Raw genomic sequence first — 72,089 nt, 5'->3', positions numbered from 1 at the left:
TTCCGACTTCGGTCATACCTCCGAATCAGATCCTGGCTGCCATTCGCACCAGCCTGACCTCTCCCCTGGGTGAGCAGATTTTGGCGGCTCAATCTGGTGCTCCCTCTGGGAGACCCAACGGCAGATGTTTTGTGCCTGAGGAGTTGCGCACTCGGTTGTTGCGAACCTACCATAACTCCAAGACCGCGGGGCATCCTGGAAAGAATCAGCTGTCCTGGGCTGTTTCACGTCTGTTCTGGTGGCCTTCCCTACGTTCCGACATCGCCGCATATGTAGCGGCATGCTCCGTTTGTGCCCAGAGTAAGTCCCCTCGGCACCTTCCGTTGGGCCTTCTGCAACCCTTAGCCACCGGGGAGCGCCCATGGTCACACCTAGGGATGGATTTCATTGTGGACCTCCCTGCATCCCGAGGCCATACGGTCATTCTCATGATTGTGGATCGGTTTTCCAAAATGTGTCACTGTGTTCCTCTCAAGAAGTTACCCTCTGCACAGGAGTTGGCCACGATTTTTGCCAGGGAGGTCTTCTGGTTGCACGGTTTGCCCAAGGAGATTGTGTCGGATCGGGGGAGTCAGTTTGTGTCCAGGTTCTGGCGCGCCTTTTGCTCCCAGTTGGGGATTCATCTCTCCTTCTCCTCGGCCTACCACCCTCAGTCCAATGGGGCCGCAGAACGATCCAATCAGGCCTTGGAGCAATTCCTTCGTTGCTATGTCTCCGATCACCAAGACAATTGGGTTGACCTCCTGCCTTGGGCTGAGTTTGCCAGGAACACGGCGGTGAACTCTTCCTCTGGGACGTCTCCCTTCATGGCCAACTATGGGTTCCAACCTGCCGTGTTACCGGAGGTATTCTCTCCCCAGGATATTCCGGCTGTGGAGGATCACCTTTCCGTCCTACGTGCTTCTTGGGTACAGATCCAGAAGTCCCTTGAGGTCTCTGCGCAGCGCCAGAGACTCCAGGCTGATCGCAGACGAGCGCCTGCTCCTTCCTACCAGGCCGGAGACCGTGTATGGTTGTCCACCCGCAACCTCAACCTTCGAGTGCCCACTCCCAAGCTGGCGCCTCGCTTTGTTGGTCCCTTCCGAGTGCTTCGCAGGGTAAACCCGGTAGCCTATGCCCTTGCGCTTCCTCCTGGCATGCGGATCTCCAACGTGTTTCATGTCTCCCTGTTGAAGCCTCTGGTGTGTAATCGTTTCACTTCCTCGGTTCCTCGACCTCGTCCGGTCCGAGTGGGCAATCGTGAGGAGTATGAGGTGAGCAATATCCTGGACTCACGCCTGGTCCGCGGTCGGGTGCAGTTTTTGGTTCATTGGCGTGGTTATGGTCCAGAAGAGCGTTCCTGGGTTCCCTCCGCAGATGTCCATGCTCCTGCCTTGCTCCGAGCCTTCCACGCACGCTTCCCTCAGAAACCGTTCTTTACTCCGCGGAGGAGGGGCCCTTGAGGGGGAGGTACTGTCATGGTCTTACCTTCTTGCTGTTCTCCTTCGTTTGACATGTGCTGGCGGCCATCTTGGTTTCTGGGTTTCTTGTAGCCTTCCACCCTGCGGCTCCTCCTTCCCACTGGGAGGAGCTGGATGCCTAGCTCATATATATAGGAGGTCTGTGGCTTCAGTTCCCTGCTTGGTCCTCCTGTGTTCACATGCTACTAAGACTGCTGCTACTTCTGGTTCCTGTTCCTGGCTTCGTCTGACTACCCTGTTGGTTCCTGATCCTGGCTTCGTCTGACTACCCTGTTGGTTCCTGATCCTGGCTTCGTCTGACTACCCTGCTGGTTTCTGACCCCTGGCTTCGCAAAGACTCTGCATCGGTTTCGCCATCCGTTTGGACTTTTGCTTTGTAGCTTGTTTTTCAATAAAGCTGTCTTATTTTCACTTATCTGTTGTTGTACGTCTGGTTCATGGTTCCGTGACAATGTGACCACTGAGACAGCAACACAACAGTCACATGACCCGAATGCCCACCTCTGCCAAGCGGCATTTAGCCGAAAGGGGTTTAAAATTAAAGACAAATGTGCACTCACTTGTGTAAACAACATTCGAGCAATGATAAACATGTAGAGCCACTGCCTCACCATATACACTGAAGTTCTGCTATACGTTCAGCCAAACACCACCACTCAGAGATCAGTAAAAGCCAGAAGCGTGTTTCACTCTCTCTCCTGGATTATTAAGCTTCGCCCTACACGTTTTGTCAGCGTGACGTCTATGTGCACCTGAAGACATCACACTGACGAAACGCATATGGGGGAGCTTAACAATCACCGCTGGTGGGGGATGATCATGTCATGCCAACTTTTTTTGTGAACTTAAAGTGGTTGTAAAGGCAGAAGGTTTTTTATCCTTATGCATTAAGATAAAAAGCCTTTTGTGTGCAGCAGCCCCCCTATTACTTACCTAAACCCCATCTCTATCCAGGGATGTGCACGAGTGCCTCGGTCATCCGGATCTCTCCCTCCTAATTGGCTGAGACACAGCAGCGGCGCCCATGGCTCCCGCTGCTGTCAATCAAAGTCAGTCAGTTAGGAGAGAGAAGGGAGGCCGAACCACAGCTCCGTGTCTGAATGGACACAGGGAGCTGTGTCTTGGCTCAGGTGCCTCCATAGCAAACTGCTTGCTGTGGGGGCACTCAACTGGAGGGAGGGGCCAGGAGAGCCGAAGAGGGACCCAAGAAGAGGAGGGTCAGGGCTGCTCTGGGCAAAATCAACTGTACAGAGCAGGTAAGTATAACATGTTTGTTATTATTAAAGAAAAAAAAATGAGACTTTAGTATCACTTTAACATTGATATTAGAGATGCACCGAAACACATCCGCCGAAAATTGTGTTTTTGGCATTTTGCTAATAGAGAAAAAGGTGCCGATAATGGCTGACAATAAATTAATATTCATTTAAATACAGGGTATTAAATAAAAAGTGGAATTTAATACAATTATATATAAAAAAATATATATGTATTTTAAAAACTGTCATTTTCGGTTTCGGCCAAGTACATACTCAATGTTCGGTTTCAACACCAAAATTTAAATTCGGTGCACCTCTAATTAAGCACGGACTTTGTCCCAAACATCACAAGATTTATGTTATTGTTGTCATTGTTGTTCTTGGTACACTTACCTATTCTACACCATGTATTATTTATTATTACTTTAGTTTTCTGTGCACATTTATTGATAAGTTACTAGACTCAAAAAAGCCACGCTAAAATTAAATCCTAAAACCAAATCATCATTGCTGCTGTTCATAAAATAATACATAATCCATCATAAATCACAGCTCAAAACAGTGCAAATAAACTAAAAGTTACAAATGGGACAGGTAAAATTTTAATACAAATGATACAAGCAAGTGCTCAGTGAAAGTCCAAGGAAAAACTTCCAATGTTGGTCCAGATAAAGTGCTGAAGTGCCTCACAACTTCAAGCTCATTCAGTGAACTGTGCTTATCACCATATGGTGCTTGCACTTACCAAAAGATGTGAACCCCTTAGCAATATTGCATGTGGGTCTAATGGGCTGCATATGGTAAGTGGGAGAATGTCACATGTCATGTATCTTGTGGCTTGGAGAAGAGAGAATCCCAATAGTGTAATATAGCCTTGTTTATTAGTAGAAGTTATTAAAATTACACACAGTGTTGCAGACAAAGTATCGGTATTGGGTAAAGCATAAAATGGCAGGGCAGTCAATCACTCAGTCCGAATCCGTACCGCGAGGTGGGTATGGAATGCAAACCTCTGCATGCATTCCACCGCTTAGCCGGACTTGACTTCACTGAGGAACTGGAATCTTCGTTGACGCGTTTTGCCACTCCCACAAGGCATTATCAAAGACAAAGATTCCTGGTTGCTCAGCAAGGTAAATAGACATGTACTGGGCTTCATAGTCAACACAGTGGCCTACTTCCATATGTGGACAGGAAGTAGGCCCCTGTGTTGACTATGAAGCCGAGTACACCTCAATGGACATTACATTTGGGTCATGTGAACGGAAGTTTTCCTTGCATGGCTATTTAACTGGCTAAAAAACTAGGAATCTTTGTCTTTGATAAAACCCTGTGGGAGTGGCGAAACGCGTCGACGTAGATTCGGGTTCCTCAGTGATGTCACGTTTGGCTAAGCTGTGGAAAGCAGGCGGAGGTTTGCTACCATTTGTATTGAAATTTCACCTGTCACATTTGTAACTTTTAGTTTATTTGCACTGTTTTGCGCTGTGATTGATGATGGATTATCTATTGATAAATTGTTCATTCGTTTTGGCACATTTTAGCACAGCACCATTTTCATTTAATATAAGACACTGCAATCGTGCACTTACAGACTTATTTCACAGCTTATCATAAAATAAAGGCCACATTAAAATGGTTTGTGTGACAGATGGGATGTGCAATGTATTGCCTATAAATCTGTCAAAGTTTGATTGTCAACATACTGTACATGGCAATCAATTTGCAATCAGTTTTGGTCAGCTGTCCAATCAAAACAAATCAGTTTGTGAAAAAAGAGCTCAAATATGTTTGAACAATCTCTTGTGTGATTAAAAATGAATTTTCGGTAATTTAGATTTATTTTTTCATCAAGTAAAACTAACCTATCATTTGAACAGTCAGTATACCAGAATTTTGGTAAAACTGCAGAATCCTCAAATTCACTATATTAAGGATTTACACTAGACATTGTGGGCATAGCACCTGTACAATGCGACCCATTTAAGTGAATGAAGCTGCTCTGCAAGCGTCCTGCAACAGCAGGGTTCAAGGGGTTATAGCAGGCGGTGAGGAGAACTTTAGGGACCCAATAATTAAGCTCAAGTGAGTGGAAGCAAAAAAGTCAGGCGCATGGCTTTGGCGGAGACTCGTGGGCTGAGGTCGTTTTCGAGTCTACACTAGGTTGGCTGGATGGGAGTGGCGGCACTTCTTTGATTTTATACATGCCTCACTTCGAATGAGCACCTTTGTCAGCCTGCACCATTCTCCCTGGTTACTGTGAGAGTTTGGCTTCTCCAGCTTGAGCAGCGTTCATAAGATCGCAGGGTTTATCTAATGCATTGGCCATGGATTTCACAGATCATCTGACAGGCCCAGCAGATGGTGCAGAAGGATTCCTGTAGCCTGTGCAACTTCTGCCAACTTTTCCTAATGCAACCACTAGTCATATTTAACCACTTAAGTCCCTGGAGCTTTTTCTCCTTAAACCTCTATTCACAGTTGTACAACTTGTCTTGCAACTTTTGGACATAACAGTTGCATGACAAGTGGTTTCCCATGGTTTCCAATGATATTCATTAATATATGCGTGACTTAACCACTTAAGCTCGGAAGATTTTACCCCCTTCCTGACCAGGCCCTATCTTGCGATTCGGCACTGCGTGACTTTAAGGGACAATTGCGCAGGCGTGCGATGCTGTACCCAAATTAAATTGATATCCCTTTTTTTCCCACAAACAGAGCTTTCTTTTGGTGGTATTTGATCACCTGTGCAATTTTTACTTTTTGCACTATAAACAAAAAAAGAGTGACAATTTTGAAAAAATAACAATATTTTTCACATTTTTTTTATATGAAATTCCCCCCCAAAAAATGTAAAAATCAAATTTTTTTAACATTTTTGGCCAATTTGTTTTCTGCTACATATGTTTGGTTCAAAAAAAAATTGTAATAAGCGTATTTTGATTGATTTGCGCAATTTACTAACTAAGGAAAAGATTTCTGTCATTTTTGGTGTTTTTTTTTTAAACGAGTAATGGCGGCGATCTGCAATTTATTTTTTTTTGCGGGACTGCGACATTGCAGCGGACAGATCGGACCCTTGACTGACATTTTTGACACTTTTGGGGGTACCAGTGACATTACTGCAGTAATCAGTGCTATACATATGCACTATTACTGTAAAAATGACACTGGCAGGGAAGGAGATAACTTTATTGGAGAGGCAGGGGTTAAATGTGTCCCTAGGGGCACGTTTCTAACTGTAAAGGGGCGTGGCTTTTCGAGTAACCACAGAGATATACTATCCTGCATAGCAGGACCGTATGATCTCTGCAGATACACCAGGGAGAATGACAGGCGGCTTTGTTTGCATTAGCCGCCTGCCTTTCTCCCTCTGCACCGGACGATCGTGAGTGACCGGCGGACATCGGGTCCACCGGTCACATGCGCAGACTTGCTAGGGAATGAGCGGGGGCGGGAGCGGGCGTCCGGCGGCACACACTCGCCCCCTAGAGGCTCACAGGCTAGTGACGTAGCCCTACGTCACTTTGCCTGTACGGGGCTGACTGCCGCCGTAAATAGTCGTGTGGCGGTCGGCAAGCGGTTAAAGTTGCAGCAACTTCAAAGTAGTTCATGCACTACTTTGGTCTGACTTTTTCATGCAACTTGAGGGCCAAAAACTTCAATGTTAACCGTCAAATGTGGCATGGAAGTTGTACTTGAATATTATATAATGCATCAGTTGTCCATTATCACTGATCAAAGCCAAAATCGTATCCAAGTCGAATCCATCCAAACTTGCGTCAAAGTTGCACCAAAGCTGCACTCCAAATTCGGTGCAACTTTGGAGTTGTACAAGTGTGAATGGAGCCTAAAGCAGTATTAAACCCAAAAGCAAACGTTTATTATATTGCAGCTTACCAATTCTTAGATTAGTGGCTGGATTTTTTCCCTGTTTTAGCCTTTTTTCTTCTTCTATTGGAAGATAGCAAGGAGTAAATTCCAGCATTACAAGCAGATGTGGTCGAGTATCACCAAAATACAGACAAAAGGCAGTGGGGTGGACTGGTGGACTACAGCAATAGTTTGGGAAAAAAGCCTAGCAGGTGGGCAGTGCTCCCTGTCTGAATTTGAAGTTTTCCTTTCCAGTTCTCAGTGGAGTGTGCCTTTAGTATGACCAAGAATTTGTTTTCCTCAGATGAAAAGGTTGCAATGAACAAAGCTAATATCAGTCATAGCAGAATGATGTTCTCTGGGAGCTGGTCGAAGAGCCACTTTGGAATCTGTCAATACTCGTCTTTGTTTGGCTGTCTGGGAAAATCCAGGCTCTGTAGACGTGTTTGAGAGATGAAAGGGTTCCAGTTGAAATGTAACTTTCCGCAATATCTGAAAGCAAAACCAAACCAACAACTGAAACTGGAAAATCCTCTCCATCCTGATTTTTCAGTTTCTTTTTCATACTTTATGAAATGGCATAATGAAGACTGCCCAAAATACAAGAAATAGAGCAGAGAGAGACTATGCACTGCACAGAGATTTCTGCAGGAATGATAGTGTTTAGCATGAAATGGAAAGGACTTCTAAAGCCTGCATATTTTTTTTTACCTTAAAGTGATACTAAAGGAAATAAAAAAAAAAACATGTTAACTTACATGAAAAACCATTGCGGAGAGCAGCCCCGATCTTCCTCTTCTCGGGTCCCCTGCCAGCACTCCTTGCCCCTCCCTCCTGTCAAGTGCCCCCAGAGCCAGCAGCTTGCTATGGGGGCACTCAGGCTTGCTTGCTCCCAAACCCCGCTCTGTGTGTCCATTGACACAACAAAGTGCAGTTTGGCCCCACCCCTGATCCCTCCTCATTGACAGCAACAGGAGCCAATGGCTCCCATTTCTGTGTCTGAGCCAATGAGGAGGGAGTGAGCCGGGGGAGAACAGTCGCTCTCGTGCCCATTGCGGGAGTGAGATCAAGCTTGGGTAAGTGGGGGGGAGCTGCGCACAGAAAACAGAAAATGTTTTTATCTTCATGCATAGAATGCATGCAAGTAAAAAAAACCTTCAGCCCTTGGAATCTTAACCACTTAAGCCCCGGAAGATTTTACCCCCTTCCTGACCAGGGCCTATTTTGCGATTCGACACTGCGTGATTTTAACGGACAATTGCGCTGTCATGCGACGCTGTACCTAAACGAATTTGATGTCCTTTTTTTCCCACAAACAGAGCTTTCTTTTGGTGGTAATTGATCACCTGTTGATCATGCGCTATAAACACAAAAAGAGCGTCAATTTTGCAAAAATAACAATATTTTCACATTTTTTATATGAAATTCCCCCAAAAAAATGTAATAATCAAAATGTTTTAACATTTTAGGCCAATTTGTTTTATGCTACATATGTTTTGTAAAAAAAATCGCAAAAAGCGTATTTTGATTGGTTTGCACAAAAGTTATTGCATTTACTAACTAAGGGAAAGATTTTTGTAATTTTTGTTGTTTTATTTTTTTAACGAGTAATGGCGGCGATCTACGATTTTGCGGGAATGCAACATTGCAGCAGACAGATCGGACCCTTGACTGACATTTTTGACACTTTTGGGGTTACCAGTGACATTACTACAGTAATCAGTGCTATACATATGCACTGTTACTGTAAAAATGACACTGGCAGTGAAGAGGTTAACTTTTTTTGAGAGGGAGGGGTTAAGTGTGTCCCTAGGGGCGTGTTTCTTACTGTGATTGGATGTGGCTACTGGTGTAAGAACAGAGATCAACGGTCCTACATAGCAGAACCGTATGATCTCCATTCTTACACAGGAAGAATGACAGGCGGCTTTGTTTACATTAGGGAATATATTAACCACTTGCCGAGCTATACATTAACCACATCGGGTCCGCCGGGCACACGCGCGGGGGGGTCCGTGACCGAGCGTGAGCGTGACTCCGGCGGCGCACGCTCGCTCCCTAGAGCCTCACAGGCTAGCGACGTAGACCTACGTCACTTTGCCTGTGAGGGGCTGACCGCCGCCGTAAATAGTCGTGTGGCGGTCGGCAAGTGGTTAATGTATTCCCTGCATTAAGGTAAAAAATGTTCCTGTATTTGTATCACCCTCTCACCCCCTGTATACTTACCTGAGTCCTTTCTCGGTTTAGCACTGTGCCCATCAGCAGCGGCTTTCCTCTCTCTCTCTCCCTGCATTCCTCTCTCTCTCCCTGCTCACAGAGACAGCAGCGGGAGTCATTGGCTCCTACTGCTGTCAATCAAATCTTGTGAGCATTGAGCAGGCGTGGACCTGAGCCACACTGTTTTTGTGTCAATAGATGCACACAGCCTGGCTGGGGATAAAACCTACATAGCAAGCAGCTTGCAATAGGGGCACACAAGAAAGAGGAGGAGCCAGAGATGCCAGGAGGGGACCCCAGAAAATTTGGTTTGGGGCCACTCTATGCAATACCAAATATGACATGTTTCTTATTTAAAAAAAAAAAAGCCTTTACAACCACTTTAAGTGTAGCACAATTCCCAGCACAGGTGCAGGCTGTGGGTCCCCCTGGGTCACCGTGTGTAACAAAACTACCTTTGTACATGTTTCTCCAAGTGTGAGCACTGAGACAAGAACCAGTCCAGTATCTTTGGGTTTTTAGGTTTATTTAGGAACTTGGATGGGAGAAGGGATGAGTGGGATATTCCTGCAATTGAACTATACACAACTTGACGGGGACTCTAAATAAATGCTGTTTGATGCTGATTAGCGCTGGCTTGATGCTGGTTAACGCTGGCCGAATGCCCGTTAACGCTGACTTGATGCTGTAACTTCCCTTTTTACTGAAGAAGTCCCTTTTTGCTCCCTGAGGTACTCTCGCCTGAGGTAGCTACTTGTACACCTTTGCTGCACCTCTGAATGCTTCAGGGCCCACACTGGCGCCCCCTTTCACTTCCCTATCTTCAGGGCTTTGAACACTTGGCACACCCTATTCCAATACTACTGGTTAGCTGGCTCCTGGATCCCCTTGACCTTCTGGAGTGGTCCCCTTTCCTAGGCAGACCCCCCCGGGCAGATCTTGAGTACCCACGATACTGTTTTTCCTGAAGACTTCTGCCCAGCAGCTCCACTCGGATCCCTCTCTGCAGCACAGCTCAACCTCTGGTCCCCGTAGGCCGACTGCCTGGACAACCTTCACTCTCTGACAGGAGGAGGGACAGCTGTCACCAGGGCTGCTGTTAGAAGTCTGACTACCTGGCAGGGCCCCCCCAAGAAAATATTAAAGATATATTTAGCTAAAATTACAACAAAATCACTATTAGCAGACACAAATATAACATAAGGGCTCTTTCACACGGTCCGCCTCCGTAAGCGGATCCGTGTTGCTCAGCGGGGATTGATCCGCGATCCCCGCTGAGCAGGCGGATGACAGCTCCGTCTCCGCTTGCAGAGCGGAGAGGGAGGTGTTTCAGCCCCCGCTGCCCTCTATGGGGGATCGGATGAGAGCGGACCGCCTGTCCGCTCTCACCCGATGCGATCCGATTACTGAACGGATGGAAAAATAGGGTTTCCATCCATCCAGATTTCACGCGCAGGATCGGATGCGGATGGCAGCGGGTGTCAGCGGAGGTGTCTCCGCTGACACCCGCTGCCCCATAGAGCTGCATGGAGGATCCGATCAGATCCGCCTAAAAAACTGACAGGCGGATCTGATCGGATCGCCCGTGTGAAAGAGCCCTAACTCTCATAATTCCTGCTAAATCTAAAAAAAAAAAGTAAAAACTATGTTAAATAAAAAAGAAGATGAGATGAGATGAGAAAAATATACAGGCTGGGCAGTTGGAGCTCAGTGATCAGAGACAGAGAGAAAGAAAAAAAGTAACAATTTAAAAATAAACTCCTGAGCAGAGATAAGTGCTGGGAGGGGGGCCCACACAAGGGAGGGGGGATTAGTGAGGGACAACTGTCTCTTTCTCAACAGATAAAAGCTGATAGCAGGGAGGGGGACAGATCAGATTCAGATTTTATAATACACAGAGTGCTGGGCACAGGACTACATAATACACAGAGCGCTGGGCACAGGACTACATAATACACAGAGCGCTGGGCACAGGGTTGCATAATACACAGAGCGCTGGGCACAGGACTGCATAATACACAGAGCGCTGGGCACAGGACTTTATAATACACAGAGCGCTGGGCACAGGACTTTATAATACACAGAGCGCTGGGCACAGGACTACATAATATACAGAGCGCTGGGCATAGGACTACATAATACACAGAGCGCTGGGCACAGGGTTGCATAATACACAGAGCGCTGGGCACAGAACTGCATATTACACAGAGCGCTGGGCACAGGACTGCATAATACACAGATCGCTGGGCACAGGACTTTATAATACACAGAGCACTAGGCACAGGACAACATAATACACAGAGCGCTGGGCACAGGACTACATAATACTCGGAGTGCTGGGCACAGGGTTGCAAAATACACAGGGTGCTGGGCACAGGACTGCATAATACACAGCGCTGGGCACAGGAATTTATAATACACAGAGCGCTGGGCACAGGACTTTATAATACAGAGAGCGCTGGGCACAGGACTACATAATACACAGAGCGCTGGGCACAGGACTGATTATTACACAGAGCACTGGGCACAGGAATGCATAATACACAGAGCGCTGGCCACAGGACTGCATAATACACAGAGCGCTGGGCACAGGAATTTATAATACACAGAGCGCTGGGCACAGGACTTTATAATACAGAGAGCGCTGGGCACAGGACTACATAATACACAGAGCGCTGGGCACAGGACTGATTATTACACAGAGCACTGGGCACAGGAATGCATAATACACAGAGCGCTGGCCACAGGACTGCATTATACACAGAGCGCTGGCACAGGACTACATAATACACAGAGTGCTGGGCACAGGGCTTCATAATACATAGAGCGCTGCGCACAAGACTGCATAATACACAGAGCTCTGGGCACAGGACTGATTAATACACAGAGCGCTGGGAACAGGACTGCATAATACACAGAGCACTGGGCACATGACTGTTTGGTGTCACTGTCCACAATCCACACCCCCCACCATTGGTGTCACTTTCCACAATCGAAACCCCCAGTATTGGTGTCACAGGCTCTAACCTATGAAAGACATTTGCAGTGCACTTTTTTTCATTATTATTATATCATTTTGAAAGTCATGTGCCAGTAGATCAGGTGATTCACTATACAACAGCAATTTCAATCCCAGCATGGATTTCAGCTAAATGGCATTTTCCATGCTTGGCTGGAGTTCACCTTTAGCACACAATTTTCATTTATTCGCTCTGTGCCGAAACTGAACAGCACATCATGTTGGAAAATGACGAAAAATATATATCAGCAATCTTTTGTCGTATTCCCATCTGTTACATTATTATTACTTCCCACATAAAAAACTGAACTTCTAAACCACTTTACAGATAAAGGTAAAACCGTCCGCGGAAAGAGCATCTGCCGTTATTTACTGCCGGCCTTAATGAAAGTCTTTGCTGCCTCTTATTACAGGTTTCAGGATAAATATTTCAGACGCTAAAGGTTTATTTATGCGCTGTTATTTTGTCGGCGAAGCAGAGGAACAGAACATGTAAACAGTGAGAGTCGTTCCCAAACACGGAGCTCAGGAAACGCCGCCCGCCATCACTCTTGGCATTGGCGGTAAAACTCACAGCTCTGAATTTAAGCCACTTCTGATGGACTGTTGACACAGAAGGAATAACTTTGTATTAGGGCTCCTTTGTAGCGGTGCCTGGGAGTTTTCTGGCGAGTTTTATGAGCTGGCTGTGTTTCGCTGACATGCTGAGCGGCGGATAAAAGTAAAAAAGAAAAGCGCGCAGGGTAGAATCGCGCTGCCACTGACCAGAAGGGCTGTTTTCTTTGTAGCTGCTGTTCAGAGGCAACATAAAAAAATCATTTTTGCCTTCCGTGTGTTGTATTGGATTGCCATTTAAAGAAAACGCATAGCGGTTACATACATATTTTCCTAAAAATAAAAATTAAATATTTTTTCTTCTTAAAGTGGCTGTAAACCCTTCCATATACCCAGTGAAGTGAGTGGCCTCAGGTGATACACAGAGATGAAATAAATCCTCCTGCATAAATTGTACCTCTTCTCTACAGCCATTCAAAGTGCAGAATTTATAAAGGTTGTCATCTGTCAGAAAAAAAAGAGGGCGGAGAGCTAAAGTTACACACTGCAGAGCTCAGTGAGATAAGCTCTGAGAGCTGATTGGAGGTAAGGGACACACCCCCCTCCCCCTTCACACAGTACATAGGAACAGAGCTGAGGCTGCCAGTCAGCTGACGGTCACTCCCCTGTCAGAGGAATGGGTTAGCAAACAGAATTGACACGAGGGGGTTGATTTACTAAAGGCAAAAAGACTGTGCACTTTGCAAGCAGGGGCGTACCAAGGGGTTGGCGAGACCAGCGCCCGCCAGGGGCGCAGGCCGAGTGGGGGGGGGGGTGCAAAAATCATTGGCAGTGTTAGTGATTTTTGCGCCCTCCGCTCAGCCTGCGCTCCCCGGCGCCCCCAGGCAGCATGCGGCTCCATCCAGGTCTGAAACATTGAGAGCGGCTGAGCGGGCAGACCAGGAGACTGAGAGTGCCTTTCACAGCATCCCCAGCACACCTCCGCTCTTACTCACACTGCTGCAGCCTCAGCATTCCTCCTGGTCTGTCGATTTTTTTTCCCCTCTAATAAACGAACAACCCCTGCACATGATACATCCATCCTCGCTTCCATCTCTGGTCTCTCACTCCGGGTCAGCAAGGCAGGTGGCTCCCTCATTCCTCTTTCCCTGCACCAATTCCCTCTCAGTGCCCTACATCAAGCCCTCTGCGAGTTCAGGCCCCCCTCTCTCTGTCACCCCCCTCTCTGTCACCCCTCCTCTCTGTCACCCCCCTATCTCTCTGTCACCCCCCTATCTCTCTGTCACCCCCCTCTCTCTGTCACCCCCCTCTCTCTGTCACCCCCTCTCTCTCTGTCACCCCCCTCTCTCTGTCACCCCCCTCTCTCTGTTACCCCCTCTCTCTCTGTTACCCCCCTCTCTCTGTCACCCCCCCCCTTTCCCTGTCACCCCCTCTTTCTCTGTCACCCCCTCTCTGTCACTCCCCCTCTTTCTCTTTCAACCCCTCTCTCTCTTTGTCACCCCCTCTCTCTCTGTGTCACCTCCCCTCTCTCTCTGTCACCCCCTCTCTCTCTGTCACCTCCCCCTTTCTCTGTCACCCCCCTCTTTCTCTGTCACCCCATCTCTCTCTGTCACTCCCCCACTCTCTGTGTCACCCCCCTCTCTCTGTCACCCCCTCTCTCTCTGTTACCCCCTCCTCTCTCTGTCACTCCCCCACTCTCTGTGTCACCCCCCTCTCTCTGTCACCCCCTTCTCTGTCACCCCCTTTTTCTCGGTCACCCCCCCCTCTCTGTCACCCCCTCTCTTTCTCTGTTACCCCCCCCCCTCTCTGTCACTCCCCCTCTTTCTCTGTCACCCCCTATCTCTCTCTCTCTGTCACCCCCTCTCTCTGTCACCCCCTCTCTCTCTCTGTCACCTCCCCTCTCTCTCTGTCACCCCCATTTCTCTGTCAACCCCTCTTTCTCTGTCACCCCCCTTTCTCTGTCACCCCTGCTCTCTCTCTGTCACCCCGCTCTCTCTCTGTCACCCCCCCTTCTCTGTCACCCCCTCTCTCTCTCTCTCTGTCACCCCCTCTCTCTCTCTGTCACCCCCCCTCTCTCTCTGTCACTCCCCCTCTTTCTCTGTCACCCTCTCTCTTTCAACCCTCCTCTCTCTCTCTCTGTCAACCCTACTCTCTCTCTCTCTCTGTCAATCCTCCTCTCTCTCTGTCACCTCCCATATCTCTCTCTCTGCAACCCCCCCCTCTCTCTGCAACCCCCCTCCTCTCTCTGTAACCCCCCTCCTCTCTCTGTCACCCCCCTCTCTCTCTCTGTCACCCCCCTCTCTCCCTGCAACCCCCCTCCTCTCTCTGTCACCCCCCCTCTTTCTCTTTCACCCCCTCTCTCTCTGTCACCCCCCCCTCTCTCTCTCTATCAAACCCACCCTCCTCTCTCTCTGTCAAACCCCCCCTTTCTCTGTCAAACCCCCCCTCTCTCTGTCAACCCCCCCTCTCTCTCTGTCAGACCCCCCTCTCTCTCTCTCTCTCACCCCCCTCTTTCTTATTGTTCACACCTGACACAATGTTTGCCCACTAGAGAGCTCTACACTGGGCCAACAAGGGACACCTCCGAAACTTTCAATTCCCTTTTATACATTGTATTTAGTTACATTTTTTACTTTTTCATGGGGGGGGGGGGGGCGCCGATACAGCTCCTCGCCAAGGGTGCTGGAGACCCTAGGTACGCCTCTGTTTGCAAGGTACAGTTACACTCTGCAATTGCAGTTGCTCCGGAGCTTAGTAAATCCAATCACGTGCAAGGAAAATAAAAAAAAAATGCATTTTTGTTTGCACGTGATTGGATGATGGAAGTCAGCAGAGCTTCTGCTTATTTACTAAGCTCTGAAGCAGGTGCTCCTGCAGAGTGCAACTACACTTTACAAAGTGCACAGTGTATTTGCCTTTAGTAAATGAACCCCTTAGTGCTCTTAGGCCTCTTGCACACGATACTCCTGTTTGAGCATCTCGCAGCTTGAAAAAGCTCAGTACAGCTTTTTTTTTTCTGAGCTAAAATACAGCCCATTAATTGTAATGTGCCTGCGCACACAGGTGCGTAAACAATCGCTGTGCATTCTTCAGTAAGAACAACATAGAAAAACCGGTCATTAATTTAAGCCTCAATGCACGCTAATACGCATGAATATGCGCAAATACATACAAAAAAAGTCTAGAAAAAGTAGATGCTCAAACAGGAGTATTGTGTGCAAGAGGCTAAAAGGAGATGCTCAAACAGGAGTATCTTGTGTAAGAGGCCTTAAAGTGGTTCTAAAGGGTGAAGTGTTTTACCTACAAAACCGTAAAATACCTTCAGTGTGCAGCGCCTCCCCCCACCCCCAGCTCCCTCAATCCTTATCTGAGCTCCCTACAATCCAGCGATGGTAACAATAGCCTCGGCTGTCCCGGGACTCTCCCTTTTCATTTACTGAGACAGCAGCAGGAGCCCATTGTCTCCCGCTGCTATCAATCACAGCCAATGATCCAAGCAGCGGAGGGGAGCGGCGAGCTACAGCTCTATGTGTCTTAAGGATGCATAGGGCAGAGGCTCGGAAGTGAGCATGCAGTGGTGCCCCCTGTGGCTTTCTCTGGAGGGCACTGCTCAAAGGGGAGGAGCCAGGAGCTCCAGCGGCGACCCGAAGGGCAGAGGATTGGAACCGCTCTGTGCAAAACCATTACACAGAGCAGGTAAGTATGACATGTTTGTTATTTAAAAAAAAAACTTTAATACCACTTTAACTGAGACAATTTCTCAGTACTGTAGAGGAATATGCTTTGTTCATATTTCGTGTTTAATCTTTACAACCACTTTAAGGCTTCTCTCTGGCCAAGGGTCCCAGGTCCCACCCCACTAAACATTACCCTAACATCCTCTCACTCATGGATCTCCAAACTTTTGGCAACAAGGGCCACATTGTATATTTTACAAATATAAATAGACAAAAAAACTTTGCATGTTGGTGGAGGGCACAAGCACACTTGCACTTTGCGCTTGCACATTGCACTTACACTGTCTGGCTCTTCTGCCAGCAAGCCTGTAAAACTCTATGAGAATCTGAAAGCTGCTGCAGCAGGATGGAGCTGGACAGTGCAGGTCAGTATGCAAGCATTTCAAGCATTTGTCTCTGAGCACATACTGCCAGGAGAGGACTGGGCCAGGGGGGCAATTGCCCCCCGGGGCCGCTCTGATGCCCTGTAAAAAGGCTGCACCGCTTCTGCCACAGACATGCCTAAAGGATTCCTGGTGAAAAGAACTAAAAAGTCTGGAATGGGGGTCAGGAGGAGACAGAGAAGAGGGAGAGTGGGAGGGGGGCTGAGTTGCTGCACCATGCGCCTCTGGTTTGTACTTGCCCCCTGGACCAAAAGTTGCCAGTCAGCCACTGTACTGAAAAGAAAATGTACACTGCTCAGGTGGATCTATATCCACAATAAGCCGTGGGTGCTGGACCTCAGATCACCACCGGATAACAGGAACATGAAGAAAAAATGGCCGAACACAAAGACAATGACTTGATAGTAGCAAAGATTTATTTTTAAGGTACAACAGAATGGAAATGGTAAGTCAGCCCCTGCATACTGCACTGGGTGCACTTTACAGCCCCATTTTACCGAAGCAACTTTCAGCCTCTCATAGAGTTTTACGGGGCTGCCGGCAGCGGGGCTGAGCGATGCACCTGTGCCATTTGTCTGCACCAGAACGTTAGGATTTCATGCATCGGGGCTAAATGCCCAATGTACATAAGATCTTAAACTGGTGTTTAATGTCTGCTTTTTTTTATTTGTGTAAAAAAACTAATTTTAAAAGTAAACATTTAATACAGAGTGCACTCATCAACAAGATTCACTGAGCACTAGGAATTTCAAAAACAAGAGAACTCTCCTTTGCATCATTTAACTGTATGGCTGCGGGACTTTTTTTTTTTTTCTTCCACGGAGCGGATGACATTTCTGTCATCTGCTCCGTGTGCCCGCATATCATCCCATCCGTTTGCGGATGATATGCGGACATAATGTAAGTATATGGCACTGCGGATGTCAGCGGATGACACCGCTGACATCTGATTTTCCTTCCTTTCCGTTTTTTACACGGAAGGAAAAATGGGGTTCTGTTCCATTTGTAAAAACGGAACAGAACTGAAAGGAGGAAAATCGGGTGTCAGCGGATGGTATTCCGCTGACACCGCAGTGCCATTCACTTACATTATGTCCGCAAATCATCCGCAAACAGATGGGATGATTTGCGGACACACGGAGCGGCCGTGTGAAAAGAGCCTTAGTATAAATTGCAGCATACAGCTTGAGCTATTGAACATGGGCTTTTTTAACAGAGGGAAATACAGTAAAAATGTGATTAAAAAAATAAAAAATATACAGTATATATATATTGTAAATAGACTATATATCCCCATTAAAAATAATAAGAGGAAAAACACTATCTGTTCCACCCATCGAAGTATATGTAAACTTTAACAATTCACTTCCCTTGTTTACGCTCTTTTTGATCTGTTAGATATACTAATAAAAAGTGTTTTGTTCATTTTCTGTAAGGACTACAGAATACTTCCTCACTGTTATGGAAATAAGGAGAGGGAGAGGTATTCTGTCCTAGGCTGACAACACTGCTCCTTCATAGGTACAGTATGATGAGTGAGTGTTGTCACTCTAAGACAGGAAAAATGTTACTGGCAAGATCACCGGGGGAAGGGAAAAAGACAGGCTGGGTTCTTACCTCCATGCAGGGCGGTTCACAGCATGGGTCCGGTGCATCCCTGTTCACCATTTTAGATCCAATGTGGGTCTACATTTTTGGCTGAATTCAGACCTGAAATGGACCAGAAGACAAACAGGACTCTTGTGTAATACGCTCCGCAGCCGTCCCGGAGCTGTCTGAACCGGATCCATTGAGAGCCGGACACAGGCTCCCGACATGCAAATTGGATTCCCCGCATCCAATTCGCAACAGTGTGAAAAAAAGAAAATTAATATAGCCGCCGCATCTAAGGACCGGGAAGCCGCAATATATAACATTTTTGGTATTGGGTTTAAATATGAGCACCCTATCAAAGGACATCTAATATGAAGTGCCCAAGTCACCAAGCATTGACCCTCCCAATCTGCTATAAGCAGTTAAAACCCAGGATCCAACGCTTCACAAGTCTACAAATTTGGGTCAATATTTCTGGATTTATTTTTTCTTTAACTACTATTGGGGAATTAGTTAGAACAGGGCTCTCCAAACTACGGCCCATGGGCCAAATCCAGCCCACTGCATGATTTTATTTGGCCCTCTGATGTAAAGGGGGACTCTGATGGGGAATTCAATGTTTGGGGGACTCTGATGTAAGGGGGACATTGATGGGGAACTGTTATGGGGACCCTGATGTAAGGGAAGAACAATATTTCCAACGCACACGTTCCTGGGACAGGCTGTAGAGTAAATGGGTGCTGTAACCACAGCCAGCTGGAAACCAGAATTTCTTAGAGCAAAGGATATGTCCCCAGCACACCAGGGAACTCCATAAAAGGGTCCAATGCTTTATTGAACAATCACAGGATGGCAAAAGACAGCAACTTTTCTTTGCCATGCTGGGCCCCTTCATCATGCATGCCTGATGAAAGGGTCCTGCGTTGCTCCGAAGTGTTGCCGTCTTTTGCTGTGATGTGATCGTTCAGTAAAGCATTGGACCCTTTTATGGAGTTCCCTGGTGTGCTGGGGACATATCCTTTGCTCTGATGTAAAGGGCTTAGATGGGGACTCTTATATAAGGGAGACTCTGATGGGGACTCTAAAGTAAAGGGGGGCTGTGATGAAAGGAGGGTTTTGATATATGGGGGCTCTGATAGGGGCCTGAGCTTTATTTGGACTTTCTTTGCATTATTTAGTGAAGTTCTTTCTCTGTTGTTCTAAATGATATCATGCTAATTACAAAAAGCTCCAAGCAAAATGTATTCATTGATTTAAATTTGATTTATTTTATTATAAAACTGATATTTCATGCATTGGGGTGAAACGTTCAACATGCATGAGGCCTAAAATGTATACCTTTAACCACTTAAGCCCCGGAAGATTTTACCCCCTTCCTGACCAGGGCCTATTTTGCGATTCGGCACTGCGTGATTTTAACGGACAATTGCGCGGTCGTGCGACTCTGTACCTAAACGAATTTGACGTCCTTTTTTTCCCACAAACAGAGCTTTCTTTTGGTGGTTTTTGATCACCTGTGCGATTTTTTGATCATGCGCTATAAACAAAAAAATCAATTTTGCAAAAATAACAATATTTTTCACATTTTTTTATATGAAATCCCCCCCCCCCCCCCAAAAAATGTAAAAATCAAAATTTTTTAACATTTTAGGCCAATTTGTTTTATGCTACATATGTTTGGTAAAAAAAAAATCGCAAAAAGCGTATTTTGATTGGTTTGCGCAAAAGTTATTGCGTTTACTAACTATGGGAAAGATTTTTGTCATTTTTGTTGTTTGTTTTTTTAACGAGTAATGGCGGCGATCTGCGATTTTTTTTTGCGGGTCTGCGACATAGCGGCGGACAGATCGGACCCTTGACTGACATTTTTGACACTTTTGGGGTTACCAGTGACATTACTACAGTAATCAGTGCTATACATATGCACTGTTACTGTAAAAATGACACCGGCAGGGAAGGGGTTAACTTTATTTGAGAGGGAGGGGTTAAGTGTGTCCCTAGGGGCGTGATTCTAACTGTGATTGGATGTGGCTACTGGTGTAAGAACAGAGATCAACGGTCCTACATAGCAGAACCGTGTGATCTCCATTCTTACACAGGGGGGAATGACAGGCGGCTGTGTTTACATTAGCCGCCTGCCTTTTTCCCCGCTCTAACGGACAATCGCGAGTGCCGGGCGGACATCGGGTCCGCCGGGCACACGCGCGGGGGGGGGGTCCGTGAGCGAGCTGGAGTGGGAGCTCCCTAGAGCCTCACAGGCTAGCGACGTAGACCTACGTCGCTTTGCCTGTGAGGGGCTGACTGCCGACGTAAATCGCCGTTAGGCAGTCGGCAAGTGGTTAAAATGAGAAAGTTTCATGGCATATTTGTTTTATAACAAAATTAAAAACAAAATAAAATTGATCAAGAAATGTTACAGTATTCCTTCAATTAAATAGAAAAGCAAGGGAGTGGGACTTTGGGTATACCTCCAAAGGTATAATACAAAAAGACAATAAAGATATAAAATATAAACACTTTATTCAGCATATGACAAACATATAATTTAAAATGGCTTAAAATCATATGTGCAAGCTAGCCATCTGAAATGACTTTTCATCTAGCCTTAAGATCAACGTGTAAAGGTTGACGCATTTCGTGAGAAGCCCCGCTTCATCAGGACCTCGGATCTCAATATAAAAGTGCATCAAGTAGGCTCATAGGAGAATGACTGGTGGTAAGATTTGCCAAGCCTGTAGAGAGAGCCAGATCCTAATGAACTCCACACTCAATAGAAATGATATATATATGCCTATGATAACATAGTAATCTTAACTTCTTGTGTGTTTAACAGACGTGCAATAAAGAAGAATGGGGCATGCAGTCAATAAACCAAAAGACTACATAGAAGATAGCGCAAAATATCTGCTTTGAAAAACTTGCACCACCAGCCAGCATACCAGCATGTGTTCAAGATGGCATACCATCTATACTTTTCCTTTATACAATGGAACACAGAGGGCGCAAGGTCAATAAAAGAAGTTTTAAAAGCACATTTATTAATTGCAAACTTACATGGCAATAGGCACAAGTTGATGTGGTAACAAGCAGGTCATCCTCATAGATGAAGTGTCCAGATGGTGGTGTGGGCTGGAGGGTGACACAAAGGCCGTGAGTGTCAACTTGTGCCTATTGCATTGCAATGTAAGTGTGCGATTAATAAATGTGCTTTTAAAAATTATTTTATTGACCTGGTGCCCTCTGTTTTCCATTGTATATTCGTGCCGGAGGATCCCCACACCTCTCATAGGAGCTGCCGGTCGTCTCCCCTTCCTCCTTGGACACATACAAACCTTGCCCATCATATCTACAGGAACCCCCCCCCCCCCCCCCCACACACACACACATTCACTCTGGCAGCATGCCGGCTCAGGCCTGTTGACATTTATGTTAATTTTTTTAATAATTAACTTTTAATGTATCACTTTTATGCACTTCCTTATTGTTTCTTGTTACTTTTTTATTCACTTATCCTTATTTGTATGCTCTAATGAGCGCTGATCCACCAACTTTGGCCGCTGTTGTTTGTCTGTATATATACTTTTCCTTTAGTGTGCAAAAATCTCATACTATCTATAAATAATCAAAGATATTATTACAAATAGCAAAATGTATTACAAATACAAAATGTATTACAAATACAAATAAAAAAAAATGATTAAAAATACAGTTTCTAAACTAAAAGAAAATACAATTTATCAAAACTATTATAAGTTCTCTTTAAGTCACAAGAAAAGCTTTTATCAATGAACAGGGAGCTCTCTATGGAATTCTCAAATGTCATATGTCATATGATCAACACTCTTAACCACTGAGCCATTCCTAACTTTTTCTCTCTCTTTTTTATCTCTTGCCAACTGAAAGGGGTCTATAAATAGAATATGCACACAGCTCAGATTAGCCAACATAATGAAGTAGCATGCTTGGGTGTTCTATTGAAATCCATAGTATAGGAACACACCCCAAGCAATTCTTTTGTTCACCAACTGGGTGGTGCTACTGAAGATGTTTTCATACAGTAAAATCATTCACCAAGTGGTAATAATATCCAGAAGGCATTGAAACTAAACTGCTTAAGAGGAACTTTTATCCACAATATATACAAACCCGATTCCAAAAAAGTTGGGACACTGTACAAATTGTGATCAAAAACAGAATGCAATGATGTGGAAGTTTCAAATTTCAATATTTTATTCAGAATACAACATAGATGGCGTATCGAATATTTAAACTGAGAAAATGTATAATTTTAAGGGAAAAATAAGTTGATTTTAAATTTCATGGCATCAACACATCTCAAAAAAGTTGGGACAAGGCCATGTTTACCACTGTGTGGCATCCCCTCTTCATTTTATAACAGTCTGCAAACGTCTGGGGACTGAGGAGACAAGTTGTTCAAGTTTAGGAATAGGAATGTTGTCCCATTCTAGTCTAATACAGGCTTCCAGTTGCTCAACTGTCTTAGGTCTTCATTGTCGCATCTTCCTCTTTATGATGCTCCAAATTCTATGGATAAAAGATCTGGACTGCAGGCTGGCCATTTCAGTACCCGGATCCTTCTTCTATGCAGCCATGATGTTGTAATTGGTGCAGTATGTGGTCTGGCATTGTCATGTTGGAAAATGCAAGGTCTTCCCTGAAAGAGACGACGTCTGGATGGGAGCATATGTTGTTCTAGAACTTGGATAGACCTTTCAGCATTTATGGAGCCTTTCCAGATGTGTAAGCTGCCCATGCCACACGCACTCATGCCACCCCATACCATCAGAGATGCAGGCTTCTGAACTGAGCGCTGATGACAACTTGGGTTGTCCTTGTCCTCTTTAGTCCGGATGACATGACGTCCCAGTTTTCCAAAAAGAACTTCAAATTTTGAATCTGACCATAGAACAGTTTTCCACTTTGCCACAGTCCATTTTAAATGAGCCTTGGCGCAGAAAAAACGCCTGCGCTTCTGGATCATGTTTAGAATGGCACGGTGAATGGCACGGTGGATTTTGTTCACCGAAAATGTTTTCTGGAAGTATTCCTGAGCCCATGTTGTGATTTCCATTACAGTAGCATTCCTGTATGTGATGCAGTGCCGTCTAAGGGCCCGAAGATCACGGGCATCCAGTATGGTTTTCCGGCCTTGACCCTTACGCACAGAGATTGTTCCAGATTTTCAGGATCTTTGGATCATATTATGTACTGTAGATGATGATAACTTCAAACTCTTTGCAATTTTTCTCTGAGAAACTCCTTTCTGATATTGCTCCACTATTTTTCGCCGCAGCATTGGGGGAATTGGTGATCCTCTGCCCATCTTGACTTCTGAGAGACACTGCCACTCTGAGAGGCTCTTTTTATACCCGATCATGTTGCCAATTGACCTAATAAGTTGCAAATTGGTCCTCCAGCTCTTCCATATATGTACATTTAACTTTCCCGGCCTCTTATTGCTACCCGTCCCAACTTTTTTGGAATGTGTAGCTCTCATGAAATCCAAAATGAGCCAATTTTTGGCATGACATTTCAAAATGTCTCACTTTCAACATTTGATATGTTATCTATATTATATTGTGAATAAGATATAAGTTTATGAGATTTGTAAATTAGTCCATTCCTTTTTAGATTTAAATAGATTTTTATTTGGTTTAAGTGCAAGTTAAACATACATAAGAAAACAATGGAATAGCATCTGTCATGAAGTCCATTCCTTTTTTACTCACAATTTGTACAGTGTCCCAACTTTTTTGGAATTGGGTTTGTAAATTCAATCATTAAAATCTCAATTAGGCTTAGTACAGATGATTGCAGCATGCTTCTTCACTCAAGGGGTGCACTAAAACACAGGTTATGGTGCGTTGGCGATGTGCACTAGGGTGATTTTTTTAAACGAGTTGCACCACTATGCCACGCAAAGCTTTATATATTACTTTGCATTGCAGTAACTTAAACATAGTGAACTTGTCCTTTTAAATGGAAAATTGTATCAATTTTATATTTTACTTTTCTGGCGCATATCCATGGCAGCATACTACCACATGTATACTGCCATGTTGGCACCAGGAAAATGAAAAATTGTATCAGATACACACCGTATTTTCCTTTCCTGGCACCAATCCTTGGCAGCATATTAGCACATGTATGCTGCCATTCTGGCACCAGGAAAATGCTAAATTGTATTAAATACTAACTGTAATATTCCTTTCCTGGTGCCAACCCAAGCCAGAGGACATTACATTACCCAATTTCCTTACTGATTTTGTGTATAATGAAAGCTCCAAGTGGTGTCTGGCAGCAAGCACTTCCTGTTCAACTGTGATGAAGAGAAACGGCAAAGTGATGGGTAAATCCCTGCACATATTTTGCAGGAAGCAGATGGGGAGGGTTTCTGTCCAATAGGGGTGTGTGGTGAAACAATTTCATCATCTGTTAAATTTTTCTGAAACGGCAGATCTCAAGTTTACTCATTGAGCTGCATAGGTGAAACTTGCATTAAAAAAATCTACAGTTTTTTTGTTTCTTTAATTAGAGGGGTTTTTTTTTAATGGTTGGGGGAGGGGATATTTAGGGTAATTTTCTTACATTTTATTTACTGTTCTTTGTATGTGTTTTTACCCCCTTTTACAATTGGCTATTGTGTGCTATTCCTTTTTTATGTTACCTTTTTTTACTGAAACAACACTTGGCAAACAAGGATAAAGCCACAATACAGCCCAGTGTGATTTAATATTTTTATTATATTATCATAGTCTGAAAACCAGTTATAGAACATTTCTGTTTTTGCTTTAAAAAATAATAATGATGAAGCTAATAAGGGGGCATTTTTTGACATGCAAACAGGTCCAGAATATTTGAGATGACTTTCTGTAGCCCTTATCAACCGCTTTAATTTTGCCTTCCCCATTAACTATAATTGTGTCAACATTTTCCAAATTTCCCCAAAATTTTGGGAAAATTTAAACTCTCAATTTGGATAATTGCTTAGAGACCACAGTTAGTGAGAATGTCATGTGCAAAAGTTGTGCTACTCTTTCCCTAGATATGATGCCTACCTGTGTGATAGTCAACACTTGGTACAATTACCCCACCTGGATCCAGGATTTGGACTAACTATTTATATATATATACATATACGCCTCTGCTTGAATCACAAAGCTGACTGAACACAATTTAAATCCTGTGGCAGGTAAAAACACCTAAGATACTGTATGCATTTCAGTGACTTATTTATTGGTGCATATAACTATTTGCATGGAGTTCAGGTTTAACTACTGATCACAAAACATGAGGGGGTTGATTTATTAAAATTGAAGAGTGCAAAATCTGGTGCAGTTGTGTATGGTAGCCAATCAGGTCCTAACTTCAGCTTGTTCAATTAAAGTGATTGTAAAGTCTCATTTAAAAAAACAAACAAAAAACAAACATGTTACACTTACTTGCTCTGTGCAGTTGGTTTTGCACAGAGCAGCCTGGATCTTCCTCTTCTCAGGTCCCTCTTTGGCTCTCCTGGCGTCTCCCTCCTGTTGAGTGCCCCAAAGCAAGCAGCTTGCTATGGGGGCACCTGAGCCGAGTCACAGCTCCCTGTGTCCATGCAAACACGGAGCTACGACCTGGCCCCGCCTCTCTCTCTCCTGATTGGCTAAATGATTTTGATTGACAGAAGCAGGAGCAAGTTGCGCCAGACTGCTGTCTCAGCCAATTAGGAGGGGAGTCCCAGGCAGCTTAGACACTCCTACAGCATCAGTGGATAAAGACGGGCTCAGTTAAGTATTAGGGGGGCTGAAGGGCGCTGTTGCACACAGAAGGTTTTTTTTAATCTTAATGAAAGAAAAACTTCTTCTTCCTTTACAATTCCTTTAAGCTGTTGATTGGTTTCTATACAGAGATGCACCACATTTTGCACTCTCTAGTTTTGGTAAATCAACCGAAGCTGTCTTAACAAGATTGTCAATAAACACTGCAGCCAATGGGTGTTTTTCCTCCTGAGACGCCTATTTCATTGTTACTTTATTTACCTGAAATGGAAAATAATTCTCAAAAATTATTCATTAAGTACAGGTGTGGTATAGAGAGTTCTTTCTCAAAAGATCCATAGGAAAATACAGGCATATTAAATAAGGAACACAGCAACATGCAATCATCTATATCAACTAAAAGGAATAATCTATTCAACATGAATAAAATTTGATTGATTAACCACTTGCCGACCGCTCACATGGAGCGTACTGCGGCAAAGTGGCTCATTATTGTCCAGCGACGTAGACCTACGTCACCGGACTCCTCCTCTTGTGGGCGGCGCACGCGCGCCGCCCGAGGCTCGCTCCGGCTGTATTCAGACACAGCGGGAGTCGGGCCAGGGGAGGAGAGGCGGTGATCACCGCCGCTCTTCCCCGATCGTCGGGGATCGAGTGAGGAGATCCGCCCACTTGTGTAAACAAAGCAGCGGATCTCCTATGTGACAGGCAGGGACAGATTACAGGATTCAGCATAGCTGAACCTGCGATCTGTGCCTGTGTCACACAGTCCCCTCCCCCCACACACGTCAGGAAGCACCAGGCATACATTAACCCCTTGATCACCAATAAAGTTAACCCCTTCCCTGCCAGTGTCATTATTACAGTAACAGTGCATATTTATAGCACTGATTACAGTAGTAAAGTCACTGGTACCCCCAAAAGTGTAAAAAATGTCAGTTAGGGGTCCGATATGTCTGCCGCAATGTCGCAGTCCCGCAAAAAAAATCGCAGATCGCCACCAGATCGACGCCATTACTAGTTAGAAAAAAACAATAAAAATGACATAAATTTCCCGTAGTTAGTAGCTGCGATAACTTTTGCGCAAACCAATCAAAATACGGTTATTGCGATTTTTTTACCAAAAATATGTAGCAGAAAACAAATTGGCCTAAAATGTTAAAAAATTTTGGGTACAGTGTTGCACGACTGCGCAATTGTCCGTTAAAGTAACGCAGTGTCGAATCGCAAAATATGGCCTGGTCAGGAATGGAGTAAAATCGTCCGGTCTTAAAGCGGTTAAAAATACGCTCATTGAGAATTTTTTTTGTCAAAGACATGTAGTTTAATACATTTTGGCCTAAATATATGACAAAAATTTTATATATTGGATATTTTTTAACTGTCAAAGTAGAAAAATATTGTTATTTTTTTCAAAATTGTCGCTTTTTTTTTTAAAAATAATATCGCAAAAAATGAAAAGCGCAGAGGTGATCAAATACCACCAAAAGAAAGCTCTGTTTGTGTGAAAAAAAAGGACGTAAATTTCGTTTGGGTATGGCGTTGCATGACCGCGCAATTGTCAGTTAAAGTCGCACAGTGCCAAGTTGCAAAAAGTGGCCTGGACGTAAAGCAGGAAAATCCTCCGGTCCTAAAGTGGTTAAAACTATGTGGACCCATTCACACCAGGTGGAGTAGTACTGCATTTGGGGGCTATTCCAGTAAAGTCTAACCGTGAGACTAGGCAAAATGCCTTGTCTTCTACATGGGTGGTTCATAAAATCACATTGCATTGAATTGCCTTTGAAAAAGTCTGGAGGGACGCAACACGTCAGGTGGGTGTGGCTTACAGATGTCATCATGCTGAGCGGGCCCTGGACAGTAATGTGGAATCTCTCTGGCTGTTAACTATTACGGAATGAGTCTTGTTTATGAACATGCTTGCATTCCATTTGAAATGTGAGTGGATTTTCTATTTGGTTTTAAATAAATTTAGCGGTTTTTCACTATGAAGCCCTTAGAGTACAATTATTATGATCCATGGATCCATATGAACATGCAGGGGTATTTAATAGGGAACAGAGGAACATGCAATTACCTATTTCAACCAATAAGAATCCATCAGTTTGACTTCAATAAAATCTGATTGGTTACCATAGGTTGCTTAACATTTAGATTACAAAATGTCCAGCAGTCTGTTTAAAGCTGGAAAAAAGTGACTGTATGCTGCAATGTCCTGCTGAGAACAGTAAAGAGTGCACCAATTTGTCTACTATTGCCCATGGTGATAGGGGTTAAGCCGACGGGTGTCTGCAGGAGGGGGTCTATCAGTTGCCCAACTATGGCTGATGTTAAGGACTGTCCTAACCCTGCTAACTACAGTGTGGTGTGTGTTACAGACTTTGCTGTTGCTCATGGCAACCACAGTAGAAGCTCGCTACCATCTGCTCTCAGTTGCTCGGGCACAGTCAGTGCCCAGCAACATGTCCTGACAAGTTTTTATGAAGTGAGTACCTTGCTGCTATCTTTTATCAAAATTGGTTAAACGATAATATGCTATGGAGCTTCATTTCTTGTCTACATATACTATGGAGCGGACTAGAGACTAAAGGAAGAGGAGCATAGAGGATACATCTTTAACCCTAGATGTGCTGGGAGTGAAGGAGTAGCACAAAAAGATTACTTTAAATGCTGTTACCTTACAGCAGTAAGGTGCGCAGTGCCGCAGCCTGTGAGCACGGAGGTGTCATTGCACTGAAGTTTCACACATATGTGGTGTTGAAGTCACCTCAGGATTGCACTAAAGATTCACTATATATGTTGAAGTTGCCTTAAGATTGCACTGAAGATTTATGCATAAATCAGTTTGGATTCACCTTTATAAGGCTTCTTTCACACGGTCCGCCTCCGATCCCCGCTGAGCCGGCGGATGACAGCTCCGTCTCCGCTTGCAGAGCGGAGAGGGAGGTGTCTCAGCCCCCGCTGCTCGCTATGGGGGATCGGATGAGAGCGGACCGCCTGGATTCAACTTTATAAGGCCTCTTTCACACGGTCAGCCTCCGTAGGCGGATCCGTGTTGCTCAGCGGGGATCGATCCGTGATCCCTGCTGAGCCGGCGGATGACAGCTCCGTCTCCGCTTGCAGTGCGGAGAGGGAGGTGTCACAGCTCCCGCTGCTCTCTATGGGGGATCGGATGAGAGCGGACCGCCTATCCGCTCTCATCCGATCCGATCCGATCCCCAGGACGGATGGAAAATAGGGTTTCCATCTGTCCGGATTTCACGGACAGGATCGGATACGGATGGCAGCGGGTGTCAGCGGAGGTGTCTCCGCTGACATCCGCTGCCCCATAGGGATACATGGAGGATCCGATCAGATCCGCATGAAAAACTGACAGGCGGATCTGATCGGACCGCCCGTGTGAAAGAGCCCTAAGTCATTAGTGTTTGTCACATGATGAAGGACACGCTTTTACAATGATCATATGCATGTCAGTTCTATGTATGCTTATTTGAATTTATTTATACATTGAGTCACATACATGTCATTCACCATCACTCTAGTAGGAGTTATTAGAGATTTGATTTTATTTTGTTTTTCATTATCAAGTTTTGTCAGGTTTATACAGTATATTGTTTTATGCACATTACCAGATTTACAGCGTAGCACCTCATACACATTTTCTTGTATAGACTGCCAAAAAGTTTCACACATGTGGTATCCCCGTAGTCAGGAGAAGCAGCAGAATGTATTTTGGGGTGTCATTTCACATATACCTATGGCATGTGTGAGCAATATATCATTTGAGTGACAACTTTGTGTAAAAAAAAAAATAATAATTTGTAATTTTCCAGAAACTTGTGACAAAACATAAAATATTCCATGTACTCAAGATGACTCTTAACAAATAGCTTGGGGTTGTCTACTTTCCAAAAAGGGGTTGTTTAAACTGTCCTGGCATGTTATGCCCAACATTAGAAGCTTATGCCACACATCACCCACTCTTCTAACCACTTAAGTCCCCGTTCACACTAAGGCGACCTGTGAGGCGCCTTCCATAGGGAAGCTGCGGAGCCGTTCTAATAGGAGCGACACAAGTCGCTCCGACTTAGAAAAAGGGTCCGGAGCTTCTTTGGGGCGACCCGGAGGCGACCGCCATAGACTTCAATGTTATGAAGTCCGTGGCGGCCGCTCCGAGGTCACCCCAAACCTCGGAGGTCGCCTGGGGAAGTCGGATAGCGGCAATGTGAACGGGGCCTTAAACATTTCTGACACTTTTTGTTTACATGCAAAATTTTATTTTTTGCTAAATAATTACTTTGAACCCCCAAACATATATTTTTTTTAAAGCAGAAGCCCTACAGAATACACTTTTTTTTTTTTTTTTCATTTTAATGCACAAAAACACAATATATTGTCTAATTGCTTGCTAAGATATAAAATATGATCTTATGCTGAGTACATAAATAACAAACACGACATGCTTTAAAATTGTGCAGCGGCAACAAACTACGTAGATTTTTAAAAGCCTTTACAGGTTACCACTTCAGATTTGCAGAGGAGGTCTACCGTTAGAACTACTGCCTTTGGATCTGATGTTCGCGGTGACACCTCACATGCATGGTGCAACTGCGGTTTACATACGACACAAGACTGATGCTTGCGTTTGCCATTGCTCGCGAGTACAGGGGCACAGGGGTGCATTCATTTTTTTTTTTTTTTATAACTCCATTCCTTTCATTTTTTTAATCACTTTTATTGTTATCACAGGGAATGTAAATATCCCCTATGATAGCAATAGGTAGTGACAGGCAGTGGCGTACCTAGAGCATCTGGCACCCGGGGCGGATCCTATATCTGGCACCCCCCCCATCTTAAAATGTAAAAATACCCACAAAAATGTGTAATGTTTTCAAGAATATTTATTGCACACGTTTCACAGCCCCCCTATCACAGTGCCCCTTGCAGTCTGCCCCCCGTTTCTCTAATCACAGTTCCCCCTTTTGCACTTTCTGCCTCCCCTGCACAGTCCTACCTTTGGCATTAACAGATAGCTAATACTACTAGCAATGTGTTTAAGTTTGAGTAAGAGATAGGAGACATGCTAAAGGAGATGGTCAGAGACTGCGGACATAGTACAGGAGATGGTCAGAGACTGCAAACATGATACAAGAGATGGTCAGAGACTGTGGAAATAGTACAGGAGATGGTCAGAGACTGCAAACATGATACAAGAGATGGTCAGAGACTACGGACCTGATACAAGAGATGGTCAGAGACTGGGGACATGATACAAGAGATGGTCAGAGACTACAGACATGATACAGAAGATAGTCAGAGACTGAGGACATGATACAGGAGATGGTCAGAGACTGAGGACATGATACAGGAGATGGTCAGAGACTGAGGACACGATACAGGAGATGGTCAGAGACTGAGGACATGACACAGGAAATGGTCAGAGACTGAGGACACGATACAGGAGATGGTCAGAGACTGAGGACATGATACAGGAGATGGTCAGAGACTGAGGACATGATACAGGAGATGGTCAGAGACTGAGGACATGATACAAGAGATGGTCAGAGACTGAGGACATGATACAAGAGATGGTCAGAGACTGCAGACGTGATACAGTACATGGTCAGAGACTGCAGACGTGATACAAGAGATGGTCAGAGACTGCAGACGTGATACAAGAGATGGTCAGAGACTGCAGACATGATACAAGAGATGGTCAGAGACTGCAGACATGATACAGGAGATGGTCAGAGACTGCAGACATGATACAGGAGATAGTCAGAGACTGCAGACATGATACAGGAGATGGTCAGAGACTGCAGACATGATACAAGAGATGGTCAGAGACTGCAGACATGATATAGGAGATGGTCAGAGACTGCAGACATGATACAGGAGATGGTCAGAGACTGCAGACATAGTACAGGAGATGGTCAGAGACTACAGACGTGATACAAGAGATGGTCAGAGACTGCAGACATGATACAAGAGATGGTCAGAGACTGCAGACATGATACAGGGGATGGTCAGAGACTGCAGACATGATACAAGAGATGGTCAGAGACTGCAGACATGATATAGGAAATGGTCAGAGACTGCAGACATGATACAGGAGATGGTCAGAGACTGCAGACATAGTACAGGAGATGGTCAGAGACTGCAGACATAGTACAGGAGATGTTCAGAGACTGCAGACATGATAGAAGATAGAAGAACACTAGGGGGGCCCGGAGAGCACAGGGAAAGCAGAGCGCACTGGAGGAGCTGAAGGGCAAGGGGGGGGACTGGAGAGAATGAAGGGGGAGTTTGCAAAGCATTGCAGGGGGAAGGGGGATTGGAAGGCGCAGGGTGTGGAGAGCACGGGGGGGGGGGGGCGGGCAGGGAAAACCAGGGGGATGGAGAGCATGGGGGGAGGGGGGGACTGGAGAGCACTGGGGGGGAACTGGAAATCACTTAGGGGGGAGCCAGGGAGCACAGGGGGGTGGAGAGCACTGGGGGAGCCAGAGAGCATAGGGGGAGATGAAAAGCACTGTGGGGAGCTGAAGATCACCGGGGGGGGCTAAGGAGCACGGGGGGGGGGGGCTAAAGAGTACGGGGGGGCTAAAGAGCACTGGGGGGTTAACCACTTACCGCAAAGTGACGTAGATCTACGTCGGCAAACTTTGCAGTAGTATACCGGGATGATGCCTCTAGCTAGAGACACCATTCCAGTACCGTGGTTTAGAGCCGACGGTCGGCTTTCCACCGGTAATGACCGATGCGGCTCGGGAGCCGCTCGATCGTTACCCGGGTGAGCGGGAGGGGACATCCCCCCCTCCCGCCGCCTTCCGTGACTTTGCTCGGGGCGCCCGTCCCACTGGGAGCACCGAGCACCCAGCCGGCATGTCCGCCGGCTGGATGGAGTCCCGATCGACGTAACCCGGAGGCGGCGTCCATGACTTCACGTCTGGGTTACTGTGCTGCAAAAGGCAGCAAATTTGAATGTTCCCTTATTGAAGTCCTGATATATGGAATCTATTGGTCAGCTTATCTATTCATATGAGAAAGTGTGGCTTATATCATAAAGAGTTGTTCTGGGGGATAAGGGGTTAAGCTGTAAATGCAGCCAAACAAGCCGGGTCTCCCACTATTCAGCTAGCACGTCTGTGTGGCTTTGGAGACGTGCTGCAGGGCGACATTCCATGTTTGTGTACTTTGGTTGCCTGGCTACCTCTTTGACCAATTGCGGCTCGTTTTGCTCCTTATAAGGTGGGTGTAACAAGCTCCTCCATACGCCGCTGAGGAAGTCCCTCTCCTTTGGGACAATACGCTTGCGGAGGAAGGAGCCGTGATGTCACCCGCTGTCTCACGGAGGAGTACAAAGTTTTACCTGTCTGCTGCATGTCCAGTGCATTACGGCGGTGATCCGTCTGGATTTTACAAGCGTGATGACTACTTTTAACATGTAAGAGGCTTTCTAATTTTATGTTAATAAATGTGCATACTTACTTCACCATATGCAACTTTCTGCTGTTTCTTTGACCCACACCTAAAGAGGACAGTTGTTTGCTTGATTGCCCTGAGTGATTAGGATCAGCTATACCATCCATCCATCCTGTCAAGGCTTTCTTTGGTTGCAGTATTAAGTGAAAAAGTCCACGCGCTGTTTGACCCATTGTGGGTCAGTCATTAAGGTGAGAGGCTAGTCTGTGTGGTGGTGGATCTGTATCACTTCAAGTTCAAGATCACAGATTTATTTTGAGTGCACTTCCATCTGCATGGGCCCCTCCTGCATGGACTTCCATATTATTATATCTATATTATTATTGTTATAGGTTTGTTCATCTAGCGCTGCACTAAGTCTTATTATACGCTTCGCCATATATGCTCTTTTTTTTAACTGCAGTGGTGAAATTACCTCCTACAGCGCTGTAGTCACTGGTTTATGTATGCTGAAAGCAAACCCTGTTTCTGTCAGAATAAAAAGATCAGTGCTGCAGCTAAATAGCGTACCTGCAAAGCAAGCAATGGTTAACAATAAAACAAGTAACAATAAAACATTATAATATAGCAGTATAGTATACAGTACAGTAAAACATTAACTAAATAAAATGACAACTATATTTTATTTATTTATTTTTAAATTTTTTTTAAGTTGTTTTTTTTTTTTTTCTTTTTTTACTCTTTTTTTGTAACTATGAAAAACTTTGAACATTCCAGGCTAGGGTCTCTCAAAATGCAATAGCCATCTAACATCTTTTGATGTATCTGTGCCATGCTGTACCCTATACTAATAATCCACGTTTGCTACAGGCGCAGCATATTTTTTGGGGTGAGGCGCTGCTACTGATTAATTACTACAAGCAAGTGCGTATAATTATAGAGGATATACACTTATACAGTCATAATTAGATAAGTGACTACAACTCTTGTGTTGGGGTGAACGTGACTTATCCACTCAAATGTGACATGAATAAATAGCAATTGTAATAAATGAATAATTAATTGTAAATAATAAAGTGCTTGTGACAATCCGTGCTGATGTCTCAATACGTCCTGTATCCCAATATGTGCGATGAATTAACAGATCACTTTAAATAAATGGTGTCATGCACATTACAGGTGCCAGAGAACCAATATTGACACTAATAAAGGAGCTAAACAAAAGCTCTCATATGTAAACCAATATTGTAAACGTGATATAAGGTGCTCAGTGTGGATCCTTGGATACCATACTGAGCACCTTATATAACGATTACAATATTGGTTTACATATGAGAGCTTTTGTTTAGCTCCTTTATTAGTGTCAATATTGGTTCTCTAGCACCTGATGTGCATGACACTATTTATTTAAAGTGATCTGTTAACTCATCGCACATATTGGGATACAGCACGTATTGAGACATCAGCACGAATTGTCACAAGCACTTTATTATTTACAATTACTTATTCATTTATTACAATTGTTATCTATTCATGTCCCATTTGAGTGGATAAGTCACGTTCACCGCAACATGAGAGTTGTAGTCACTTATCTAATTATGACTGTATAAGTGTATATCCTCTATAATCATACTCACTTGCTTGTAGTAATTAATTAGTAGCAGCGCCTCAAAATATACCTCACTTCCCATTTAAGTATTACTACTTAAACTGAAGGCAGCTCTACACAATACATTGCAATTCTATCAGGGGAGGCGCCATACTCCTTACATCTCCTATATTTTTTGGGGTGCTCTTTGGGTAGGGGTACCAGTGAGGACATACGGAAAATGCCTGTGATGCAGCCGGCTCACTGCATCGGGATTGGGAAATTGGGCCATAGCACCTTCTGGATACAAAAGGGCTGTGATGATCTCTTCCTGGAATTTTAGGAAGGATCCACTTCTTCCTGACTCTTTCTATAGTACATAAACACTAAGTATTGCCCCATCATCTGGTCATTGAATTCCACCCCTCCCATGTTAAGGTTGCAGTCATGGACACAGAGGGGCTTCTCAACAACACCAGTCAGCCGCCATTGTAATTTGGACTGCCGTATCTATATGAATGAAAGAAAGTCCCTCCACTTCACTGCTAGCAATTCATTACATTTCAAGCAGGCCTTTACAAGCCATTGGGGGAAGCCCCAGCCATTAGATTGCATGGTGCCACAAGCGCCAATTCCAAATTCAAAAAGGGGTCTAAAAATGTCACGCTTGTGTAATAATTGTCCATTTACAAATGGTACCCCTTTCCGAATAAGGGTGACACCAATTCCAAAACAGTTTTGCCGCTGCTCCCTATGTAGTCTGGGCAGTTGGGGGGGTGGCTCCACATCAGTGGCATACCATTGGGGGGGGATGTGGACCGCCCCGGGTGCCACGCACGGGGGGGGGTGTTGTTGTCAGGCCGCTCAGGGGTGCCCGCGGCCGGCGCCGTCGGGCCAGCACGCATCTCCCTGTGAAGGCAGCTGCAATAACAGCTCCTTCAGTCAGCGGCCCGCTGTTCACAGGAGGTGGGAAGAAAGAAGGTAAGTGCTGTGTGCTCACTGTGCTGACCTTTTCATATATCTCCTGCGTCCGTTGAATGACTGATTCTCCTCCTCTCCCTCCTGCAGGCATTCAACAGACGCAGGAGATATATGGAAAGATCAATTCCTCTTTATGCAGCTGTCCCACCGCCCCTAATATACAAATTCCTTTGCTGGCCCCCCAGTGCTATCCAGCACCCCCCCCACCCCAGTGCTCTTCAACCAGCCCTCTCCAGCCCCCCCGTGCTCTTTAGCCCCCCTCCTCCCAGTTCTCTTCAGCTCCCCACAGTGCTTTGCAGCTCCCCCCAATGCTCCCTGGCTCCCCCAGTGCTTTCCACCCCCCTGTGCACCCTGCCCCCCCCTCAGTGATCTCCAGTTCCCCCAATGCTCTCCACCCCCCGTGCACCCTGGCTCCCCCCCCCTCAGTGATCTCCAGTTCCCCCAGTGCTCTCTACCCCCCTGTGCACCCTGGCTTCCGCCCCCCTCAGTGATCTCCAGTTCCCCCCCAGTGCTCTCCACCCCCCCTGTGCTCCCTGCCCCCTCTTTAGTGATCTCCAGTTCCCCCCCAGTGCTCTCCACCCCCAGTGCTCTCCACCCCCCTGTGCACCCTGCCCCCCCTTTAGTGATCTCCAGTTCCCCCCCAGTGCTCTCCACCCCCCTGTGCACCCTGGCTCCCCCCTCAATGATCTCCAGTTCCCCCCAGTGCTCTCCACCCTCCTGTGCACCCTGGTTCCCCCCTCAATGATCTCCAGTTCCCCCCAGTGCTCTCCACCCTCCTGTGCACCCTGGTTCCCCCCCATAAGTGATCTCCAGTTCCCCCCAGTGCTCTCCACCCCCCTGTGCATCCTGCCCCCCCTCAGTGATCTCCAGCCCCCCCCAGTGCTCTCCACCCCCTTGTGCACCCTGGCTCCCCCCCTCAGTGATCTCCAGTTCCCCCCCAGTGCTCTACAGTCCCCCCGTGCTCTCCAGCACCCCCCCTCCACCCCCCAGTGCTCTCCACCCCTCACACTTTCCAACCCCCCTGCAATGCTTTCCACCCCCCCTTATTTCTCTCCAGTGCTCTCTGCTTCCTCTGTGCTCTCCGGCCCCCCTAGTGCTCTTCTATCTTCTGTCATGTCTGCAGTCTTTGACCATCTCTTGTATCATGTCTGCAGTCTCTGACCATCTCTTGTATCATGTCTGTAGTCTCTAACCATCTCTTGTATCACATCCTCAGTCTCTGACGATCTCTGGTATCATGTCTGCAGTCTGACCATCTCTTGTATCATGTCTGCAGGGAGGGGGGGGGGGACAGACAGCAAGGGGCACTGTGATGGGGGGCTGTGAAATACAAATTTTTGTGGGCATTTTTACATTTTAAAGGGGGGTGCCAGATATAGGATCCGCTCCGGGTGCCAAATGCTCTAGGTACGCCACTGCTCCACATTGCTATCTTTTACCTCGTAAATCAGGAAACTCCATGTATAGCCTGTTGCCCTGTCACAGAGCTTATACATTTTGACCCCATATCTGGCACACTTGCTGGGGAGAAACTGTTTGAAAACAAGACGGCCAGAAAACGTAATCAGGGACTTATCTATGCAGACAGCTTGTTGAGGTGTATACAAGGCTGCACATTTTTGGTTCAAGTGGTTTAGGAGGGGCTGAATTTTGTCTGGCCGATCATTTCCAGGGTCACCCCGAGGACAACAGAATTAATTGTTGTTGAAGTGCATGAAACGCAGGATTTGCTCGTATCTAGTCCTGGCCATGGCAGCAGAGAACACAAGCATATGATGAATTAGATCAGTGGACTAATATGACCGCAACTCTTTTTAGTAATGCCCATGTTGAAGGAAAGGCCCAGAAAAGTCCTTAATTCAGAAACCGTGATAGGTTTCCATGCAAATTGTCTAGCAAGGGTCAAATTTGGATTAGCGGCGATAAATTGATTGGCATATAAATTGCTTTGGTCCACAATAGATCCATACAGATCTTCTGTGAAAAACAGCTAAAAAAACCAAGGGGAGTTAAATCTGCTGTTTACATCTGAATTCCGGGTTGGCCAGTGAATGGGGGAAGTACGGGCGCTGCAGAATCTGTGGGCTGCCAATCAGGATTTGCAAATGCAGAGGGAAGTGCACTATGGGCTCTACAGGCCTGTGTTTAAATTCTCATTGGCTGTGGGACACTACTTGTGCTAGCCACTGCACTAGCTTCTTGTCACGGAACCATGAACCAGACGTACAACAACAGATAAGTGAAAATAAGAAGGCTTTATTGAAAATCAAGCTGTAAAGCAAAAGTCCAAACGGATGGCGAAACCGAGGCAGAGTCCTTGCGAAGCCAGAGGTCAGGAACCAGGAGGGTAGTCAGACGAAGCCGGGATCAGGAACCAGCAGGGTAGTCAGACAAAGCCAGGATCAGGAACCAGCAGGGTAGTCAGACGAAGCCAGGATCAGGAACCAGAAGCAGCAGCAGTCTTAGAAGCATGTGAACACAGGAGGACCAAGCAAGGAACTGAAGCCACAGACCTCCTATATATATGAGCTAGGCATCCAACTCCTCCCAGTGGAAAGGAGGAGCCGCAGGGTGGGAGGCTACAAGAAACCCAGAAACCAAGATGGCCGCCAGCACATGTCAAACGAAGGAGAACAGCAAGAAGGTAAGACCATGACACTTCTCCTCAACATCCAGCATATTTCTTGCCACCTTTATTAGCCAGACATGTGCTTGACCAATGTGAACATACATATTTGTAAAATAATCTTTTGTATTTCCAAAGATAAGGTAGAGTGATGATTTGCTCGAGAAAAATAATAGGTAATAAAATAAAAAAATAAAAATAGTATTTAATCTGTAAATACCAATAGGATATACAACAAGCATTTAGTGACAATAGTGCTTGGGACAGAAGCCCAAGTGTGAGGAAAGAAAGATGATTCAAACGAATCAGTGACAATGGTGTATCTGGTGACTTTAAACATGGATTTTTTCTGTTTTTCCCTTGGATGTTGAAATAGGAAATAATCCCAGAAAATAATCCTAAATTGCTGACGCGTTTCGGCTCTCTCATGGGCCTTTCTCAAAGCGTTCAGTCACTCAGTCTGTGGTCTATGAGAATAATGTAAAATGTAATATGTAAGGATTATTGAAAGAATCCTTGAAATAAATCATGTACATTCATGGTGTTGAAATGATTATAATTACATACATGGGTGTAGCCATTATTTCTGCGCAGAAGCCCCTGTATCCGTTCACAGTCACAGCGGGAATCGTGTACTGCAGGGCCTAGGATTATAATTGTATTGTTTCTTACAATATAGTTCAGATAGATCATATGGGTAATGTGCGGTATAATATATGTTCCTCCACTTACAGTTAAATGCACTGGTAGGAGGGGCTTGTCTCCGGGGTCCTGGGGATGGATTCCCCTCTTTTCACCGGGCTCTGATCTAGAGTATAGTAATAATTGGTTTATAGATAGGGTTTGTAGGGATGATAAAAAGCGTGACTAAGCTGTCCAATAAATATCCCAGGATAAGTGCAGATATCTCATAAGTGCTTGAACTTGAAAACGATGGTGTGGTACATAAGGATAAGGTGACTTTTTTATTTTTTATGCTTAGGTGCCAAGTTTATTTCAAAAGAAATGATGAGGGCTTTGAAGTCCGTTTGCACTTACATTTTTGATGGGATGGATGGAGTTGTCCTTTAAGCCAGCGCAGTGTTTGAGGTCCGTCCTCTCCTCTCTGCTGGAGAGAAGTGAGGATTACCTTTCGTTCCCCAGCCTTATGAAGCCCCTCGCGCATGCGCATTGCGCACTGCGCGTAGACGGGCTCCATAGCGGCGTGACGTAGGCACCAACATCTGCGCCTGCTATGCTATGGAGCCCGTCTACGTGCAGTGCTGCACTTATCCTGGGATATTTATTGGACAGCTTAGTCACGCTTTTTATCATCCCTACAAACCCTATCTATAAACCAATTATTACTATACTCTAGATCAGAGCCCGGTGAAAAGAGGGGAATCCATCCCCAGGACCCCGGAGACAAGCCCCTCCTACCAGTGCATTTAACTGTAAGTGGAGGAACATATATTATACTGCACATTACCCATATGATCTATCTGAACTATATTGTAAGAAACACTACAATTATAATCCTAGGCCCTGCAGTACACGATTCCCGCTGTGACTGTGAACGGATACAGGGGCTTCTGCGCAGAAATAATGGCTACACCCATGTATGTAATTATAATCATTTCAACACCATGAATGTACATGATTTATTTCAAGGATTCTTTCAATAATCCTTACATATTACATTTTACATTATTCTCATAGACCACAGACTGAGTGACTGAACGCTTTGAGAAAGGCCCATGAGAGAGCCGAAACGCGTCAGCAATTTAGGATTATTTTCTGGGATTATTTCCTATTTCAACATCCAAGGGAAAAACAGAAAAAATCCATGTTTAAAGTCACCAGATACACCATTGTCACTGATTCGTTTGAATCATCTTTCTTTCCTCACACTTGGGCCTCTGTCCCAAGCACTATTGTCACTAAATGCTTGTTGTATATCCTATTGGTATTTACAGATTAAATACTATTTTTATTTTTTTATTTTATTACCCATTATTTTTCTCGAGTGATATACCGTAATTTCTTATATACCCTTTCACTTGCCCATAAAGTCCCATCCTATCTGGTTTGAGGCACCAGCAACCCCCAATACAACATACACATAGGGACGGTAGCAGAACCTACTTTAGTACATGTGTTCAAAAGAAATCCCCCCCCCCGCTTTAGATTTTTCGGATGGATAATACATCCACAGCCTCCCTTTTCTTTTGCTCCACATCATATATATAAATATCCATTAATATTTTCACATTAGGGTTGATCAGCAGGACCCTACTCCCTTAAAACAAAAATAGGCCCTGGAATTTGGGTAAATTACCCCCTCTGTGGGACCACGAATCCCAGAGGAAAGAGGTAAGCCACAAAAAACCAGAGCCACCGATCTCCACACCAAAAGTGAGAGATAATGAGTACCCCCGAAACGGAGGACCCACCCATGGGGAACCTTATTGGAGACGGTTGGAACAGCCTGATGCTGGACATCCAGAAGAGCTTCCAGGGTCATGAACAGCAAGAATCGGACGTTCTTGCACTATTCAGCACACTAAAGAGATATTTAGAACGTAAGTCAGCCTTGTTTTGGCACATTAAATCTTTTGAAAGATATGTGAATGAGAACATCAACCCTGTCGGTCTTAGAATCCAGATATTCCCGACCATGGACAATATCACCACCATGATGAAAAAAGAATGGGAAGAAGTCCTAAATGAATGCTCAAAAAAACTAATGATTCTTCTGCAAAACGATGAAAACCTTAGATGAAGAAATAAAACAGATTTATGAGAAACTAACCCCCCTCAAAAACGCATCACTGTACAGTGAGCAGGAAAGGAAACTCAAAGAGCACATTGAAGACTTCAGTAAAGAAATACTAAAGAAAAAAGAAAGGAAATATTGGAGAGACAAAAATGCGTTCTCACAAAATCGTGCATACAAATGGATAAACAACAGACAGACAAGAAGAGCCACATATAGAACATCAAGGAATACAGGTCCACAGTATTCCTCGGACTCATCAGCCAACACATCGGGAGCTGAACAACATCAGTATAGACGCAGGGATAAACCCCGGGCAAACCAGCAAAAAGAAACAGAAGAAAACGATGACCCATCCTCACAAGACACAGAGGAACCAACTATGATGGAATCTAGTACACAACCTGATGAAGGTGCCACAGCGCCAAAAAAACACCATCAAATCTTTACTAGGTCACAACAGGCGAAGGATGGGAGCCAAAAACCACAGAGGCCTTTTTTAGGCACAAAGACGAAAACGAAACAATCGACCAAGTAACACAAGAAGAGGTCAAGGACCCAGAAGGCCTGACCATCATAAACCTATCTACACACATACTGACTAAGCATCAAAGGGAAGTACTCTCACTCGGCCTTTCCTTTTGCCCCAACAGGGGCACAGACAGTTTTGAAACAATAAAGGATGTGAATCTTTTTGCTAGGAATTTATTGCTGAAAGTGAAATTCAGTAAGAAAACAACCAATGAAGTACCACCCACTAACTTAACCGCAGCTGAATTCAGGGCCATTAGAGACTTGAATCTGTTGCTGGAAGAAGGGGCCATAGATGATTGGACGGAGGAGGATACACCCGCTGAAAGTGAAGACGATGAAGTAGAAGAAACACCAGGAGCACAACGCCCGACCTTCAAGAAAAAATCACACATCTTTCCATCTCTAAATGAAAATCCGGCAATAGCCCTCTTTGTGAGGGAAACAACTAGAGAGCTGGAGAAACTAAAAGGAGATAACACCAGGCAAAATCTTACCGTGAAACAAAAAGCGGCACTTAAAGAACTAGAAAGTAATGAATTAATCACAATTAAACCCTCCGATAAGGGGGGGAATATTGTGCTCATGGACAATGAGGACTATAAAGAGATGTGCCAGAAGATTCTGGACAACACACGATGCTATAAGAAGATACTGCCCATTATGGTAGAGTCATACAAAGAGGACTTCTATAAAAAAATTGATGGAGCATTAAACCAAGGGATGATCTCACAAACATTGTGGCAATTCATGAGGACCAAACATGCGAGAACTCCGACGTTCTACGCATTACCCAAAATCCATAAGGATAGGAACAACCCGCCAGGTAGACCCATAATATCGGGTAATGGCAATCTCACCGAAAACACCAGTAAAGTCATTGATGCCTACCTAAGGCCCCACGTAACTAAATTACCCTCGTACACAAGGGACACGGTACACCTCCTTCAGATCATCGACGGTATTATCATACCTAATGAAGCGTTTCTCATCACGATTGATGTAGAAGCTCTATACAACAACATCCCGCACAAAAAGGGAATGGAAGTGATTAAAAAAACTCTGGAGGAACAAAGTGGACATGATAGAAAGTTCAATGACTTTATAATCATGATGCTGGATTACATCCTAAACAACAATTTTGTTCGTATTCAATGGTACCTACTACTTGCAGACATGTGGGGTCGCAATGGGTACAAGTTGTGCCCCCTCTTATGCCAACACATACCTTGGGGCCTGGGAACAGGACTTCCTGGCCAAAGAAGAAAACAGCGCCTTTGCCAATAATATCATCCTATGGCAAAGGTTCATAGATTATATATTCATTATATGGACAGGACCAGAAAGTATGATCCAAGAATGCCTGCAAGCCATGAACAACAACGAGTACAATATGTTCTTTACCCTTAACTACGATAAGGAAAAAATCTCCTTTTTGGACACTTGGATCATTAAAGGTAAAGATGGACTCCTAAAGACATCTCTATATAGGAAGGAGACAGCAGGCAACTCCATACTGCATGCGTCAAGCTTCCACCCGACCCCACTGAAGAATGCAATTCCATACAGCCAGTTTCTTAGGCTCAAAAGAAACTGCACTACTGAACAAGACTTTCAAAGAGAGGCAAACATCCTCACTACAAGGCTACTAAGAAGGGGTTACACAAAGACGACATTGAGAAAAGCTTTCAACAGAGTCAAGAAGCAAGACAGGCACAACATTCTGTTCAAAAATAAAAACACACAAAAACCCAAGGAACAGGAAAATAAAACCCGGATAATAATGAGGTTTACAAACGACCACCAAAAAATACGGAAAATCATTTCTAAACACTGGCTGATCTTAAAAGAAGACCCCGTGGTAAAACCATTTATACCAGAGAATCCACAAATAACATTCCGTAAAGCAGGGTCAATGAAGCAAGCACTCACGCATAGTGAGTACAAGGAAACTAGAAAAGACCCCTGTAAACAAATGGGCACATTTCCATGCGGAAACTGTGGACAATGCAGCGTTATACAAAAATGCGTTAATACCATACTCCCTAACGGGGAGTCCTTTAAACCCCGACATTTTACAAATTGCAGGACGAGAGGAGTCGTCTACCTTATGCGGTGCCAATGTGGGTCCTACTACGTAGGAAAGACCAAACAAGAATTTGGCAAACGAGTAAATCAACACATCAACAGCATGCAATTGTGTAATTTCTATGTACCCCTCGGGAGGCATGTTGCCCACGATCACAAAAATAGAATGCCCAAAGTGACATTTATGGCACTTGAAAGAATTCATATACCACATCGTGGGGGGGATTGGAATAAAAGACTACTTCAGATGGAAATGAGGTGGATTAGACGCCTCCATGCCACAAAATCTCCTGGCCTGAACGAAAATGAAAGTTTTCGCCCGTTTCTTGAAGGCTTTGCTTCGGGCAAGACAGACTAATAAACCATCCATCCATCCCAACGTCTCCATCACTGGGATTGCCATGTATCTCTCCCATGATCCCACATACATTAGGCCCCCCTCTCCCCCCTCCCCCCCCTCTTTTAGTGTTGGAAAATAGCTCACTGGACAAATATTGTCTTATTCCCACATTAGTGTCCAGGAACCCGACTCCACATGGACATGGCCCTGGAGCACTTTGTGGTATTGCCCAGCAATCGGGACTGTCCCTCCCTGACCCACGGCTACCCATGGTGGAGCTGTGTGTTACTGCTGTTAAGAAAACTTTCAATTCTCATTTCGTTTTACAAGTTATATTATAATATTGTTTGAATCCAATTATGTGATGCACCTATATACTGGAACATAATCAGAAATGTTTTAGATTTTGAATATACATGCATTGTAAATACAGGGGTATTGCCACGATTCTGCTGACTGGCCCCATAATACCGCACAATCACACCCGGCACGGTAACCCCTACCTCTGTAGGGGATTACTAGGACCAACCAATCCCTTCGGGGAGAAGATGGCTCCTCCTCCCGTGTCGGCGGCCAGAGCGGCGTCCCCAGCAACGGGGTTGCAGCCTGCGCGCGCATCTAGTCAGCGCAGGCGCAGATGTTGGTGCCTACGTCACGCCGCTATGGAGCCCGTCTACGTGCAGTGCGCAATGCGCATGCGCCTGGGGCTTCATAAGGCCGGGGAACGAAAGGTAATCCTCACTTCTCTCCAGCAGAGCAGAAAGGAGAGGACGGACCTCAAACACTGCGCTGGCTTAAAGGACAACTCCATCCATCCCATCAAAAATGTAAGTGCAAACGGACTTCAAAGCCCTCATCATTTCTTTTGAAATAAACTTGGCACCTAAGCATAATAAATAAAAAAGTCACCTTATCCTTATGTACCACACCATCGTTTTCAAGTTCAAGCACTTATGAGATATCTGCACTTATCCTGGGATATTTATTGGACAGCTTAGTCACGCTTTTTATCATCCCTACAAACCCTATCTATAAACCAATTATTACTATACTCTAGATCAGAGCCCGGTGAAAAGAGGGGAATCCATCCCCAGGACCCCGGAGACAAGCCCCTCCTACCAGTGCATTTAACTGTAAGTGGAGGAACATATATTATACCACACATTACCCATATGATCTATCTGAACTATATTGTAAGAAACAATACAATTATAATCCTAGGCCCTGCAGTACACGATTCCCGCTGTGACTGTGAACGGATACAGGGGCTTCTGCGCAGAAATAATGGCTACACCCATGTATGTAATTATAATCATTTCAACACCATGAATGTACATGATTTATTTCAAGGATTCTTTCAATAATCCTTACATATTACATTTTACATTATTCTCATAGACCACAGACTGAGTGACTGAACGCTTTGAGAAAGGCCCATGAGAGAGCCGAAACGCGTCAGCAATTTAGGATTATTTTCTGGGATTATTTCCTATTTCAACATCCAAGGGAAAAACAGAAAAAAATCCATGTTTAAAGTCACCAGATACACCATTGTCACTGATTCGTTTGAATCATCATTCTTTCCTCACACTTGGGCCTCTGTCCCAAGCACTATTGTCACTAAATGCTTGTTGTATATCCTATTGGTATTTACAGATTAAATACTATTTTTCTTTTTTTATTTTATTACCTATTATTTTTCTCGAGTGATATACCGTAATTTCTTATATACCCTTTCACTTGCCCATAAAGTCCCATCCTATCTGGTTTGAGGCACCAGCAACCCCCAATACAACATACACATAGGGACGGTGGCAGAACCTATTTTAGTACATGTGTTCAAAAGAAATCCCCCCCCCCCCCCCAGAGTGATGATTTGCATCAAAGATCTTCAACAGATAGATGGTGGATCCCTAGTCAACTATCATTTTATGTACATAGGTTGTTTTAGAAGGAAATACCAGAAACACTTGTTCTGTTGCACGGTTCCTTGAGTTTATTTTTGAAGAATCAGCTTTAAACCTGTTCCAAGAGAAAACTAAAATAGAGGACAAATATGCACCCAGTCAGGCTAGCCTTTAAAACACACACACATTGTTTTCATTAGAATCGTTTCTCTTATACCAGTGATCAAACCAAACCGCTTGTTTCTGTGAAAAACGCACAAAATGTAGGAATGCAAAAAATGTACAGATATATCTAAAATGAGTTTCTTGGAAATGCAACCTTTTTTTTCTGTATTCAAAGAGGAGCTGATGTCAGGTGATCACATCACAAGCAATACCTATGTGTAGGTTCTTTAGGGTAGGGTGACCAGACTTCCCCGGACTGAGGACACTGTCCCCAGACCAAGTCTGTCCTCTGTTTTGTCCCCAGATTGGATTTGAACAGGACCCTGAGCAATTTCAAAGATAGTCAGTGCAGAATTAAAAAAAAAAAAGAAATTCTGAATTATACACCCCCACTCTGCCACTCCTACTAGCTTTGGGAGTGTATTTTTTCAATTATTTGTGCCCCTTTCTGATGATCATGTGCTGGTCGGAGCGGAGGGACTATTTTTTCATTTTCAGGCGCATGTTCATTGCACTCCCGCTCGTATGTTCTTCTGCCTTGGCTCAAGTCCTGGCCAGCCACCTGCCTTGCCTTCCCTGGCAAAGTGATCTTTCTAATGCTCAGGTCCACTCCCCACCCAGTAGTATCCGGGCATCGGCGGGGACTGGCAGAGAGAGGCAGCTGAGCTCAGCTGACAGTGTCCAGCAGCAGGAATATGCGGATCCCATCGTGGGTCTGCCAGTGCCTTATTGGTCATAAGTCAGGCCCGGATTGGCCAATCGGGAGAACCGGGAGAATTCCCGGTGGGCTGGTCGGGTTGAGGGCCGGTGACACCGGTGTTCTAAAATTTAGAACACAGCTGACAGAGAGGAGGCAGGACTGGTTGCTTAGCAGAGAGGAGGCGGCACGGATAGAATACATCCTCGGGTCTGAGAGGAGGCGGGGCTGAGGCGGGACAAACTGCTTAGCTGGGAGGAGGCGGGACGGAGGTAGAGAAAAAATGTAATCAGCAAGCTCTGCATTATTACAATTATGCTCGACCTCCGTCCCGCCTCCTCCTAGCTAAGCAGTTCGTCCCGCCTCCGCCCCACCTCCTCTCAGACCCCAGGATGTCTTCTCTCCCTCCCACCTCCTCCCAGCTAAGCACTTCGTCCCGCCTCCGCCCCGCCTCCTGTCTCAGCTACGTAATCTGTCCCGCCTCCTCTGTCAGCAGTGACCTAATGACGCCGGGGGGGCGCCATTTTTAAATCGAAAGAAAAAAACTGCAGTGGCCCAGCAGTGGCGCTCGCCTCTCATCACGGCCAGGTAAGACCCCTCCACAGCCTCTAACCATCTCCCCTTGTACCATGCCCACAGCCTCTAACCATCTCCCCTTGTACCATGCCCACAGCCTCTGACCATCTCTCCCTGTACCATGCCCACAGCCTCTAACCATCTCTCCTTGTACCATGCCCACAGCCTCTGACCATCTCCCCTTGTACCATGCCCACAGCCTCTAACCATCTCCCCTTGTACCATGCCCACAGCCTCTAACCATCTCCCCTTGTACCATGCCCACAGCCTCTGACCATCTCTCCCTGTACCATGCCCACAGCCTCTAACCATCTCCGCTTGTACCATGCCCACAGCCTCTAACCATCTCTCCCTGTACCATGCCCACAGCCTCTAACCATCTCCCCTTGTACCATGCCCACAGCCTCTAACCATCTCCCCTTGTACCATGCCCACAGCCTCTGACCATCTCTCCCTGTACCATGCCCACAGCCTCTGACCATCTCTCCCTGTACCATGCCCACAGCCTCTGACCATCTCTCCCTGTACCATGCCCACAGCCTCTGACCATCTCTCCCTGTACCATGCCCACAGCCTCTGACCATCTCTCCCTGTACCATGCCCACAGCCTCTGACCATCTCTCCCTGTACCATGCCCACAGCCTCTGACCATCTCTCCCTGTACCATGCCCACAGCCTCTGACCATCTCTCCCTGTACCATGCCCACAGCCTCTGACCATCTCTCCCTGTACCATGCCCACAGCCTCTAACCATCTCCCCTTGTACCATGCCCACAGCCTCTAACCATCTCCCCTTGTACCATGCCCACAGCCTCTAACCATCTCCCCTTGTACCATGCCCACAGCCTCTGACCATCTCTCCCTGTACCATGCCCACAGCCTCTGACCATCTCTCCCTGTACCATGTCCACAGCCTCTAACCATCTCCCCTTGTACCATGCCCACAGCCTCTAACCATCTCCCCTTGTACCATGCCCACAGCCTCTAACCATCTCCCCTTGTACCATGCCCACAGCCTCTGACCATCTCTCCCTGTACCATGCCCACAGCCTCTAACCATCTCCCCTTGTACCATGCCCACAGCCTCTAACCATCTCCCCTTGTACCATGCCCACAGCCTCTGACCATCTCTCCCTGTACCATGCCCACAGCCTCTGAACATCTCTCCCTGTACCATGCCCACAGCCTCTGACCATCTCTCCCTGTACCATGCCCACAGCCTCTGACCATCTCTCCCTGTACCATGCCCACAGCCTCTGACCATCTCTCCCTGTACCATGCCCACAGCCTCTGACCATCTCTCCCTGTACCATGCCCACAGCCTCTGACCATCTCTCCCTGTACCATGCCCACAGCCTCTGACCATCTCTCCCTGTACCATGCCCACAGCCTCTGACCATCTCCCCCTGTACCATGCCCACAGCCTCTAACCATCTCCCCTTGTACCATGCCCACAGCCTCTGACCATCTCTCCCTGTACCATGCCCACAGCCTCTAACCATCTCCCCTTGTACCATGCCCACAGCCTCTGACCATCTCTCCCTGTACCATGCCCACAGCCTCTAACCATCTCCCCTTGTACCATGCCCACAGCCTCTGACCATCTCTCCCTGTACCATGCCCACAGCCTCTAACCATCTGCCCCTGTACCATGCCCGCAGCCTCTAACCATCTCCCCTTGTATCATGCCCACAGCCTCTAACCATCTCTCCCTTGTACCATGCCCACAGCCTCTAACCATCTCTCCCTGTACCATGCCCACAGCCTCTAACCATCTCTCCCTGTACCATGCCCACAGCCTCTAACCATCTCTCCCTGTACCATGCCCACAGCCTCTAACCATCTCTCCCTGTACCATGCCCACAGCCTCTAACCATCTCTCCCTGTACCATGCCCACAGCCTCTAACCATCTCTCCCTGTACCATGTCCACAGCCTCTAACCATCTCCCCCTGTACCCCATAGACATGCATTATGTCCGTATATCATCCGCAAACGGATAGGATGATATGCAGACATACGGACCGGATGACACAAGTGTCATCCGTGTCCGTAAAAAAAAAAAAAAAAAGTGCCACAGCGGACAAAAAAACCGGAACGGCCGTGTGAAAGAGGCCTTATGCCCCGTACACACGTGCAGATTATCTGCAGACTTTTGTCTGCAGACTTACCAAAACCATATAATATGAGGTCAAACCTAAACACTTTCAATTTGTATGCAATCCGGCAGGCCCTTGCACTACATAGAAAAGGTAAGTCTGCAGACAAAAGTCTGCAGATAATCTGCACGTGTGTATGGGGCATTAGGCTACTGAATTTGCACTGAATTGTAAATATTTTTTGAAAAATACAATGAATTACAACGCTGTAGAGAATAGAGAACAGTGCAACTTTGCAAACTTATATTCTGAGGTGTTAATTACATTATTTTAATATAGTCAGTCATGAACTAAAGTGGGCCGGTCTAAGTCATGAAACTCCAGGGCTGAAAATGAGTCCCACTCCGGCCCTGGTCATAAGGTAACAAAATAGGCGCCCAGCAGCCATATCATGTGACACACTGTGACCATGACTTGCCAGTCAGAGCCACGATAGAGCACCCCCTGCCTGTGAGTTATCATAATGCTGATGATCGTAACCAGTTGCCAACTGCCCCATAGCAGAGTTACTGCTACAGGGCAGTCGTGCTGCGCAGGATCATGTATATATATATATATATATATATATATATATATATATATATATATATATATATATATATATATATACAGTGCCTTGCGAAAGTATTTGGCCCCCTTGAACTTTGCGACCTTTTGCCACATTTCAGGCTTCAAACATAAAGATATAAAACTGTAATTTTTTGTGAAGAATCAACAACAAGTGGGACACAATCATGAAGTGGAATGAAATTTATTGGATATTGCAAACTTTGTTAACAAATTAAAAAATGAAAAATTGGGCGTGCAAAATTATTCAGCCCCCTTAAGTTAATACTTTGTAGCGCCACCTTTTGCTGCGATTACAGCTGTAAGTCGCTTGGGGTATGTCTCTATCAGTTTTGCACATCGAGAGACTGAAATTTTTGCCCATTCCTCCTTGCAAAACAGCTCGAGCTCAGTGAGGTTGGATGGAGAGCGTTTGTGAACAGCAGTTTTCAGTTCTTTCCACAGATTCTCGATTGGATTCAGGTCTGGACTTTGACTTGGCCATTCTAACACCTGGATATGTTTATTTGTGAATCATTCCATTGTAGATTTTACTATCATTGTCTTGTTGGAAGACAAATCTCCGTCCCAGTCTCAGGTCTTTTGCAGACTCCATCAGGTTTTCTTCCAGAATGGTCCTGTGTTTGGCTCCATCCATTTTCCCATCAATTTTAACCATCTTCCCTGTCCCTGCTGAAGAAAAGCAGGCCCAAACCATGATGCTGCCACCACCATGTTTGACAGTGGGGATGGTGTGTTCAGGGTGATGAGCTGTGTTGCTTTTACGCCAAACATAACGTTTTGCATTGTTGCCAAAAAGTTAGATTTTGGTTTCATCTGACTAGAGCACCTTCTTCCACATGTTTGGTGTGTCTCCCAGGTGGCTTGTGGCAAACTTTAAACAATACTTTTTATGGATATCTTTAACTGGTTGCCGACCGCCGCAAGTACATATACTGCGGCGGTCAGCCCCGGCCAGGCAAAGTGACGTATATATACGTCACTAGCCTGTCACTTGCTTGTGAGCCAATAGCGGGCGAACGCGCACCCGCGGAGGCGCGCGCCCGCCCCGGGCTCGTTCCCTGGGAAGTCCGTGCGTGTGACCGGCGGTGTTTCTGAGCCTGTTACTGAGTGCTACTGAACCTGTTACGGAGTGTTACTGAGCCTGTTACCGAGTGTTAACGAACCCGTTACCGAGTGTTTCTGAACGTGTTACTGGGCCTGCTACTAATTGTTACTGAGCCTGTCACTGCAAATACTGTCCAGGTGTAAAGCAATACCGCTAGTGTTAACACTTGTACTCTGCAAATGATCATGTTATTCCTTGATTTGCACTCAGCCATGTACAATATTGATAAACTGTCTTGGGCTCTGAGCATGCTGCTTCCTCAAGTTGGGTAGCCTACAGCTGTCCCCACTCACACGCTGAATAAAATACAGCATTTCCCAATTGCTTTCAGCGCACATCACTTCAACACAGTGTTGTGAACTGAAAATCATAGTTGGGCAAGGCTGCCGAGTGCAGCCCAATGCATATGATTGGAACTCTTCTTAAATGATTGTATTTCAGTTGGGGTTTACATCTGTCCACCATTTTGCCTATCCCCCATCCCTTCATTCTCATACCAAAATCCTTGGAAATACCTTAAACTTACGGCTGTGGAGAGAATGTGACTTTTTCCTCTTTCTCCATTGATGGAGTGCTTAGCATCAGAGAGTGGAATCACCAGGCCAGGCGCTGTGCATTGTTTTTTCTTGTGTTTTCAAGTCAGGACTTCAATATGCAAACAGGGCAACAAGGAAGCTTAGGGAAGGTACATTGTAAGTATAAGGGGAAGGGGGGAAGCATGAGTGGCCAAAGTGACAGGTTAACTTTAAAGTGTCACTAATCTCTGGTTAAAAAGAAAATCTCTTCAAAAATGTATTCAAAAGTCAATTTTATAGCTTTAGCCTCCTCCAAATTCTTTTATTTTTGCTGCTGTAACCTGAATTCCTGTTAGAGGTTGGTTACATTCATTCTCCATGGTCTGACTGTATGTAGGAACGTAGCCACCCTCTTTTCCTTGCTCCCTAGAAAGACAATAGACTATGGGATGTGCAGTGTGCACAGTGTGGTGCACAGGACTGTCCGCAACTAACAAGCACTGCTTGATCCAAACAGAAGTAAGGTCTAAAGAGCTCAGGAGGTCACAAAGAGTGTTACAAGGAGGCAGGAAAAAGACAGTAAGAAACATTTTAATGAAAAATAGATTACAGGGCCATTAGGTAGTGGATATGTATTGATTACCATTTGGTGTCACTTTAAGGGCTCTTTCACACTAGCAGCTGCACTGAACACACGACCACTGGTGTATGCTGAGGAAAACAGTACTGATGAGCCCATTCCATTACTGATTACTTTTTTTTGGTTAGAACTTTTTTGAAATGTCACAGTTCCATTGGCCGCAGAGTGGTGGGATGCAGTGGATTGCAGCGCACCATGCTGCACAGAAAAAAAGTGTTTTTTTTGTCCATTTATTTTTGTTAGAACTTAATTGAAATGTCACAAGTGAAATTTTGTTAAATCCTAAAGGCAGCAGAGCGATGGGATGCGGTGGATTGCATCTCATCATGCTGCACTGAAAACATTATTCTTTTCAGTGCAGAAGTGGCCTCATAGGGAACAAAGCTTTTCCCTTGTCCTGCTTAGGTACTGTGTTGCGCAAAGGTGTGCCCTACCACTTACATTTAACACAAAGAGAACAGTGTTGCTTTTACCACCAAGGGACTGGGTGTTTTATATGCACGGTAGTCTTGCTGCATAAAAGAAAAACAAAATGTACTAATATGACTCCTAAATCAATCACCGCCCTGTCATAATGGAAGATTTTACTAATAAGTCCCTATCATCTGACGCCTGAGTCTATTAATAAACAGAACGTACTGAGCTGTGTGCTGGTTGTGACATTAATTATCTCCGAGCGGAATGAAGAATTTATCAGGATTTGGAAGAAAACAACAGTGACATATGCTGCGTGCAACACTTGCTAGACTCCCCGTCTTGTAGAACAGTTGAGATGTTGAGGATAAAAATGGAAACCAGTGCGGAAATATTTAGAGGTCGCGTGCCTCTACCTCTTTCTGCAGGTTGAACAGAGACTTATGGGTCGTTTTTTTAAATTAGCATTCACCAAACATTCACTGCAGCTTAAAGTGGAAGTAAACTTCCACTGATTGGATCTATAGGTAAGCCTATAATAAGACTTACCTATAGGTACAGTAAATATCTCCTAAACTTGCACCATGTAGGAGATATTTACTGCATATGCTGCCAATGATGTTATCGGTGCATGTGCTCTGAAGGAACGGCCACCTGTGCGAGCGCATGAGTGACGTCAAGCGGCTCTGGCCAGTCACACAGCTGGGAGAAAGATGGGCTAAGATGGATGTGGCCTCCAGCGGTGACAACGAGGGCTTTGTTTGCAGGTAAGTCTCACATAATGTGCTGGTATGCGATACATACTAGCACATTATGCCTTTACTTTTCAGGTAATGGAAAAAAAAATTAAAAAGCCAACACTTAACTTCCTCTTTAAAGGGTAACTCCACTTCCGTGTAAAATAATATGTATCACAATTCCCAGCCGTTTTGCTGGATATGGGTCTGCCTGGGTTACCGCTAGCAACAACGGCACATTTAAGCATGTTTCTCCAAGTGTGAGCACTGAGACAATGAACAGTCCAGTATCTTTGGGTTTTTGTATTTATTTTGTAACTTGGATGGGAGAAGGGAATGAGTGGGATACTCCTTTGGCTAAACTACAGTGGTGATCAAAAGTTTGGGCACCCCAGGTAAAAATTTGCATTAGTGTGCATAAAGAAGCCAAGGAAAGATGGAAAAATCTCCAAAAGGCATCAAATTACAGATTAGACATTCTTATAATATGTCAACAAAAGTTAGATTTTATTTCCATCATTGACACTTTCAAAATTACAGAAAACAAAAAAATGGCGTCTGCAAAAGTTTGGGCACCCTGCAGAATTTATAGCATACACTGCCCCCTTTGCAAGGCTGAGACCTGCCAGTGTCATGGATTGTTCTCAATCATTGTCTGGGAAGACCAGGTGATGTTAATCTCAAAGGTTTTAAATGCCCAGACTCATCTGACCTTGCCCCAACAATCAGCACCATGGGATCTTCTAAGCAGTTGTCTAGAAAACTGAAATTGAAAATAGTTGACGCTCACAAAGCTGGAGAAGGCTATAAGAAGATAGCAAAGCGTTTTCAGATGTCAATATCCTCTGTTCTGAATGTAATTAAGAAATGGCAGTCATCAGTAACAGTGGAAGTTAAAGCAAGATCTGGAAGACCAAGAAAAATATCAGACAGAACAGCTCGCAGGATTGTGAGAAAAACAATTCAAAACCCACGTTTGACTGCACGATCCCTCCAGAAAGATTTGGCAGACACTGGAGTTGTGGTACACTATTCCACTATAAAGAGATACTTGTACAAATATGGTCTTCATGGAAGAGTCATCAGAAGAAAACCTCTTCTACGTCCTCACCACAAAAATCAGCGTTTGAACTTTGCAAATGAACATATAGACAAGCCTGATGCATTTTGGAAACAAGTTCTGTGGACCGATGAGGTTAAAATTGAACTTTTTGGCTGCAATGAGCAAAGGTACGTTTGGAGAAGAAGGGGCACAGAATTTAATGAAAAGAACCTCTGTCCAACTGTTAAGCATGGGGGTGGATCAATCATGCTTTGGGGTTGTATTGCAGTCAGTGGCACAGGGAACATCCCACGAGTAGAAGGAAAAATGGATTCAATAAAATTTCAGCAAATTTTGGATGGTAACTTGATGCCATCTGTGAAAAAGCTGAAGTTAAAGAGAGGATGGCTTCTACAAATGGATAATGATCCTAAACACACCTCGAAATCCACGGGTGATTACATCAAGAGGCGTAAACTGAAGGTTTTGCCATGGCCTTCACAATCTCCTGACCTCAACATAATTGAAAATCTATGGATAGATCTTAAAAGAGCAGTGCGTGACAGAAAGCCCAGAAATCTCACAGAACTGGAACACTTTTGTAAGGAAGAATGGGCAAAGATACCTCAAACAAGAATTGAAAGACTCTTGGCTGGCTACAAAAAGCGTTTGCAAGCTGTGATACCTGCTAAAGGGGGCAGTACAAGATATTAACTCTGCAGGGTGCCCAAACTTTTGCAGACGCCATTTTTTTGTTTTCTGTAATTTTGAAAGTGTAAATGATGGAAATAAAATCTAACTTTTGTTGACATATTATAAGAATGTCTAATCTGTAATTTGATGTCTTTTTGAGATTTTTCCATCTTTCCTTGGCTTCTTTATGCTCATTAATACAAATTTTTACCTGGGGTGCCCAAAATTTTGATCACCACTGTATGCATAAATTGCTAGGAACAAATGAAAAATGCAGATTGGCGCTGACTTGACGCTGGCTGGATGCCGGTCAATGCCAATTTACGCTGGTTAACACTGGCCTGCTGCCTGTTAACGCTGAACTGACTTCACTGGTGGTGACGTGGCACACTGGTTGTGGGGGTCCTCCTGACCTGACTTAATTTTTTTTCTGGTATCTGCTGGCTGCTGCTGTCTCAGTCTGGAATGGCTGCTGGTGTCGGTGGCACACTGGTGGTGGGTGGGTGGGTGGCTGGTGGGGGTCCTGACTGTGACTGTGAGTGACTGAGTCTGTGAGTTTTTTTTTTTTTGGTACCTGCTGTGCTGGTGGTGTGTGGCACACTGTTGTTGTCCGGGTCCCTCTGGGCCTCTGGCTCCATCCTCCTCCAGGCCTCAGGCCTGCCTGTCTGTACCTCAGCCTCTCTCCTCTGGTGTGTGCGTTGGTGGAGTCGGTGGTGGACTTCCTGCTGCCCTGTTGTGGTGGACCGGACCGGTGGTGTTATTTACAGTATATATTACTGACTGGCTGGCTGCAACAAGCCGCTTACCTGCCTGGTCGGGTCGCTGATCCGCCGCCCGCCCGCCGGACTCTATGGCCTGCCCTCTTCTATGGCGCGCTGCCTGTTGCTGTTCTCCTGTGACTGTCCCCCGACGAGACGATCGTGACTCACTCCTGAGTCTCCTCCTCTTCTCTCTCCACTCCAGTACCGCGGACAGCGGTCATAGAGGAGAGGGGAATACAATTACATCTACTGCCATCTAGCGGCGGTAGATGTAATTGCAGTAACGCAGCCGAAAGTAACGGCAACGGCGTTAGAGGGAAAGGACGAAGAATCTGATAGATTACTCGTTACCCTAAAAAGTAACTGCGTTAAGTAACGCCGTTTACTTAAACGCAGTTACTTCCAACACTGCTCCCGGATCCCTTTGACCTTCTGGAGTGTTCCCCTCTCCTAGGCAGACCCCTGGGCAGTTTCAAGTACTCAAAACACTGTTTTTCCCCGAAACTTCTGCCCAGCAGCTTCACTCAGTCCACAGCACTCTGGATCCCTCTCTGCAGCCCAGCTCAACCTTCGTCCTCCAGGCCGACTGCCCAGGACACCTTCTCTAGCTGACAGGAGGAGAGACAGCCTTTAGCCTTCTCCTGGGACTCTTCTTCCCACCAAAGACGCTCCATCATGTGCTCCCCTCAGACTTATACCCCATCCCAGGATGCATTGCAGCAGACTCTGCCCACTGAGATAGATATAAGCCCCAGGACGCTATTGGCCAGGTTTCCTCCACTGCCCAACAAGAGCCATCATTGGACACAGTGGGGAGACTCCCCAGACTCAACAGACACCCCTGGAAACACATGACAGCCTAGCTGAATGATCAGGCCCCCCCTGATAAGCAGACAGGGCCATATAAATGCTTTTTCCTAGCACCTACCTAGGGGGGTGCTACACATATATCGTATACAATTGCTACACAAGTCATATTGTAATTTAATGTTATTAAAATTTACCTTTCCTTTTCAATCTGCAGCCACTGTAATCTTCTGAAAATGCAATATGGCCGCCTGGAGCTGTTCTGTACACAGAATTATACTGACCACACCCCAGAAACATCATTTCCTGCTTGTGTGATTGGCTCACCAATTTTCCCAGAAGTCTGCCTAGGATACAAGTCAGATTTCTGGCATCCCCAGCAACAAAAATGGAAATCATGGCTAAAAGGATGCGTGCCCAGCAAATTTTCCTCATCAGTGCTCTGCAACTGCACAGCTGATTGATAATTATGAAACCACTTCCATTAGCCCCACTCAGCACAGAGGCACAGAGGAACAAACAGGGATTTCTTCAGAATAACAAAAAGGTAGGAATCTGCAACAAAGGTTGTTATAATCCCTGCAATGTACAGAGATCACCCAGAGGGGAAGTTTTTTTTGTCAACAAAAGCGGAGTTATGTTTTAAACTTCCAGGTCCATGTGTTTTAAATGACAGTGATTGATTCACCACCAGTGAATGTTTGGTGAGCCCCTGTTCACACTAGAGTGACCTGTCAGGTCAAATCGCACGACAAGTTTCACCCTATTGTTGGCAATGGCACTGTTCAAATCGGTGCGACGCTGACTTTGTGGTGCCGCATCGATTTGAAAAAGGCAATTCTGCACTTCCTTTGGTGATTTCGGGTGGGACTTGCACAGACATCTGTGCATGAAGCAACACAGATGTCTTCCAAGTCGCTCCTAAAGTCGCACTGACGTGCATCATTGAAAGCGTGCAATTGCAGAGGAAGTCACACAATTTCAAAGCCGTATTCAATGTGAACGAGGGCTAAAAGTCAATAACTGATTTTTATTTTTTTTTGGTGTCCAGGGCAATTTTGACAATTATCACATATCACATGCTAAAAATCTAAATTTGTTGCTAGAATATTACTTAGAAATTCAAAGGTTTTATCTTTTCTGAAAGCAGAGGCCCTGGAGAATAAAATGGTGGCTGTTGTAATTTTTATGTCTCACTAGATCTGTGCAGCCATTTATCAAATGAAAATTATTAGGAAAAAATATAGGTAGGCCACTTTTACACTGCGTTTATGCTGCGCAGTATACACGTGGTTTTCATGCAGGTTGATCACTGTTTCGCATTGACTTTGTATTATGTCCTGCATTTTTATCATTTTTAGCAGCTGTAATCGTATCAAAGATGCAGCATGCAGGACTTTTGATGCGCTTTCAGAAAACAAAAATGCAAGACATAATTGAATCTCTGCAAAGAAAGCATGCTCCACCACAGATTATCTGGTAGACTGGAAACCAGTGCTCTGGTCCAAATGCCTTTAAAATGTAGCAATAATCCTCTGATACAATGAAGCCCGCTACTCAGTAACATCCATTAGAACAATTCTGTATTGGCTACATAGCAGGATAAAGCACTAACATGCTAATGCATTTTGGCCAAAGCCTTACTCATAGGCTTTGGCTGAAATGAGTTAGCATGTTACTGTTGTATCCCACTATGTAGCCAATAAATAATTGTTTCAATGGATGTTACTGAGTAGCTGGCTTCATTATATTAGATAATACAAGAGAGAAAGTCAATAGGAAACTGCAGGTAACCGACACGAAAACCGCAGTGTGAAAGAGGCCTTAAATGTGCAAACAAATACTAAGAAATACACTTAACTGTGCACAAAAAAACAATATAATATCCATTTTTTGGTAAAATACAAAAGTTGATGTTGCATTGAGTAAATAGAGACGAAACGTGTCAAGATTTAAAATTGTGCATTTCCCATGCAATGAGGACAAACTACGGTACTTATAAACTGTCCGTAGGTGACGCTTTAAAAGCCTTTACAGGTTATCAGTGTAGAGTAGTGATCGACCGATATCGGTTTTTCTTTGCTGATACCATTGCACATCGGTATCGGGCGATATGGGCCGATATTTTGAACATTTAAAGATTTGCAAAATAAACACAATTTTCGACACAAATCTGTTACTGAACACGTGAATGTTTGTTTATTAACCCTTTTTTAACACTGCAGTCAGTGCAAATTAAACTGCTATAAAAAAGCTAGACAACAACAAACAGCTAGACAGTGGATTGGTGGAGTCAGTGGACTAATGCTACAGTAGTGCACTCACTGCAATGATTTTAAATCACTACTGCAGTCAGTACAAAACTGCTAGAAAAAAAGCTAGACAGTGGGGAGTCAGTGGACCACTGCTGCAGTAGTACACTCACTCACTGCAATCATTTTAAATCACTACTGCACTACTGCAGTGAATACACTGCAGTAGTGATTTAAAATGATTGCAGCAGTGAGTGGCGCGCAACTGCAGCAGTAGTCCACTGACTCCAATCCACTGTCTAGCTTTTTTTCTAGCAGTTTTGCACTAACTGCAGCGCAGCGCAGTCAGTACAAAACTGCTAGAAAAAAAGCAAGACAAAAGCTAGATAGTGGAATGGATTGGAATGGATTGGAGTGGAGTGGACACTAATACTATACTACTACACTTTCAATACTCCCAGTTAAGTAGAACAAAATTATAGCGCAGAAAGCATACCATTTCAGCATATTCACCAGTTAAACGGCTTCTTTTTCTTTTCATAAATTGCTGCCACTTCACTAAAGACACGCTCAATTGGTACCGAGGAAGGAGCAGCAGAAAGTTATCTTCTAGCATGAGAAGCAAGTCTTTTGTAGCGTGCCTTATTTTCTTTCCACCACTGAAGAGGATCACCACTTCTGTCAATTACTGGTTCCTTCAAATAGAGATGAAGTTCATCATCCAGGCTCATTATTGCAGATTCAGAAGAATCCTCCGCATGAGGCCCCAATAAAACACTGAACACAATTCGACCATGATGAGGTTTTTCTTCTGTCTGTTGTCTTTTTGGACATTTTTCTATTTTTGAAGCATCGTGCTCTTCCACATTAGGAACCTGCTCTTCTTGACTTTCCTATTCAGCAGGAACCTCCTGCACCTCCTGTTGAATATCTTCTGTCAGCCATTGTTTTGCCTTGGTCAATACATCATCAGAAGAGAAAGCATGGTTCTTGTATCGAGGATCCAAAAGACATGCAAGCACAACATTTTTTATTCTCTTCATGCTTCTCAAAACGTTTGGTGAGGCTGTCCCTCATGGCCTGCCTACATGTTTTAGTGCCACGTGTGTTGGGTCCTTCATTCTGTTGAAGAAGCATCTTCAGCACTCTCACACATGGGATGACAGATGACGCAGATGAGTCGTAATAACTCACCTCTAGTGTCATTTCCTTTATGGGGAGGAGGGTCTGAATGACATTGGCTACAATGTCCCACTGATCAGCAGTAGGACAAGAATATCCTCCAAGTCCATATTCACTATCTTTCCATATATATATGGTAAGAGCTCACTTCTGCTCCAGCATTCTTTGCAGCATGTGTAGTGTTGAGTTCCATCGCGTTGGAACAGCGTTAATCAAAATGTTTTTGGGTAGACCGAGGTCTTCCTGAATGCACCTCAGTCGCTGCTTGAAAAGGATTGTATGGCGGAAATGGCCTGCACACTTATACTAATTATGTCAAGCAAAGCTCTCAGGTTTGACAGACCATCATTTACCACAAGTTGGAGGGTGTGTGCCATGCAACTGAGGTCTGACACTTTAGCAAGTCTCATTCCTTTCACCATGTTCGCTCCGCTGTCTCGAAGCACAAGCATCACTCGGTCTTTGGTGATTCCCCATTCTTCTAGCATGCCTAGAAATATTTTTCTAATGTGCTCCCCAGTGTGGGATCCACTTTTGTATTCAATACCAAATGCCTTCTTGTCCATCCGCTGTCAATGAAGTGGCATGTAAGACTCATTAGTGATTCTGTTTGTCCTGACCAGCAGTCAATCGTGAATGAGAGTAAGTTGCCAGAATTCTCTGGTTTCAGCATAGCCTTTACTTTCTCAATGACCTTTTGGTGAATCTTTCCCAGCATTTTGATTCGATAATACTTGTCACTCTTCAGTGTGTACCTTGGCTCAACTATGGGCATCAACTGCCTAAATCCAGAGTCAAACACCATTGTAAATGGCTGGTTATCAGTGACCATCATCTCTGTGATTACTCTGTCCAGCAGTTGGGATCTTCCATCCGATTTTAGCCACCTGTTCTTTTTCTGAAACATATCTGTTATTGTTGCCTGGGATAGTGATGTTTCACCTTGTGATTAATTTTGTTTTTTCTGTGCTGCATGATACAATTCAACATGATGAACTCTTAGATGGGCCTAAATATTTTTGGTTTTTGAAGTTATTGATCCCTTGCTTACATTGTTTGTGTACATGTTGTACACTGCTGCTGCTTTTCCTGGAGATGGAGATGAGAAATAGTCCCAGACCACACTTTTAATTTTTCTATCTGCATCCATCTCCATTGAAATTTGAAAGACACTACTGAAATTGAATATAGGCTTAAAAAAAACTGGCTGGCACCCTGTGGTGATGAGTGGCTGGCACCGTTTGGTGGGTGGCTGGCTGGCACCCTTTGGTGGGTGGCCGGATGGCTGGCTGGCACCCTTTGGTGGGTGGCTGGCTGTCTGGCATGCTGTGGTGGGTGGCTGGCTGGAACCCTTTGGCCAGTGGCTGGCTGGCTGGCACCCTTTGGTGGGTGGCTGGCTGGCACCCTTTGGTGGGTGGCTGGCTGGCACCCTGTGGTGGGTTGCTGGCTGGCTGGCACCCTTTGGTGGGTGGCTGTCTGGCAACCTTTGGTGGATGGCTGGCTGGCACCCTATGGTGGGTGGCTGGCTGGCACCATGTGGTGGGTGGCTGGCTGGCTAGCACCCTGTGGTGAGTGGCTGGCTGGCACCCTTTGGTGGGTGGATGGCTGGCACCCTGTGGTAGTTGCCTGGCGGGCACCCTGTGGTGAGTGGCTGGCTGGCACCCTTTGGTGGATGGGTGGCTGGCTGGCATCCTGTGTGGTGGGTGGCTGGCTGGTACAGGCCCAGGGCCTGTGGCTGGCTAGCTGGTACAGGCAGGGCCTGTGGCTGGCTGGCTGGTACAGGCCTTTGGGTGTGTGGGTGGCTGGCACCGGGCAGCTGTGGGTGGGTGTATGTAGCTGTGGTGGCTGTGTTAAACACACTGTGCACTGTGACTGTACTGTATGAGAATCACTCACTGTCCCGACTCCAGACTCCAGTATGTGGCTGCGGCGGCTGTGTTAAACACACTGTGCGGTGTGCACTGTGACTGTAGTGATTGTACACTCACTGTCCCGACTCCATACGAGACTGAGGGAGGCAGCCTGAGAAGGCAGAAGTTGTCCCAGTGCGCGGAGGTGCGTGGCGTAAGATGCGCGATGACGTCACAACAATATCGGTAACCGCCAGTGCCGATTCCGATATATCGGGGAAAGTGCATATCGGTCCTCGATATATCGGCCTTGCCGATTATCGGTCGATCCCTAGTGTAGAGCTCTAGAATTATTGTTCTAATGCCAATATTTGTGGCAATATCTCACACGAATGGTAAAATTAATATTTACGTGTGCATGCCAGACCTACACTGCGTTTGCACTTGCATGTGTGCATGGGGAGGGGGGAATGGGTGAGGGTGCTTTACATTTTTTCTTTATTTATTTATTTTTTTTATTATACTTTAATGCTATTACAAGGGGTAGAACATCATCTATGGTCAGCCTTACCCAGCTACACTACCTTGATGCCTTCCCACACTACTGAAGCCATAGCTAACGGAGCAGGGTTTTCAGATATGGATGAGCACGTGACCTCCAATACAGTATATGACAGTCTACAGGATTGAGCAGCCAATTACCAGGCCTGAACAATGTCATTAATTCTAACCATTGATGCCACTAAGCAACTTATCCATTCCCTTGTTATCTTTCCCCTTAACTATTGTAACTCCCTCCTCATTGGCCTTCCTCTCCGCAATCTATCATGAATGCTGCTGCCGGACTCATCCACCTTACCAACTGTTCAGTGTCCGAAACTCCTCTCTGCCAATCCCTCCACTGGCTTCCCATTGCCCAATAAATAAAATTCAAAACGCTAACAATAACATATAAAACCATTTACAATTCTGCCCCGAGCTGCATCACCGATCTTATCTCGAAAAATATCACCCAAACCATCTTCTCCGCTCCTCCCAAGACCTTCTGCTCTCTAGCTCTCTTGTCTCCTCCTCCCATGCTCATCTCCAGGACTTCTCCAGAGCCTCTCCCATCCTCTGGAACTCACTAACCCAATCTGTCCACTTTTAGATGATCCCTGAAAAGTCATCTCTTGAGGGAGGCTTGTCCTGCTTCCAGCTAACATGAATCTTGTACTTGGTTCACCAGTTCATCCTTCTTTTTCACCATCCCCTCGCTCTTAAGTGGGGTACACACTATAAGAAAATCGGGCAAACGATTTTCCTCGTTTTTTCTGTTTCTGATCATGCGCAGTATTTCTTTTTTTATTTTTTTTATACGAAAATCATAAGAAAACGGTAAATGAAAAATAAAAAATAAATGAAAATTGTTCATTCTGTTACCATGCAAGAAAAATTTTGGAGTTTTTTCCCCTTCTGAAATTTTCGGATGAAAAGTCAGAATCGGCTGTCGAAAGTTGTGTACACACCATACGAAAATCGTACGAAAGTTCTTTGAATGAAGATTCTCGCCCGAATTTCTTATAGTGTGTACGAGCCTTTTGGTGGCCCTGCCTACACTATATGAAAAATCGGCGGAAATTCGGTCAGTTGGACAGTTCGTTTGTTTTTCACATCGCACACATCGGTAATCAGTTGTGACGCTTGAGCCCAAAAAACGAAGGACAAGTTTGGAAATTTTCTGCCGAGCGATTGATAAATTTAAAGGTTAATGTGTTTCTCGTCCAAACTGCACTAAGTACCGTATATATGAAAAAACCAACAAAGAATTGATTCTTTTATGTCCACTGAATGATTTATCAGTCATTACATGATGGCACGCACGTCTGCTCTCACAGGCCGAGTGTTCGTTTTTCGAAAATTAGTTTGAATGTTTTTTTCGTATAGTGTAGATTGCAAGCTTGCAGGAGCAGGGCTCGTCTAACTAGGGTTGCCACCTCATCCCTTTAAACCAGGACACACATTAATTACACAGGTTCTGAGGCTGATTAAGGTGGCAATTAAACTCACTTGGTGCCCTATCTGCATTATATGAGCCTCATAACCTGTGTAATTAACCACTTCTCCCCGGAGGATTTGGCTGCTCAAAGACCAGGCACTATTTTGCGATTCGGCACTGCGTGACTTTAATGGACAATTGCACGGCCGTGCGACGCTGTACCCAAATGAATTTGATGTATTTTTTTCCCCACAAACAGAGCTTTCTTTTGGTGGTATTTGATTACCTGTACGATTTTTACTTTTTGCGCTATAAACAAAAAAGCGGGACAATTTTGAAAAAATAACAATATTTTTCAAATTTTTTTATATGAAATTCTCAAGAAAAAAATGTAAAAATCTAAATTTTTTAACATTTTAGGCCAATTTGTTTTCTGCTACATATTTTTGGTAAAAAAAAAAAAATCGCAATAAGCGATTTATAATATTATAATATTTTGATTGGTTTGCGCAAAAGTCATTGCGTTTACTAACTACGGGAAAGATTTATGTCATTTTTATTGTTTTTTTTTTTAACTAGTAATGGCGGTGATCTGCAATTTTTTTTGCGGGACTGTGACATTGTGGCGGACAGATCGGACCCTTGACTGACCAGTGACAATACTACAGTAATCAGTGCTATAAATATGCACTGTTTCTGTCAAAATGACTCTGGCAGGGAAGGGGTTAACTTTATTGGTGATCAAGGGGTTAGATGTGTCCCTAGGGGCGTGATTCTAACTGTCAAGGGGCGTGGCTTGTTAGATCATAGCAGAGACATACGATCCTGCATAGCAGGATCGCATAGGCTCTGTCATGATCTAAGGGAGAATGACAGACGGCTGTGTTTACATCAGGCGTCTGCCATTCTCCCTCTTCTGAGTGAGATCGCGAGTGGCCGGCAGACATCGGAGCTGCCGGTCACACGCGCGGGGATGTTAGTGAACGAGCGGGTGCGGGTGCGGGAGCGCGCTGCCGGCGGTCCTTGCTCGCCCCCTACAGGCTCGTGGGCGAGTGACGTACCCATACGTCACTTTGCCCAGGAGGGGCTGACCACCGCCGTATATAGTCCTGTGTAGCGGTCGGCAAGTGGTTAATATGTGTCCTGGTTTAAAGGGATGAGGTGGCAACCCTACTTCTAACCCTCTTGTATTGAATTGTATTGTTGGTGTATTGTCTCCCTTTATATTGTAAAGCGCTGTGCAAACTGTTGGCACTGTATAAATCCTGTATTACAATAATAATAATAATAATAATAATAATAATAATAGTAATTAAATCCCCCTCCTTTCTGAGCTCCAAGAGTTAAGACGGGGGAATGCCGTAGCAAGGAAGATGCAGGGAAGGTTGGCTAGGTAAAAATGATACATGTCTATGAGGGCAATGTGCAGACACTGTTTTCTGAATGGACAAAGTGACAGGGCCTCTTTAACAACTTAATGACTGCCCACCGCAGTTTTACTGCGGCAGGTCGGCTCTGTCCCGCAGACTACGTAACTGTACATCAATTGGTTGGACCGCTAGCGGGGGCGCGCATGCGGCCTGAGAGGCGCGTGCACATTCCCTACAGGGGAAACGGATAAGAACGTCCGGCAGCCGCGATTGCCGCCGGGCCCCCGCGATCATTCCCCGTGGAGACAGAACGGCGGTCTGCTGTTGTAAAAAGGGCAGACCGCTGTTCTGTCAGTGATGAACACAGGGATCCTGTGTTCCTCCTATTTAGGAACACAGGTCTCTGTGTTCATGCCGCAAGCCCATCCCCCACACAGTTAGAAAGTACCCTCTAGGAACACATTTGTCCCTTTGATCGTCCCTGGTGTTAACCCCTTCCCTGCCAGTCTCTTTAGTACAGTAACAGCGCTGATTACTGTAGTAATGTCGCTGATCCTCCCAAACGTGTCAATGTCTGATCTGTTCCCTGCAACGCCGCAGTCCCGCTAAAAATCCCTGATCGCCGCCATTGCTAGTGAAAAAAAAAATAAACAAAAATGACAAATCTTTCTCCTAGTTTGTAGATGCAATAACTTTTGGGCAAACAAATCAATATACACTTATCGGGATTTTTTTTTTACCAAAAATATGTGGCAGAATACAAATTGGCCTAAAATGGTGAAAAAATTTGACTTTGACATTTTTTTTATTGGGAATGTTATATAGCAGAAAGTAAAAAATATATATATTCTTTTTCAGAATTGTCGCTCTTTTTTTGTCTATAGCACAAAAAATAAAAATCGCACAGGTGATCAAATACTACCAAAAGTAAGCCCTATTTCTGGGGACAAAGGACATCAATTTTTTTTTGGATACAGCGTCACACGACCGCACAATTAAATTAGTTAAATTAGCGCAGTCCTGAATCACAAAAAATGGCCTGGTCATTAACCACTTTACGTCTGCTCACAGTAATATTACTGCGGCAGAGTGGCTCGTTGTCGTCTGACGACGTAGTACTACGTCGTCAGACACTCCCCCTTCTGGGCGGCGCTTGCGCGCCGCCGGAGGCTCGCTCCCGCTGTTTTCATTCACAGCGGGAGTCGGGCCAGGGGAGGAGCAGCGGCGATCGCCGCTGCTCTTACCCGATCGTCGAGGATCGAGTCTGGAGATCCGCCCGCTGTGTGTAAACACAGCGGGCGGATCTCCATAGTGACAGGGAGTGACAGATCGGACTGTTCAGCATAGCTGGACATGCGATCTGTCCATGACTCACTCAGTCACCTCCCCCCCCACACGTCAGTAAGCACCAGGCATACATTAACCCCTCCCTCTCCAATAAAATTAACCCCTTCCCTGCCAGTGTCATTTTTACAGTAACAGTGCATATATATAGCACTGATTACTGCAGTAATGTCACTGGTACCCCCAAAAGTGTCAAAAATGTCAGTCAAGGGTCCGATCTGTCCGCCGCAATGTCGCAGTCCAGCAAAAAAAATCCCAGATCGCCGCCATTACGCGTTAAAAAAAAAACACCAAAAATGACAGAAATCTTTCCCTTTGTTAGTAAACGCAATAACTTTTGCGCAAACCAATCAAAATACGCTTATTGCAATTTTTTTTACCAAACATATGTAGCATAAAACAAATTGGCCAAAGATTTTTTAAAAAATTGGTTTTTACATCTTTTTTGGGGGGAATTTCATATAAAAAAATGTTAAAAATATTGTTATTTTTTCAAAATAAACGCTCTTTTTTTGTTTATAGCGCAAAAAGTAAAAATCGCACAGGTGATCAAATACCACCAAAAGAAAGCTCTGTTTGTGGGAAAAAAAGGACGTAAATTTCGTTTGGGTACGGCGTCGCACGACCGCGCAATTGTCAGTTGAAGTCGCACAGCGCCGAATCGCAAAAAGTGGCCTGGACGGAAGACAGCAAAATCCTCCGGTGGTAAAGTGGTTAAGGGGGAAAATCGCTCGGTCCAGAAGTGGTTACAGTTCAGTATTATTTAGCAAAATCAGTAACAGTTCAGCATCTTTGAATATGATTATTAGATGTAATGCAGAGGTCTGTGAAGAATCCTGATTAATAATTAGACTCTGCCAGCTCCGGCAATTCTCACTTTGATAATATCACCTTTGAACCTCCTTGCGCACTCCAGTAAGACGGAAAGGTCACCACAGCCGTGTTACTATGGTATACACAGGCAGAAAACAGAGACTTCAACACTCATTGTTTCGAAACAACTTTAGGCAATGTAACAAATGTGTAACAAATGAATTTATAATGCAATTTAGGAGGCATCACAAATCAAACCAGAAAGTCCTCTCGGTTTACCATACAGAGCAAAGCTACGGGTTCACTGAATGCAGACCTTCCCCCCAGATATACTTAACCACTTAAAGAGGAAGTAAACTCTTGAAAAATGTATATATTTTTTTCCCCTGCAAAGTAAATGCATAATGTGCTAGTACTCATTGCATGCGCGCGGGAGCCGCCAGTCACGGCACAGGGCTCTGCAGAAACGGCACGGGCGGCCGTTTCTTCAGAGCGCATGCGCCGATGACGTCATCGGCTGCATGCAATGTAAATATCTCCTAAACGGTGCAAGTTTAGGAGATATTTATAGCACCTATAGGTAAGCCTTAATCTAGGCTTACCTATAGATAAAAGTCATTAACTACTTAAGCCCCAGCCCTATTTCGGACACTTTTTGTTTACAAGTTAAAACCAATATTTCTTCCTAGAAAACTACTTAGAACCCCCAAACATTATATATATTTTTTTAGCAAAGACTCTGGAGAATAAAATGGCAGTCATTGCAAAAATTTTTGCGCAGCAGTCTTTAAAACGCCATTTTTTTGGAAAAAATTTGAAAAGTCACATTTCACTGCATTTAAAAAATACTAAACAGTAAAGTTAGCCCATTTTTTTGTATATTGTGAAATATGATGTCACGCCGAGTAAATAGATACCCAACATGTTACGGTTTAAAATTGCAACCCCCCCGTGGGATGGCGACAAACTACGGTCAATAGAGATCTCAATCGGCGACGCTTTAAATTTATTTAACGGTTACCAGTTTCATTTGCGGCTCGACTTGCGTATACGTTTTTTTTTGTGCGCGAGCTAACGGTGACGGGGGCGGCTAAATTTATTTTTTTTTTCCTATTTATTTTTTCTTTTTTTTAACTTTATTACAGTTTTAAAGAAAAAAAAAAAAATCTGATCACTTTTATTGCTGTCACAAGCAATGCAAACATCCCTTTTGACACCAATATGTAGTGACAGGTACACTTTATGGAGGGATCGAGGGTCTAAAAGACCCTAGACCCCTCCACTACACTTCCCTGTATGCAAAACGCCGAAAACGGCGTTTTTGCATACAGCCGTTTTTTAAATTTGCCGCCTTTTGCAACACAGTAACCCGGAAGTGACGTCATGGACGCCGCCTTCAGGTTACGTCGATGCCGTTTCCAGCATTCATCGGGACTCCATCCAGCCGGCGGACGTGCCGGCTGGGTGCTTGGGGCTCCCGGTGGGACGGGAGCCCCGAGCAAAGCCACGGAAGAGGGCGGGAGGGGGAGCGGGAGCCGCATCGGTCATTACCGACGGAAAGCCGACCATCGGCTTTAAACTACGGTACCGGGATGATGCCTCTAGCTAGAGGCATCATCCCGGTATAACCCCGCAAAGTCTGCCGACGTATGGGTACGTCAGTATGCGGTAAGTGGTTAAAGTGGGTTTACAACCACTTTAAGGAACAGGCCTATTTCTGACACGTTGTACAAGTTGAAATCAGTATTATTTGCTAGAAAATTACTTAGAACCCTCAAACATTATATATATATATGTATATATATGTATATATATATATATATTTTTTAGCAAAGACTCTGGAGAATAAAATGGCGGTCATTGCAGAATTGCAGAATTTTGTATCACACAGTATTTGCGCAGAGGTCCTTCAAATGCAATTTTTTGGGAAAAAATACATTTCTTTCTTTTTAAAAAACTAAACAGTAAAGTTAAACCAATTTTTTTGTATATTGTAAAAGATGATGTCATGCCAAGTAAATAGATACCTCACATGTTAGGGTTTAAAATTGCGCACATTAGTGGAATGGCGACAAACTATGGTACTTAAAAAATCTCCATAGGCGACACTTTAAAAAAATGTAACGGTTACCAGTTTGGAGTTACAGAGGATATCTTTTGCTAGAATTATTGATCTCGCTCTGACGATCCCGGCAAAACCTCACGTGTGTGATTTGAACACTGTTTACATTTGCGGGCACAACTTACATATGCGTTTTCTTTGGTGCGTGAGCACATGGGGTCGGAGGCACTTTAAAAAATGTTTTTTTTTCTATTTATTTTATTTTATTTTTTATTTTTTTCACTGTTCCTTAAAAAAAAAAAAAATCTGATCACTTTTGCTTTCACAAGGGATGTAAACATCCCTTATGACAGTAAAAGACAGTGACAGGTACTCTTTATGGAGGGATCTGGGGTCTAAAATCAGCATTTTTAAATACTTTCATTTTTGAATGAAATGAGTTGAGTAAACTGTGACATCAACTCTGAGTTACTTCATCGGAGACCTAATAGAAGCCCAATCACGCTTCATTCGGGAGTCTGACCAGCTGGCAGACATGCCGGCTGGTCGTTCAGGATCTCTCCCGATGGGACGGGAGAACTGGACGGAGTAGCGGTGAGCAGCGGGAAGGAGGGGGGGGGGGAGTTTCCTCCTGCTCCTTTTGATAATGGCCGAGCGACTGCTGAGCCTCATCGGTTGCTATCACAAGAAAGCCAACCGCCGACTCTAAAAAACGGTACCGGAGTGATGCCTCTAGCTGCAGGCATCATCCCAGTACAACCACTTCTTCAAATCGACGTACAGGTCTGTTGGTTTGCGGGAAGGGGTTGAAGGGTAATTCCACTTTATAGCAAACAAAAATATTGCTACGCAAGCCATATTGATATTCGTTAGTATAAATTACCTTTCCTTTACAATCTGCAGCTGCTGCAAATTTCTGTAGAATTTAATGCAATATGGCAACCTGAAGGCATTCTGTGAACAGTTAGTGTACAGAAGGCCCCCAGAAATGTCATTTCCTGCTAGCGTGATTGGCTCATTGATTTTCTCAGAAGTCTGCACTAAGATACAAGTCAGATTTTAGGCATCCCCTGCAATAGGAATTTCAGATGTGGTGATATACTTCCCAAGGTTTAAAGATGGATTCCAGGAATGGTATATTTTATACATAGTTACATTGGTCTAGCTCAGTGTTTTTCAACTTTTTTCAGTCAGGGCACTCTTTAAAATTCTGTACAATCTTGAGGCACCCCGTTATAAAATGTAAAAGACGAAACTACTAGTTTTACATAACACAGAAACATCCACACATGTAGGACACCCAATGTTAGAGGTAATTTATTCTTCCAAAGCGAATACACCTTTGCACACTGGTACTGACTAGTATTCCAATGTTTCTCTTCTCCTTCAGTTTCTTTAGCTCACTCAGCTAATGTGACCCAAGTACTGATGGAGAGGAGCAGGGAAGGAGCTCACAAGGAAGCCGTGTAGGTGCCCAACGTCCTCCCTATCAACCGACGACATCATTGGTTGTTACAATGCCAGTAGCTAGAAGGTTGTAATGGTGCACAATGAAAATCTAAGACAGGCTTGAGCTACCTGCTGGCTTGCATACAATTTTTGGGCAATTTTTAGTCATTGTGCCAAGGCACTCCTGAAGACACCTCTAAATGCCTGGGCACCCTGGTTGAAAAAGGCTGGTCCAGCATGACCAATGGAACTATGCATATACCATACCTGGCTGATGCCCCAGGACGCTGGAAATCACTAAAGAAGATAACACTACCCCGGTGATCTCCACCTGCTTCAAAATCCCCTGCTGAGGGACTGCCCTGCTGCCTTGTGAATGCAGGAGGATGGTCGGCCGGCTTTGCATTTTCTCAATAAATGCTAAGTATTTTCTGAGTGGATGTTGTGGAGAACATGACGTCACCACCCTGCCTCTCCACCTCATCAAATCAGAGAATGCTTTTGCAGTGCTTCATGGTGCATGGGCCACAGAGCCTATGAGAACAAGGCCTTAGATACATATAAAGGTCATCTGTACTTTTGTATAGCTGTCCTATGATAAGTTCCCCCCACCTGCCTGAGTGCTACCCACTAGGTCAGGGATCTTCAAACTAGGGCCCTCCAACTGTTGTGGAACTACATGTCCCATGAGGCATTGTAAAACATTGACATTCACAGACATGACTAGGAATGATGGGAATTATAGTTCCCAAACAACTGGAGGGCCATAGTTTGCAGACCCCTGCACTAGG

This window comes from Pelophylax lessonae, assembly GCF_965119305.1.
Source record: "Pelophylax lessonae genome assembly, chromosome: 6".
Classification (NCBI taxonomy): Eukaryota; Metazoa; Chordata; class Amphibia; order Anura; family Ranidae; genus Pelophylax; species Pelophylax lessonae.
Note: the sequence above shows the minus strand (reverse complement) of the source record.